Source organism: Cryptomeria japonica, chromosome 5 (genome assembly GCF_030272615.1).
Source record: "Cryptomeria japonica chromosome 5, Sugi_1.0, whole genome shotgun sequence".
NCBI lineage: Eukaryota > Viridiplantae > Streptophyta > Pinopsida > Cupressales > Cupressaceae > Cryptomeria > Cryptomeria japonica.
Window position 1 is genome coordinate 83,794,847 of NC_081409.1, and position 72,089 is coordinate 83,866,935.

At 33.8% G+C, this 72,089-nt stretch overlaps 3 protein-coding genes across 3 annotated transcripts; all 3 read right to left on the reverse strand.

The window, feature by feature from the left end:
- Positions 1 to 15,061: 15,061 nt before the first annotated feature.
- Positions 15,062 to 17,981, reverse strand: LOC131053658 (wall-associated receptor kinase 2). Its single transcript, XM_059221257.1, has 4 exons — positions 17,077 to 17,981; positions 16,782 to 16,964; positions 15,437 to 16,691; positions 15,062 to 15,232 (listed from the first exon to the last, which is right to left on the reverse strand). Exons 1-3 carry the CDS (start codon positions 17,939 to 17,941, stop codon positions 15,469 to 15,471), a joined length of 2,271 nt encoding a protein of 756 aa, XP_059077240.1. The 5' UTR covers positions 17,942 to 17,981; the 3' UTR covers positions 15,062 to 15,232; positions 15,437 to 15,468.
- Positions 17,982 to 19,989: 2,008 nt separating this feature from the next.
- LOC131875721 (uncharacterized) lies at positions 19,990 to 21,608 on the reverse strand. Its single transcript, XM_059220352.1, has 3 exons — positions 21,396 to 21,608; positions 20,917 to 21,294; positions 19,990 to 20,748 (listed from the first exon to the last, which is right to left on the reverse strand). The coding sequence occupies exons 1-3, from the start codon at positions 21,606 to 21,608 to the stop codon at positions 19,990 to 19,992; spliced, it is 1,350 nt and encodes a 449-aa protein (XP_059076335.1).
- Positions 21,609 to 25,735: 4,127 nt separating this feature from the next.
- On the reverse strand, positions 25,736 to 26,852 carry LOC131875722 (replication protein A 70 kDa DNA-binding subunit A-like). The gene is made up of 2 exons (XM_059220353.1): positions 26,587 to 26,852; positions 25,736 to 26,471 (listed from the first exon to the last, which is right to left on the reverse strand). Exons 1-2 carry the CDS (start codon positions 26,850 to 26,852, stop codon positions 25,736 to 25,738), a joined length of 1,002 nt encoding a protein of 333 aa, XP_059076336.1.
- Positions 26,853 to 72,089: the final 45,237 nt, after the last annotated feature.

A 72,089-nucleotide genomic window follows, 5' to 3' on the forward strand; every position in this document is an offset into this window, starting at 1 on the left:
CTCTGCCAAACTTGATTAAATGTTGAAAAAATAGAGACATGTTAATGACAAAAGAGGTCTTGGTTATGAAGAAGGAGTTCAAGCTCTGGTTCTACACAACAAGATACATCAATTGGACAAAAGAAGAATCATGTCAACTGGAACCATAAATCATTGGTAAGATAGCCTAATGCTCACAAATTCAATGGTACATGCTTTATTTGCAACATATATGGTCATATGGCTAGTTAGTGCAAAAATAGGAATAATCAGAACAATGCATGTTTCACTGGTCCTAGAAATGTAAGATGTCATGCATGTAGTAGATTTGAACATATAGCTAACCAATGCAGATCAAAAGGAAATCAAGAAAATCAAGGGGTTAACAAGGCAATTCAAAAGAATAATATTGTATGTTATGCATGCAACAAGAATATTGGGCATATTGCTAAATATTGTAGAAGTAAGAATCCACCAACAACTAATGGAAATGCTGATGAGAAGGGAAAGGAAAAATTGGAAGACATCAAGAAGCATCATGGAATGAGATGGCTAAGAAGAGCTAATACACAATCCGCTGAGCCATCAGGTCCTACACTGGCAGGAGATACAACCAGTAACTAAGGCATTTGGCCTTAGGGGTAGGCAAATCATTGAAGATCATGCAGATACCCTGGATTAGGTCTATGGTCAGAAGATTCTGATTACAGATGGATACTGAGGAAATTTCAGTGGTTTACCAAAATCCACTTGCAGATCATGTGAACCGGTCAAGCCTAACCGACAACATTTATTACAATGGAAAATCAGGGTTAACAACGATAAAAAGGAAAAAGTTCAGTCATTTTCTTCACACGGTGATCAAGTATTCAAGTGATCGAATTTATAGAGCATTTTAGAGTTCTTGAGCGATTTAAGAGAGCACTTTCTTTCGAGCAATTTGATCTCTCGACAACATTTTTGAGGTATTTTCGTGTTTGTAGAAACCCTAGCTTTCGTGTTTGGCTGCAATGGCTTCATCTTCTTCTAGCATTGATACTCCCTTGGTGGTTGAGATAAAGAACCACCCTCTTCCCATTTTGAAGAAGAATCCATACAAATCCCTTTTGGACGAGTCGTTAGGTGCATTTTTGCAAGTTTATCATGGAGTTCTTCACACAGAAGATATTAGGGCATACATCCACCGCAACATTGAAGAACTTGACGGATATGAGTTATCCTGTGTCCTCACCGATAACGTAATATGTGACAACTACCTGAAACTGGAATTTCCATATTTGCAGAGGAAGGGTTTCACGTAGTTTATGGATTTCCTGACTTTTGATGAGGCAAAATGGGTACGCTATGTCTTGAGCCACATTCATAGAGAATTCATCTGGTTGGATTGGCCGCACAAGATTACTGAAGAAGTTATCAAGAACGTCACATGCCTTCACAAAATTGGTGGTGTTCTCGGTAATCGATGTACGTTATCTCACACTGAAATGAAAAACTTACCAGCGCAACTTTTGATGGAAGGTTTATGAGGGTAGATGATGTCAGGGACATAGATGTTAAATTTATCGCAATGGTTATTGGATATAAGGTATATCAGTCAAACCAGTTAAACTTTGTAGCTAGAAACAACATTTTGGTTTCTTATCAGATGGTAAAGGAGGATGCCCATTATGATCTATGCAGCATGATTTTAAAGGAACTCATGGCTAACCTGCAAAAGATCGAACAAGACAAAAAGAATACTTTCTGGTATGGTTCCTTCATCATTTTCTTAGTATTTTACTTTTGGGGAATAGTTCCAGATTTTGGAAAGACTCAATGGGCTTTTGACTGCTTGGTAGCAACCCAAATTGCTCAAATTTTGGATAGACAAGGTGATAAGGATAAGACAGCCAATATATGGGCATTTTTCAAAACATTTCAGGAGGAAATGAAGAATAGGTCCCAGATTCCTATATCTATAATTGAGAAATGCAAGGACACAATTTGTTTTATGGTAGATAAAGATGAATGTATGATGGAGGCTGTACAACCTAGGACTATATGGATAATGCATATGGGTTATGAGGTTGAGGAAGCTACTATCGATGCCTATGCACAACACCTTTTACAGGCACCGGTAGATGAAAAGGAAGAAAAATTTGGAACTGCTAAGGAGAAGGGTCTTAAATTTCATCAATAATAGATAGCTTCAGCAATCCAAAAGAAGATGACCCAGTTAGTAGTGGAGACATTGATAAGTGAGGGTACTGACAGATCTAAGGTTGAACAACAAGTCAAAATTTTGGAGGAACAGAGGAAGAAATAATTGAAGCAGAAGAGGAAAGAGGAAAGGGATGCCTGCCGCCCAAAAAGTAGCTTAGGCTACACCCAATGTGGTCTCAGTTACATCAAAGACATCCAAACAATTGGAAGTTGAGCCTGCCAGTGAGACACCGGTTGAGCCACCCAAGAAGAAATCCAAGGTGACCCAACAATATATGACTATTTCTTCTGAAACAGAATCTGATACTAAGATCAAAGAGGTTCCCAAGAAGAAAGGAGTTTTTGCTAGAGTGGTAAGAGAGGAGAAAGGAGAAAAAAAGTCTAAACTTGTCAAGGAGACTCCTCGAAAGCCAAAGATCACCATTATACATAAGAGGAAACCCAAATTAGATGAGCAAGATAAACCTGAACCTAAACGAAGTACTATTAAGAAAAAGATGAACTCTCAAGATTTGATTGAACAGATTGTAAATGATGGTAATCTAGATAACATTTCTTCATTCTTTGACAATTTTGGTGAGGAGGATAAGAAGCAAATAGAAGAGACTATTCTTTTATATCTTGATTTATTTAGTAGGGCATTGATAGAATTGAAAAAATGTTTTGCCTAAGGAGTTATTTGATAGATTAGAGGTCAGAAAGATACACACTCAGTCTTTGGATAGATAGATTAAGGAGACCGAATTGGTCAACCTTTGTCCTTCAATAACTCCTCTGAAAATGGATGATTTAATCAATAAAACCAGATCATTAGAATTCAATCCCAAGTATAAAATACACAGTCTCATGTTGGACAAACTTGAAAAAATTAGAAAGGAGATAATTGATACATGGGTGAGAGTTATTTTGGGTCTTGATTATGAGTTAAGTTCTAGTTTTGTGCAATCACAGAACATTCAGTTACCTAAGGATAAGAAAATGGCTAATAAATTAACTCTAAATACTGTGAAATCAGCAAGTACTCAACCAAATACCACTGTACCAATTACTAAGTCCCATTTTGAAACAAAGAACATCATGGCAAATAATGTATAGATAAAAAAGGATATTGAGGAGGATGTAAATAAGGATATAGGTGCAGAGGATACTCAAATTTTGGGTGAGGCACCAAGTGGTGAAGCCACCAATGTGCAAGAGCTAAAGGATACAAAGGTTATCTCTCCTGCTGATAGGGGTAAGGAGACTATGGGGTAAGCGCACAAAGATGGTGGTCAGAAAAGTGGACACACCCAAAAAAAACATGAAAAACAACAAAACGCGCATGGGGTATTTCAAATTTAAAGAACCCCGTACGCGTTTAGGCTTGTTTTGTCGAGCCTAACCAAAGCTAAACCGCATACGGGGTTTAAAGTATACTAACTGCATACGCGGTTTAAAAACTAAAACCACGTACGTGGTTTAGAAATGAAGAACCCCGTAGGTTGTTTAAAAACTAAAACTGCGTACGCGGTTTAGAAACTAAAAACCCCGTATGCGGTTTTAATTTTTAAACTGCGTACGCATTTGTCTTTCAATAAAATGAAAGTCATTTAGCATTCCATTAGGTTTCCCGTATGATATATACATAAAATATAACATTTCTCTTTGTCTTTTATCTTTGTTATACTTTAAGTTATATTTTATGTATATATTGTCAGGATGTTTGAGAGTAGTTCCAAATCTCTAAGAGTTATAATGCAGATTCTAGTTTTTGGAGTATTCTTATAAATTTCAGACTTAGTCAAATTTCAGTAATCAACATGCTTATATCAGCATTATATCTCTCGTCTGTTCCCTACATTCCCCCTCTCTCTTCCTTAACCCCTACCTTTTTGTCTCTTACGCATCTCCCTCTCTACTTTCTTCCCTCTCTTGGGTATCTCTCCCTCTCTCGGGTATCTCTCCCTCCCTTTCTCATCCCCCTCACCCTCTTTCTCTCTTTCATCCATCCCTCTCTTTCTCTCCCTCTCTCAAATATCTCTATCTCTCACTCTCTCCCCCTCTCTTCAATGTCTCTCTCTCTCATTCTATCCCTCTCCCCCCAACTCCCTTTCTCTTCCTTTGTCAAGTATTTCTTTCCCTCTAACTCTCTTTCTCTCTCCCCCTCTCGCTCCATTTCTCTTTCTCTCAAGTCTCTCCTTCTCTCTATCAAGTCTCTAGCTATCAACATCTCTCTCTCTCTCTCTCTCTCTCTCTCTCTCTCTCTCTCTCTCTCCTCCTATGTCAAGTGTATCTCTTTCCCACTCTCTCCCTACCCCCCCCTCCATTTCTATTTTTCACTTAAGTCTCTCTCTCTCACTCTCTCTGAAGTCTCTCCCTCTCATCCTCTTTCTCTGTATCTCACTCTCTCCTTCTCTCAGGTGTATCTCTCTCTCATTCTCTCCCTCTCTCCTCCCCTCCCTCTCTCCCTTTCTCATTACCTCTCTTTCTCACTCTCTCCCTCTCTTTGCACCTCTCTCTCTCTAGTCTCTTGTACTCTCCTTCCATCCCTTCCTCCCTCTCACTCAGACTCTCTCTATCTCTCACCCTCTCTTTCTCTCTCTCTCGCCTTCCCTCCCTCCACCTCTTAGGTCTCTCTTTCTATCCCAAACCCTCTCTCTCTCTCTCTCTCTCTCTCTCTCTCTCTCTCTCTCTCTCTCTCTCTCTCTCTCTCTCTCTCTCTCTCTCTCTCTCTCTCTCTCTCTCTAAGTCCCCTTCTTTGTGTCGCTCTCTATCTCTATCTCTCCCTCTATTTCCCCCTCTCTCTCCCACCATTTCCCTTTCTCTATCTCTGTCTCCCCCCCCTCTCTCTCTCTCATTTATCTCTTGTCTCTCCCTTTCAGTCTCTATCTCACTCTCCTCCTCTCTTAGGTGTATCTCTCTCCCATTCCCTCCCTCTCCTCCCCCTCTCTCCCTCTCTAGGGTCAAATGGTATTCTTAGGGGTCATATGGTATCCTAGGGATCCATGCATGTGTCCTAATGGGTCATAGGACACCATATGACCCATAACGACACATAAGAGGTCATACAGAGTCCTAAGGGGTCATAGGATACCATATGACCCCTTAGAACACCATACGACCCATAATGACACCAAATGGTGTCCTAAGGAGTTATAGAAGACTATACGACCTCTTAGGACACCATACGACCCATAACGACACCATATGGAGTCCTAAGGGGCCATAGGAGAACCTAAACTTGGAGGACACCATTTTGTGTTTTTTCATGTCATATGGTATTCTTAGGGGTCATATGGTATCCTAGGGATCCATGCATGTGTCCTAAGCGATCATAGGACACCATATGACCCATAACAACACATAAGAGGTCATATGGAGTCCTAAGGGGTTATAGGACACCAGATGACCCCTTAGCACACTATACGATCCATAATGACACCAAATGGTGTCCTAAGGGGTCATAGAACACTATATGACCTCTTAGGACATCATACAACCCATAATGACACCATATGGAGTCCTAAGGGGTCAAATTATGTCCTAAGGGGTCGTAGGAGACCATATGACTGCTTAGGATACCATATGACCCCTAACGACACCATATGGTGTCCTAAGGGGTCATATGGTCTCCTAGGGGTCATAGGACACCATAAGAACACAAAACGTCACCATATGGTGTCCTAAGGAGTCATATGACACCATATGACCGTTAGATCACAATATAACCCCTAACAACATCTAAGGGGTCATGGGACACTATATGATCCCTTAGCACACCATAGGACCTATAATGACACCAAATAGTATCCTAAGGGGTCAGAGAACACCATATGATCCTTGAGGACACCATATAGTATTGTTATGGGTCATATGATGTCCTGAGGGGTCATATGGCATCCTATAACCCCTTAGGACACCATATGGTGTCGTTATGGGTTGTATGGTGTCTTAAGGGGTCATATGGTGTCCTAAGGGTTCATAGGACACCATATGACCTCTTAGGAAACAATATGACCTCTAATGACACCTAAGGGATCATATGGTGTCCTAAGGGGTCATAGAACACCATATGACCCTTTAGAACACCATACGACCCATAACAACACCATATGGAGTCCTAAGGGGTCATATGGTGTCCTAATGGATCATAGAACACCATATGACCCATAACAACACCTAAGGGGTCATATGGAGTCTTAAGGGGTCATAAGACACCATATGACCCCTTAGTACACCATACAACCCATAAAGATTATCCAACCAATACATCCACAAGATCCAAAGAAACCAATACGTTCATCTTCTTCAAACATTCTACTTTATATCCTATCTTCTTTATAAAAAAAAACCGACCACCTTGTCAATCTTCTTATCACCTCATCTATATGCAAACAAAAAGAAGATATATTGGAGAGAGAGAGAGAGAGAGAGAGAGAGATGGGGTATGGAGGAAGGGAGAAGGGGAGAGAGGGAGACAATACACATACATACATACATATGTGTGTATATATACTTAATATATTATATATTATTATATACATATATATATAAATATTATATATTTTTATATACATATATATAAATATTATATATTATATTTTTTTATATTATATATAAATTATATATTATATGTATATACACATATTATATATACAATGTCATACTATAAACACCCAAAATTTAAACATAAAAAGTGTGTACGCGCTATTTATAGTAAAAATAGCATGTATGCGCTTTTTATACCATAGGTACCCCGTACACGCTTTTGACTGTTTAGGCTTGGAAATAGGCCCGGATGACAAAGCTACAGTTTGGAAGTTTGATTTCCCTCCATTTCCCTCCTTTTTGATGTGTTTTATTTTATCAACTTGGTTTCTCGACTTTGTCATCGTCAAGTTTACACTTCATCAAGTGGGTATCTCTAAAATTGCCACCATATTTGCACCCATCTTTTGAGCTTTCTAACCATATAATTTTTTTTAAATTTGAACAACAATAACATATTATTATTGAATTTCTTTTACCAGTGTCTCCATAGTTCTCACAGACATACATGCACCATTTTTTAATAACTTTTGATATACCTATCCAAATTTTAAAAAATATATAAATTATTGTAGTTCACTTGATTTTTTACAATTTAAAAAAAAATTGTATTTTCAATTTTTTTAGTGCAACTTATGCTTCGCGCATGGACAGGTACCTAATTTTCAAGATGTGCTCGATTGAAAAAATCATTAAAAACAAAATACTCAACAAAAAAATACACATCTTCTAGTGCTCACTCTTAACTATCTTTCTGCCAAAGGATTTGTCAAAATACCAAATCTAACTATGACTTTTTTGATGTGCATGTCAGACACTATGTTATGTTTTTCTGAAAAAATCAAGATCTATTTTTCGTGCACGAAGGATTTGACCCCCTTAATATTATCCAATTTTGAAAAATTTAGTAGTTTGGAAACTAGATTCAGAGTAATACAATATTTGTTCTTTGATTATCTTCATATCTTGAGTGGATGACTTTCAAATTTTGCCTCCAAGTTCAGGCTCACCTGATTTCAAAAAAAAAAAAAAGGTGTCCACTTATACCCCACTTTTTGACCACCATCTTTGTGCACTTACCTTGTGGTGGATCTCTCTTCTAGCTTGGTAATTGACACTTCTACCATGGCTAAAGGGAATTTACCACAAATTTCCATTAGTTTTGACAAACCCTACCATAAGATATCATCAGAAGAGAAGATTTTGGCAGTGGCAACTCTTTAGGCACAGGCTAAATAAGAACTTGCACAGGAAGAATCTAAGGACAGGAAACTAATTGAGCACAGTTTTGAAGTTTTGCATTAGTTGGTCCCAGAATTTCATGCATAGGATGGTGCAAGCTCTTCGAGTAAATTGGAGGAAATCATTGACTTTATCCCCAAACATTATGATTCTTTATTGAAGATCTCTCTAACTTAGGCTTTAGAGGATTTTGTGGTAGCCCGGAAGCTAACATTTTTGTGCATTATTGAGACTGATAAGGTAAAAATTTAGTCTTGTTTGTAGTCAATTGATGCAGCTTTGGCTGAAGGAGGTAATGTTTACAAGAATTGTCTAAATTTGGATAAATTAACCGGCTCCATAGACAAGCAATTGTCAGACTGTAGGAAAAACCTAATTCAGATTTCTAACACCTACAACCCAATAGTTAATCTGACAAATTCTCTGGATGGTCCAATTTTGATGGTGATGGATCCAATTTTGAAATTGGAGAAGGAGAGGGACACAATAATAAGGAGATAAAATGAGCTCCGGAATCTGATTGGTCCTCGGCTTGATAATCTGCTATTTCATAAAACAAAATGTATCTCTAACCTGCAGAAGGAGGATCCCACTGCTTCAGATGAGATAGAGTATTATGCTAGCATTTTGAACAGTTTCATCTCTATTCTTGAATCTCTTAAGAATGGTTGGGATAATTAAATTTCATTTTTGAAGAAAATGTATGCAGATATTTTGAAGTGTGTTTAGAATCGGCTCATGCTTATAATTGTACAGATTTCTTTGTGGGTATCGTGCTTTGTCATTGATGTCAAAGGGGGAGGAATAAGTGATATATATATATATATATATATATATATATATATATATATATATATATATATATATATCAAGGGAGCATCGGATGTATATAGCAGACACATGTACAGATCACAAGGTTATGGATTCAGTGGTAATTTTCACAAATGATATCATTTTTTACATGAGTGTTGACATCAATGTCAAAGGGGGACATTGTTGGAAATTAACACTCATTTGACAAGGGTTTATTGCATTATGGGTTGTCATTGATGGCAACTCATCATCTCAGGGTTAATGGTTTCATTGTTTCGTTTACCGACATGCATTGCACTAACTGTTATTGGTATTCACAATGCTTTACACTGACACCAACATTCACTTCATCCTGGTAACGTGTATATAGAACCTGATAATGGATAGGACTGGGCTAAAGAAATATTTTGATCCCGATTATGTCTTCATGTATTTTGGTGGTAACGCATGGTGGCTAACTTCGTCATTGGATTTATGTTTGATTTTCATTATGTTCCGACAGTCGACTTGTTTATACTTCTTGTTGAAGTCGCTATGGTTAAGCTAGAAGGATATTTAAGTAGATTACCTCAATGACATATCAGAAATATTAGATGGAATGCGAATTTTTGGTTGTGAATATCTTAGTGAGTTTTGGTATGCATTTTGGTATGCGATTGGAAGCGACAGTGTGCAGTTTCACATGCACAACATAACCGGTAGCAAAATAGAGTATCAGAAACCGAAATATAGAGGAGGTTATCAAAGCATTCACTGGAACTTATCCAGCATGGTCAGATGCTATTTATAAGTTCATTTTCATTTGTAAACACTTGTAAATGTTTTGTATGTCAGTGAGACTTCCTATGTTTTGTGTTTGAGCAGTGAGCTCTAGGCAGTTGGTCTTTCTGTATGTGCAAACCCTCTTATGTAATATTTGTATACTTTAATAAAGTATATAGATATTGTGGGTATCAACCCCATCGTGGTTTTTCCCTTTGCAAGGTTTTCCAAGTACAAATCTTGGTGTTATGGTCTTGCCTTTCTCTATATTTATTTGGTTTATGCATTCTCATTTTATTTATTGTTAACCGATTAATAAGGAATAAGTTCAAAACTAACTTTACCAGTAGAACACTAATTCAGCCCGCCCCCCCACCCCCCTCTCAATGTTCTTGGATTTAAATAGATATAATGTGGGAATGATAAAGAGGGTTTGAAAGAGATAAATATGTAAAAAAGAAGAGATGGAAGTGGAGAGGAAGAGGGATTTGAAATAAAAAGATATAGATAAGGAGGGACAAGGAGAGGGAGAGAGATAGAAGGCACAAGGATGGGAAAGATTGGTAATAGAGAAATGTCTAGGGAGATGGGTAGAGAGATAGAGTGGGAAAAGATAGATATAAATGGAGATATGCAGGGAGAAACAAGAAGAGTATGTGTGTATATAAGAAAGAGAAACATGGTGGGAGAGATAGAGAGGGGAATGAGAGTAATAGGGAGGTGAGAGAGATAGAAAAAGAGGGACTAATAGGGAGAGGGAAAGAGAAAGAAAGAGAAAAGGAGACATATGAATAGAAAGAGAGAGATATAGGTATAGGAAGGAGCGATAGAGAGATGATACAATGTGGGAAATATAGAGTTGGTATAAGAGAAATAAATATGTAGAGGGAGAGATCAAAGGAGAGAGTAAGAGGGAATAAGTGATAGATAAAGAAGGTGATAGAGACAAGTAATAAAGATAGGAGGAAGAGAGATACAAAAAGGGGGAGAGATAGAGATAGGGAGAGATAAATTGTGTGTGTGTGTGTGTGTGTGTGTGTGTGTGTGTGTGTGTGTGTGAGAGAGAGAGAGAGAGAGAGAGAGAGAGAGTCTACCTTTCTTTGATGATTTTTTAAATTCTAAGGTATCATAAAAAAAATGGTAAAACAATTTTAACCTCTACAAGGTCAATTTCACTACTTTGTTATTGGTATCTTCGTCCAATTTCTTCAATGTGGACATTGCTAATGTGTCTTGCTCATATTTGATTATACATCCCTCTCTTGATATTCTTGAATCACCTTTCATAGTTCCATCAAATTTAGTTTGAACCATCTATGTCTTGAAATGTTCCATTTGTCTTCTTTCATTAATATAACACAAGTTAATTCTATTAAGCCCATTATAGGAACAAGTTATATGTTATTTTTTTTTTTCTCTATTTTCTAATAAGCATTAGGCCATTATTGAAAATAAGCACATATATTTAAGATATTAAGAAAAATAATAAAGAATGTCCAAAAATTCTTAAAAATGACCTTACATTTTATATTGATGTCTTTATTTAGTAAAAGAAAAAAAAAATTTATTCATGTACAATCTACAAAAATATTATAGATTTTCTTATTATAATAATATAAATATAAATAAAAACTAAAACATAACCACCATATTTTGTTAAATAACTATAATTATATAATTATTATTAAATAAAAAAAATAACTCATCAAATATAAGAAAAGTAAAAAAAAACAAAAAAACTCTTAAGTTAATAAATTTGATTTAATGCAAACCTTATTCTTAAAAGTGTATTTAAATAAAAATAACTAACTTTGTCATTGAACAATATAACTAGTGCCCATATTAAAAATGGATTGTATTTTTTGTGATTAAAAACATAAGGGATTCATTTTGTGATAAGTCATCCTTGCATGTGTGACCTCTATTGATAACCATTAATCTATGAGAGGAGTTGGCAAAAGTGCAGGTCCTTATCGGCCACTCATGTCTAGGGCTAGTAGATAACAATCCCTACAATTGCTATGATAAGTGATACGGAGAGTTTTGAGCTTCCTTTTCAAAGGGAAAGGGATGGTGCACCAAAAATACCTATAAAACAAAGCCATGCCCTTGCAGTATTATTTGAATCATAAGGGAAAGAAATTTAAACTTAAGTTAAAATTATATATGTATATAATTTAAGTGTAATATTGTATTATAAATTGTATATTAAAATTAGATATATTTTTTATTATTGTATAGATTATATTTTAATTTATATAATGTAAATTATTAAATTTATTTTAAAAATATTATTATATTAATAAATAAGATCTTTTTCATAGCAAATTAAATTATGATTTTACATAGCAATATCATAATATTATTATAAAAAAAAAAAAAATTTATTAGATATATTAAATATTTAACACATATTTATTATTTAATTGTATAATTGAAATTATATTATCAAATTTAAATATAATATATATTTAATTTATAATATCTTTCAATATGATATTATATACATTAATTTATTGAAAAGGACAAAATCAAACAAAAAGAAGAATAAGTCAATTTAGATGAAAATTGTTTATAAATTAAAAATAAGTTTTTAAAAATTGGAAAACTCATATGAATTGAAAACAAATAGGTAAAAGAAATTAAATCATTTATAAAAAAAAAAAAAAGCTCACTGAGAATAAATGAAGTATAAAGGAGCAGTGCAACTCATGAATAAACTAGAATAATATGGCGGCTGCACACAAAATTGCACTGTAGAAGAGGTTAAAGGCAAAATATTCTGCGAGTGGTTAAGAATCGAGACACTCGTATTTATTACAGTGGTCATTAATTATAATTAACTAAATTGTATTCTAATTATTAAATAATTCTTCTAATATAATAAAAATTGTGTAATTGTGTATCAAAAACTTAAATAATAATTTTTAAAAAATTCAACTAAACCTCACGCAAGGACAAAAAGCAGCATTGATATGTTGACATCTTTTGTTCATTTGTTCTACCCAGTATTAGTACTTGTCATTAATCATATAGGGGAGAGGACCTAATAGTTGTGCACCCTAACTTCGCACTTCTCAAAATCTTATGTGGAAATTTCAAATCACTCCCAATTTTTTATAGCAACTTACTTGGCAAGTCCCCTGCTTATAACTAAGGTTTCAGGGCCACATCATCAAATATGATGCCACATCAGCATGATTTTTTTTGCCAAGGTGTCCAAAACAACCCTCCAAAAAGGTGAGACCAATAGATGTGCAAAAGGGCCCCAATACTTGTGCAGCTAATGTGGCATCACATGATTGGTTGCTTTTTACAACAAATGGTATATTTCATTCAATTATTCGTACTCATCATAGAAATAATAACTTTAAAGTCACAACTAGTGAGTCCTTTCCCCTAGATATGTATAAGCCCCAAAATATAATCCTATAAATTCACGCATTTTAAAGTTTTGGTTTAAATATATATTTACTATCCCCACGTTTATCGACACATGAAACCATAAGAGCTGAATGATGTTGCTGCACTCTTTCACTCTCATTAAAGATGTAACAATTTCATATACTTAGAGATAGGTGGTAATGATTCTATTTTATTCAGAGTAATAGAATAATGCTTATAGAGAAATTGAAACATGCATGCATTTACCTGTCATCTATATTTTAAAAATAATTCAAAATCAATGTTTGTATTTCATTGTAGATGCCTCTCAACATAATTAGCTCGTCCATTTCAAACAAAAAAGCACCTTCAACCTAATAAATGAATAACATCATTATTCTTATAAACACAAATCTCAAAAAATCATTAGGGGAAGAGCACCAATAGATAACATAGTTCCAATAACCGTCATCTTATTGTCATGTTGAGCCCCCAATAGACGTCATAATGAAAACACCATTAATAAATTTGTTTTGTACCAATAGCCAATCATTTTTTGTAATTAATTGGCCCATTTGTGCACAACTATTGGAACATTTGTCCCATTTGTGTACCACTATTGGAACATTTGTGCACCACTATTGGGACATTTGTCAATAAGTACTAGCGATTTTGAATTGACGGTTACTGGAACATCTTTAGTTAGGTATCAGGCGACACTTTGAAATGTGTACTTTTTGACCTTTGTGCGTATAACTGATTCCACAACATGCATCGTTACTAACCAGACGCTAGATCAATAGCTATAAGCAGTTAAGTCGCATACGAAGACAACTAAAATAAATAAATCAAAATCTGATGTATCGTTTAGGATCTGTGGGTGCACGAAGTTAGCTATGACGACTACTGGTGCTCTTCCCCTATATACCTTTTTCTTTTATTAAGAAAGCTGCTTACAAGAAAAAATTATATTTATATACGGTGGCTTGATACTTGACTTTTCTACAGCCGAATATTTCAAGGTCATTTCATTATTATACGTCTCCTCATTCGTTCTAAGCTTGGTACCCACCAATGTCTAAAGTAAATAACCACTTGCTTTCACTCCAAAAAAAAAATGTCTTCCACGCATTTGCAACCACAGATTAAAGTTAAAATTGGCGTTACATCTTAGAAGCTGCTAGAGTTTGGTACAGGATTGAATAGTTGAACCAATGAACAAGGCGACTGTGTGGGGACAGTTGGAAGAATTTTCATTTGAATTGACGAAGTTCATAATATCAACGTTTCTTATTTTCCAAATCAATGAATGACATACCAATTTCAAAATTATAGGTGGTATTAATCAAGAGTTTTTAAAAGACCAACACCAATAATACATATGCAAACAATTATAATTTTTTATAATAAATATTATTTATCACAACTAATTGTATGAATTTAACCCTATGATTAGTAATTTAGAATTACATTTATATTGTTTTTGTATTATTAATTTTTTATGTAGAGATATATTTAAGGGAGTTAGCAATCGAGGTTTTCATATTCATTTTTTTGGCATTAAAGATTTTATGAATGAAGTAAATCTATAAGTTGTAATTTCTATACTCACCATTGTAATAATAGCAATCCAATAACAAAAATACATAAGAAAAAAATATAACTTTTTTATGATAATTATTATACATCACAGCTAATTGTATCAAAAGCAAGAAGTTACTTCAAATTTTAAATTAAATATTGAAGATCATTACAATATTTAAATTTGGTTTATTTAAATGAACATGTATTATGACAATAAAACATTTAAACATTCATATCACAAATTAAAAGATTAAAAAATAGTTAATAATTTTTCAAATACATAGTTACATATTAAACATTAAATCTATATTTACTACACAATACGATTATAATATGTTTATCAAATAAAATATATAAAATACAAATAAATATATTTATATTATTCATAATCCAATTATATATAAGATTACAAACATGAAATTATTTTCTTTTAGTGAACTATTTTTATTAATAACCCTTTGATCCCAAAAATATACATATATACGAAAGGAGCTCAAAACATAATTTTATACATAACAAGCAGATAATAAATTATATAAACACCATTTGACCAAACAAATCATATAATGTAATGCATTACGATTGTACATAATTACAACTTGTTTTGTTTCTGACGAGAAATTAAATAAAATGTTTATTCTTGCACAACACCAAAATTAAACATTGACTTCTAAATGTTACTATAGCTAGCAGGAAACTAAACATATCGTAATTGCAGTAGCTGATGTTTGCAAAATACCTGCACATATATATTTTTTATGAAAATAAGGATAAGCTTGTGTAAATGTTGATTTGTCGATTCAGACTAGAGTAATAAACTTCGGCTACTAGAAAAAAAAGACATGCAAGGATAGTTAAATACCTATCAATCATTCTATTTCACCTCGTTAGACACAAGAGCCTTTTTCCACTTTTTAAAAGCAAGGCATGAAGAGTGCCTTACCTGTGTGGTTCTTAGGTCGTGCATTAACTTGTTCATCTTGCATATGTATCTGACATTTCAATCTGAATCAACGCAGTGGAAGGACCCTCTGAAGAAATTGCTGTAACAGATGGAGAACTCTGGTAATAATCCTCTAAACTACTATTAATGGTAGTTGGCAAAGCATGATAATTCTGCCTAGTTTGTTCTGGATCACCCCTATGCTCCACAAGACTCACATCTCTATAAAGCCCCGGCTGTTTTGTGGCAGCTCTTATCCAAAGAAGCTCTTCCACTACCTCTCTCATGGACGGCCTTGCTTTTGCTTTCACTTGTAAACATGCTTTAGCTAACCTTGCCATATTCTCCATCTGCCCTTGGTTTTCCTCTTTTACCACTCTAGGATCTAAAATTTCAGGGAGGCGGTTGTCATTAATTGCGGACAGGAAATGGTCATACAAAGTACAGTTCGCTCCTTGTATAGATAGCAATGGCATCAGACCTGTGAGAAGCTCCACCAAAACTACACCGAAGCTGAAAACATCACTCTTGTCAGTAAACTGACTGCTCCTCACGAACTCAGGATCCACATAACCTGGAGTGCCCGAAGCAAACATGGTGCTTAAGTGCCTATCATCTGAAGGGCGCAGCCGAGAAATACCAAAGTCTGCAACTTTTGGTGTGAATGTATCGTCTAGCAAAATATTTGAAGATTTTATGTCGCGATGGAAAATGGGCTGAGAGGCTTGAAGATGCACATATGCTATCGCCTCTGCTGTTTCAATGGCAATCTGTCGCCTTGCCTCCCATGTCAACTGCTTGTCTGTGGAGTGTAGATGTTCAAGAACTGTTCCATTTGGCACAAATTCGTATACAAGCAAAGGAAATTGAGTTTCCATACAACAACCAAGCAATTTCACTACATTCCTATGACTAATATGAGACAGAATTATAATTTCATTGATAAACTCATCAGAAATTGATTTGGGCTTTTTAATTGCCACATGCGTGCCATCCACAAGAACCCCTTTGTACACAGTTGCAAAACCGCCTTTCCCCAATTCTGTTGAAAAGTTGCTGGAAGCTATTTCCAACTCTCTTTCAGAAAACATTCTGAGGCTTTTTTTCCCTCCCATGGAAGCGATGCGTTCCTGCAACTGTATCCCACCATTTTGTCGAAAATTCTTCTCTCTCGCATGCTTCAAACGACGCATGCTTAGCCACCAAAACAGTCCACAAGCTACCACAGAAACTCCAACGAATGAAGAAAGAGAGCCTGCACTCCCACCAGAGAAAATTTTACTAACTATGCTATTTAAATTTTTGTTTTTATGTTAAAACATACAAGGACAGGCCTTATGCTCACCTATGATTGCAAGTTTGAGGTAATTGGAGCTTTTGGATACACATCTTGTCCCATTATGAAAGCCATCTCCCTTATATCCCTTTGCACACGAACAATTGTAGGAACCTGCGAGATTATGGCATATTCCTCCTTCCTCTCTTCCAACGCATTTATTCGACTCTTTATGAGTACATTCATTTTCGTCTGAACATTTATCATCACTGGCGTTAGAAGCTTTGCGATTTGAAAGAGAAAAGACTTTAAAAAGAACACAGCACTAAAAATGATTCTAATAAACAATAGTGAGAGATAATACCTTCGCAACCAGTACCATTCAAATAACCATTTCCTTCATACCCAGGAAGACATCTGCATACGTGCCCCCTTCTTGACGGAGAGTTGATGCATTCTGCGTTGGAGGAGCAAGAATAATTGGCAGTATTTCTAGCCATGGAGCAATTTTGAAGGCCAATACCCCAGTTAAGGCGGAGACCATAGTAAGCCTTCGTGCCATTTCCCCAAAAAAGGCTTGTTTTATTGTCCACTACGGTGAAGGTGGAGGGATCCAATATGGTGGAGAAGCCACAAAGTTCAGGATCCAAAGCTTTGCCCTTGAATTTGATCCACCAATAATTATCTGGAATGGAAATTTCACAACAGCCATATTTGCAGTATAGTGGATCATTTTGAAAACCACATGAAGATACACATCTCGCATCTCCTGCCTTATCACCGTATGTGTAGGTACCAATTGTATCACAACCAACAACAACAAATTTATTGGACTTGGAAAAATAGAAAGGCCCGGGTAGCTCAAACCACTTGAATGCGTGTGCCTCTTCATTTTGCCGACAAGAAAATGCTTTAAGAGAACTCGAATTAATGACAATGTGACCAGAATAATTGATCTCCATTATCTTATAATATGCTCTTGTTAAATACTCTTTAGCATTAGCATTAGCAACATCGACAGGAAGAAATGGAGCCATCTTACCAGTATGATTGTCCTTCCTGCATGTGACATTAAAATCAGGGTACCCACATTCAGGATTGTTAATCCAAAAAGGATAACTCACTTCCAAATCACCACACTTCTCAGGAACACATTTAGCAGCAGCAGCAGCAGCAAAGCCAACCAAACAGAGATAAATCACAAAGCGAAGCACAACTACACAATGCATTTTCTGTTTGAGCGAAAAAGGGCTACTCGATATCACAACAACAGCAACAACGACAAAAAAAACAAAGAGGTTAAAAAATTGAAAACCGCGTGAAATAAATAGCAGAGTGCATGGTTGACTGGAGAACATCAGAAGACTTTGGTAGGCACCTACCCCGAACACTGCCAAATCTCTATTACGCGCAAATTAGTAGAAATTAATGTGAGATTTGTGAAAAAGGACAAAGATGTAAGGAGGCAATGAATTTCTACAAAGACGTTTGAAGGTACAGTGTAATGCAAAGTATTCATATTTAAATCATCATATGTATAAATTTCTATTAATCTATCTTTAAATTATCTCTTTCTATTTTCAGACCCAATAATCATATGTATAAACTTCTATTAAGATTTCTATTATTTATGCTCTAGCTGTTAATCTTTAGCTTCACCCTCCTCCCTTGCTGAGGATGGTAATGAAGAGAAAGTGACTCATTTACAGAGTCCAGAATTGATGTAGAATATAATCAGCTACCCCATTCTTCAACATAGAGTTAAGTTAAAACATATTTTCATTTTATATTTTAAAATTTATATAAAATCAAAATTTTACTAGCTTTTTATACTTTTAACAATCTATTTTTATTTTGGATGTTAAGTTAAATATCATTTTATAATAGGGAAGAAGAGGAGCATTCAATTTACATTGTAAATAAATGAAAAAAAATATAAAATTAGATTTAGGGGAAGAGCACCAATACATAACATAGTTCCAATAACCGTCACCTTATTATCATGTTGACCCTCCAACAGCTTTCATCGTGAAAACATCATTAATAAATTTGTTTTGTACCAATAGCGAATCATTTTTTGTAATTAATTGACCCATTTATGCACAACTATTGGAAAATGTGTCACATTTATGCACCATATATTAGTCTCTTTCTAATATAAAAAATAAATATCATCATTACTCATAAAAACACACATCTAAAAATATTAATTGATACTTCGACTTTTCTACAAGATATCTAATAACCACATCATAGAAATTTCATAAGAACATTTCTAAGTCATTTCATTATTACACGTCTCCTCAATCGTCCTATTTGTTGACGACGTATATCAGAGGTCAATGAAAGACTTCCATCACTGTCTGAAGTGAATAGTCCGTTGCTCCAAGTCCAATAAATCTGCCTTCCACGCAATTGCCAACACAGATGGAAGTTAGAATTGGCGTTACATCACAGAAAAGTCTGATGAATAGCTTAGAGATCCTTTGTACAACTTCACCAATGAACAAGCGAACCGTGTGGAAACGGGTGGAAGAAGTTTCTTCGTATTAACGTTTCAAAGTCATTGAACCCTATTACACGTCTCATCATTCGTTATGTGGTCGGAGCTTATCTTCCAAGTGAATGAACTACTTCCACATATTTCTCAAGTCACAAGTCAATAGCCAATTCTTTTCAGGCCAAAAAAATCTCCCCTCCACGCGGTTGCCAGCACAGTTTCCACACAGTGCGCTCGTTTTAAGTGAAAATCCTTTCACGCGGTTGCCAAGTTGTATATAAGCGACTGACTTTACAGCTATTCAATGTTGTACCAAATTCTGGCAGACTCTTCTCTGATGTAACGCCAATTTTAACTTTAATCTGTGGTGGCAACTACGCGGAAGGCAGATTTTTTTTGGACTGAAAGCAACTGACAATTTACTTTGAGACATTGATGGGAGTACCTCATGAGTTGATAGAAGCCCAACCGTAGAAACGAATGTGGAAACGCGTTATAAGAATGAGTTGATATGATGTACTTATGATGTACTGTTGATACGGTATAATGACATATTGGTCTAGTTACAAACTAGCGTTTGCACCAAAACAAAGGTTCAATGATTAGTCGATTGTAAAATATACTTTAATCATTATCATTATGTTGGAGAGTGTAAAATTAGCGTGTGAAAGCTATATATCCAATTAACAGAAGTAGTCTATCAGTTTTTAAACAACTTTTTTTAGTACTAAATAAATTTGTAAAGATTTAGATGTCTAAAATTTTGAACAAATATAATTATAGAGATATAATTCTATAATTCTGACATATAACTTTTATTTTATTTTGCAGTGATCGTTGTTGTAGTCTTGCTTCTTCTTGCTTTCTAATGATTGTATATGGGTTGTTCTGCATTTTACAGTATCTTTCAAAGGAGAATCTAGGTTCTATACGAAGACAGTCTAATGTTTTAACTCTGGATATGGGTGTAAATGTCAAGCCTTGCCTTTCAGTGGCTCCTATATCAATTGTTGCCTTCTGGAGTGTTAAGCCTTGGGATTTGTGGACTGTTATAGCCCACGCCATCTTAAGTGGGATTTGTCTTCTGTTTCCCAGTGATATTGGAGTTATTGGTACAACTTTTGGATATGTCGGATTCCATGATGGCCCAATATAGTTATTAATTCTTGTTATTACATATGTTGGAATATCTCGTGGCTTGAAGCCATATTCATACACAATGTCGACTACTTCGCCTAGAGCCCCATTTACGAGCCCTGATTTGGTCCATATATTGGTTGTTAGCATTATTTGTTGGCCTTTACATAATAGAATTTTCTTTTCAAGTTGTTCATCCTCAAAATCAACATTTTGCCGACTTCGAACATTTGCAGCTTCGCTAATTGCAACTGGACGATTCAATTTTTGTAACACCTTTTTGTTATGGCTCCTTACCATGTTGTTTGTAGCAAATGGGTGTATTAATTTATTAAATTCTTCATTTTGAATGGGTGTAAGCTCCTTGCTTGTGCGTGTCATCAATAATTCCCAATCATCCTGTTCAGGTTGTGCATTTTGTATGTTGGTAAGGATCTGTCTAAATCGTGCTTGCACTGGTTTTATACCCTGTTGGCGAAACATTGTTTGTAAGGTTACTGTTGTTGTAAATAGGTTCCATAGTGCTATGACACTTGAGCATGAAGCATAGATAGGCTTGTCCATTACAGGTGGTAATTGTGCAAAGTCGCCAATCAAAATTATGGATATCCCTCCAAATGGTAAATGTTGTCTATTTGGGAAAGCTTCATGTAGCCTCATGTCTATTCGTAGAAGTAGTTTTGGTCCTATGAAGCTCATCTCATCAATGAGAATGTATCGTACATATTTCATGTCTTCTTGGAGCACGGTCAATGCTTGGCCTTGTAATGGGTGCATATCTTTAATAGGGATTTTCAGTGCTGAGTGTATTGGTGTTGCATTTATGTTAAATGCAGCTATTCCTGTTGGAGCCAGCGCAAGGATTTGATGCCTATAGGGAGTGTCTCCTTCAAGTTCATTCCTTATACAGTTGATTAGATAAGATTTCCCTATGCCTGTTGTTCCCTGTATAATTATATATAATGTTCCATTCGTAACCTTGTTACTATGATTCATGATTATTGCCAATTCTTGTTTTGTTCTGCTGATAAGGTATTTTCTAGTACTTTGTCAACAAATGGTATAGGTTCATTTAGGCAATGATTTTTTGCCATGGCTATGAATTCTAATGCCATATCATGTAGATCATTCGGCACAGTTATTTCATCCCATTTGTAATTATGATCAAACTCACGCCTTCCAAGCATTTCATTTTTATCTATGTCATTATGACTTGTTATTCCCATTCGTGAGAGTAATTCCCATTCTTGCATTTCCATTACACTTTCTGTGTCTATATTGTTCTCATTGTCTTCTTCTTCTTCAATATTCGGTTCCTATTCGATGGTACGATTTACATGCCATACATTATACCTATTTTCATTCATTTAATTCCAATTTGCGATTATTGTCTCACGGTCAAGGCCTATCTCTTGTTTTATGTTTCGAAAGTGCTTATATAGAAGTAACTCACTCCAACAAAAGTTTTCAAAGATTTCTGAATCTTGTTTTGGAATGCTATAGAATTTTGGGAAAACATTCACAATGGCTTTTATTGTTCTTTGTTTCCATTTGGAACCTTTACGAGTTGTTGCATAAGAGTAAGATCTTGCAAATTCTAATAGTGATATACTTTCCATTTCTACTAGGCGTTTTATATAAGAATCTAGGCAACTAATTTCCATCCTTCTTCCATTCCCTTTTGTTCTTATTCAGTGTAGCACTTTACAACCAACATTCAAGGTTATGAAAGTTTTGTTGCACACAAGGGGCAATTTATGTAGCATATGGAATGTTTCTTGTGCACCAATATCACATTCAACCAGAAGTTCTATCATCAATTTCCTATATGCAGTTACTGCAACATCTCCTATTCGTTGGCTAGTGGATATTCTTGTTAGCATATCTTTGCAACTCCTTAAATCCCTTCTTGCTTTTGATGCACATTTGGCAATGTATTTTAAGACGAGTTGTCATGACACAACAGGCTGGCAATCTATATTGGCTCTACAGATTGAGATCATTTCTGGACTGTGTATATTTAGTCTATCATCATTTCTTGTAGGTTTATACTCCTTTGTGCCATTTGTATCACGTGATAATGTGGAGGTTTCTTGCTCTTTCCATGGTGCTTTGTATCGACACTCTAATTTTTTGCCTTTCTTACATAAACATGTACCCTGTTTGCACTTTGTGTGTCGTTGGACTTGATTAATTATGTTGTCATAGTCTTCTCACATGCTTGTGGCTAATATTTCAAGTGTAGTTAGGAGGCATGGATCATCACGGGTAGAGCGATGTATTGTATTATTTCTCATTGATACTTCTCGCGTGTTCCAAGCGCTGACATGTTGATCGAAGAACGTTCTTACATTTCTAACCTCCTCATTATTTTCCCAATCAAAATTGTCCATGTCTGGTGCATCTTGGAGCCAAAGGAATCCATGTATATGGGTCATTCCTCGATGTTGCCATTCATATCTATACCAGTAGTCTTTTGTATTCAGGAGTTTCTCGATGACTTCTTCATGGAAGATAGTAAATCGTTGATGCAAGTATAGTGATGTAGTATGTGGGTTATTAATCACATTTTGTAGAGGGTGCTTGTTTGATTGCATTGCTAGAGCCATATCATCTGTTAGTAACTGTTGTAAATCTGGCCACTTTGTGTCAGCTGCACTCAGTGTGAAGAATAATGTGGGTGATCCTATTTGGTTAATCATGTTGGATAACTCAGAGTGACACTTGTTTCAATATGGCCTTGTCCCTCTCATTGATGACCCAAAATGCATAAGCTCTTCAGCTAACTATGTGTCTGGGAGAGTTTTGAGGTGTGCACGAAGGTTTTCAATAGTGGTTGGTATGTTCTCTTCTACATTTTTCTTAATGAATATTATCGCAAGTCCCTGACTGTGATGGCGCATCATAAGATTGAATATAAAATATTGAAACCTTGGATGCCTTTCAAACCTTTGGTCATAAAACCTTGTTAGGTGTAACACATACTCGTGCATTTTTACCTCCTTTAATCATGGTTGGGTGTAGAGCAGTTCCATTTGGAAAGTGTAGGGAATGCTATGTCAAGTAAGCTCTCGGTATTATATTCATTAATTGGAGACGTGTCAATTGTAGGCCAAGTAATACTTTCACTTACAGTGTCTTCAAGCTCCAATGCCTGCTTTATGATTTCAAGTTCACAGTGTCTATTTGGCAACTTAGCCACAAAAGATGATGTGTTTGGTATTTCATTTTCGGATTGTTCTTCGTTAGTCTGATCACCAGTATGTAGGTTTATAAATTCATTGTTAGTTTTAATGGTATGTAATTTGTTTGTTCTTCTTTTAGGGAGTTCTGACAAGTGATCATCATGTATTATAACATCTTTATAATACGAATCATTTTTAACTTTATATTCCAATGCATCTCTAACGTGTGACCTCCTCACGTACCTTTCATAATACTGACCTTGAGTATTTAATCGACGTATTATAAGCACATCTAAGTCAAAAATTCTTCGTGGAAGCTCCTTTGCTATATTTTTTATGTCTTGTGGGAAGCTGACTATATGTCCATTGTACTTGTATTGACCTCCATTTGTATGATTCACTTGTAAGACAGGATTTACTCTAGCAATAAGCATTTCTTCTATCTGAGTTAGCATTTTTAGGACTGTTGGCTACTCACCAGGATCCATGTTATTGGTTACTGAGAAGCGGTGCAGGCCTTTCTCATTAAAGCACCTTCGACAAGTGCTATCAAGGTTTGACGAACAAAGCAGCATGCCTGGGTAGGACTCCTTACATACACAACATGTTCTTAGGTTAGCTAGTGTGTCTATTCTCTGACGAAATCTCTTCAATGCCACTGTAAACATCAGATTATCTCTGGACGTAGGCATGTGTAGTATTTGTTGTTGGTGTTGGGTAGTTTTCTCTTCCCTTCTCAGCCGTCTACGTGTCACAATTTGTTCTTTTTGTTGTGCATAATAATCTTGGCTTCTCTTCCGACAATTCTCTCATCTTATTTCTATTTGCCTCGAGCTAAGTTGCCTCTTCCGACTATTACAATCGGCCATCTGTAAACAAATTCAATGTTTGTTATTGATATACACATCTTGGGGTTAGATAGTTTATAGCCAAGCAATTGAAAATCATGAATTAAAAAAAATGGTATTAATACAATACACGTAAAGTAAAATAACAGAAATCATCAAGTGTACCATATATCTTTTTATACAATTTTAATGAGAAAAACATAGAATCGGATATTTGGAAGAAGGTGTGCTCTGAATAACACATACAACATTAACAAATACATAGTTGCATTCGTATGTACATTGAAAGTGCTAATTGTATCATATATCTATTTATACAAGTCTAATGACCAATAAAAGATTTTTAATATTTGGGAATGAGCCATGGATTTGAGTAACACTTACAACATTTAACAAATATATATTTACATTTGTATACAACTCATTTTTTACAAGGTGGGGTGTAGAGGTTATATCTTGTTTTGTGTTCTATGAAAAATTCACAATCATTGTACAGGCTTGTTTTTATATTTTTTCAATCTATTCCTCAACTCCCATTTCATCATGCATTGCTTTGATCTGATCAAGTAAGGTATTACTTTCTGCAACAAAATCTACTTGTTCTACCCTAGTAATTGTTACTTTCAGTCATTCCTCTTCATTATATTTTTCCTTCTTGTACGTTAATCTGACGATTTATTGTTTGTTTAGTACAGACTTTATTATCTCCTCAGTATCACTTTCTGCAACTGGGTCAAATTGTAGCATATACAACATTTCAACAGGCATATTCAGTAGTTGTGTCGCTCATTCATCAAATGCTATAGCCCATAATGTATATGTATGGTCTTCTAATTGTATTTGAACTATATATCTATAAGCACATTTTGTGAGTGTCGTTTCACATTTAGAACAATACTAATTTAACTCTCCATTTTGAATTAATCGTTTCTTGCACTCATTTCCATTTATCTGATTGGAGCATGTTGTATAGCAGAACGATTCCGTTTTAATGCGTACAGTTGTTTCCTTGAGTATGTAATAATGAGGTTGTCCCATATGCTCTGCTTGTCATCGGATGATGTTGATTATCATTCGTGTAATTGGTGGAGGTAAGCTAGCATACTTAACCAAAGATTCATGTGTGTCACTTACATTTTGCTCAAACCAGGTTCTCAATTTATCAGCTTCTAATATCGCTAGGTTTAGAATTCGATGTGTATTGCTTGATGTACTCAATACCTTTCCATTATATTCACAAACACGTCTACTCTTGATTGCTAGGATTGTTGTCTCTTGAAGGGAGTATTTTTGTTGCAGTTGGACACCTTCTTTCTCAGATGGTGCTCCCCATATCGTAACTTCTATTGTGGTTCAAGACATATCCAGTAGCTTTATGGTACGCCTTATAACCTCTATTCCATCTCTTCTTCTGATTGTAGAGCTTGGTTCTACACAAATAACAACACCAATAACATCGATGATTGAATTATTACTTTTCTCAGTTATTTCATTAATAGGCATGAATGAGAAATAGTTTTTTGGAATGGAAGGGTCATCTTCACAGGGGGTTACTATTGATTCAGGGACAAGAGTTATTTCTATCCCACTGTTAAGTTTGTTATAAATTTTATTAGCAATTTTCACAACCCCACCTGAAATCTTATACATAGCTCCAATGTCTATATTACCATAATTTGTGTCTGCCATATTGTTAAAACCCGATACACGTGTCAATGTCCCTTCCCTATCTATGATGTCGAAGCTAAACACTCGACCATTTCTTGTTTGCTTATTGTATTGATGAATTTCTTTCTTTATAGTCACACGAACTTTGATAGTCCACCTTGTTTGGAATGGATTCAAGTTCTTTATAGGTGTAATTATGCTCAATACCCCACTTGAACTTTGGGGTCGCTTTACTCCAAATAGTACTTTTGTCTGAGAGAGTGTCCCTGAATTTTGGAGGTTTTCTACTCCAATATCAAAATTAGGGGTGAGTTGTGTCGCTTGATCCATCTGGCAGTACTGGTCTACATCAAGGGAGACTGGTTCCCCAATCATTTCATGTATCGTAGATACGATCTCCAAACGTATAATCATAATCCACCTACACATGTTTAATGAAACAAACTATCAACATTACGTTTTCCAATTATATAAGCAATATTTTTAATTTTAATTATTTTCAAATCTAAAAAACACTCTAATAATTAGCTCCTTACCATGTCTTACTCGATTTGGGATAGCTGTACTCTGATAACTTTATTATGGATCCAATCTTAATCTCTTCAAAGATTATGTAATCATTATACTTCTTGGGCAACGTTGCTTTGCGCTTGTCTGTACCATCAAAAATATCTAATCGAAATCGTGTAGTTTGTTCAGGGTTGCTCCCAAATGTTGATATAAAGAATACTTGGATGCATGGGGATAAGTCTATAGCTCCTTCCACTATAAGCTTGATTGCATCTGTAGTTAATATAGCCATTGTTTGGTTGTTCCTGCAAAGTATTTATTCGTGTAATTAAATAGCATATAGCATAAGATTTTGTACAAGGGAAAATTCTCTATATTAAATTTGACATTTTTTTCATCTTCTAATGTATGGAAAGCTATTTCCCATCCACTGGGCTAAATATGTTACATATTCAAAATCAATAGGTACAATAAAAAACTTCCATTTTCCAATTACCATACTATTCAGGGGGCCATACATGACTAATAAATTCATGGAAATGTCTAATAAATTCATGGGAGTTATGCTTTGCTGTTGTTAAATTAGTTATTCCATAAGAGTTAGTTGAACTGTAAATCTTGAAGTTTATCCTTAATGTTTTAAATGCCTTAGCTTTATTTATGGAAGGAAGAAAACTAACATTGTGGTTATCTTATTACAAAGGGAAATTGGATTGTACATGTAGTTGCTCATAGTTTTTCTCAAAGGTTACATATATTACACGTATTCAAAATCAATAGAGACAACAAAAAACTTCTATTTTCCAATTTCCATACTATTTAGGGGGCCATACATGTCTAACAAATTCATGGAAGTTATGCTTTGGTGTTATTAAATCATTTATTCCATGAAACTCTCTGTATCACATTTCTCGGATCAATTCATAGTATGTCATAGGTTTTTTAACCGTTTGCATAGCACCCTCAACCAATTCAATCTCGTCATTTTGGAGGTGCTCCGCCTGGCCACATGTCTACCTTAGGTCTTTGATAATTTCATGGAAACTTGCACTAATGTTCTTTGCAAGCATCTCGATTTCACTTTCATTGTTTCTATTCCAGTCAACAGAGTTTGAGGCAGATCCTGAAGCAGTAGCATCTTCTCGTTTTGAGGGCAATAGTTGTTGTTCAGGTAAGTCACTTGAAATCGTGATTACATCAATAGCTTCGTTTAATCATACCATGATCTGATAACACGTAGTAAAATTATATTGTATAGAAATTAACATGTACTAAAATTGTATTATAAAGAAATCATTATTTTTTATCATAATAGCTTCATTTAATCATGCCATGATCTGATAACATGTAGTAAATTATATTGTATAGAAATTAACATGTAATAAAATTCGTCAAAATGGCTTAAATAAAAAATACGAAATTCCATAAAAATTAAAATTCAGGTCTTATATCGCTGCCACACCTAAACGAATTAAGTTGTGGTTAAAAGTAAATAAATCTTAGTTGAACTATGCCCTAAATTCTAAAAAACAACTCATGTAAATAGCTTAAATAAAAAATACGAAACCCTATAAAAATTTAAATTGTTCCATAAAAAAAATTCATGTAAAAATCTTAAATAAACAATACGAAATCCTGTAACAATTAAAATTGTTCCATAATCCAGTTTAAAAAATTACAACCTTTTTAACTGTCTCTATAAAAATTACAGATTTCACCGAACATATAGCGATTACAATGGTGCTTGTAAGACTGCTCATGAGCATGTAGATATAACAAGATTAAAAATAGACCGATTAAATTATGCACTATGAAACAGTTCCTTTTTGCCACTTTTTTTCTTTGAATTTGACGGAAGAAATTAAATAGCATAATTTGCCAGAAAAATTTGAAGTTGAATGTGTTGGTCTACCTTCAATCTAAAATCAAACAACCTAGCAGCTAGCATTTTGTAAAGGAGAATCTAAACATAATAAAAATAGTAAAAGTGGGCATACCACTATAGATATTGAGAAAAAAACATGCAGAAAACAACATTTATTTCTTTTATAAATCCCGTAAAATAGAAATTTCAAGCCGCATGGTAATATTTATATAATTTTTCCATTGTCAGCCAAATAACTCGTAGTTTATGACTTAAAATTGTTTGAAAAGTTATAACTGAACATAGTTCATACACGTGCCAGAGCAGGGTCTATTTACAATAACGTGTCAGTCACAGCCAATGCCACATTTTCTATGTGATCTAAGTAATGGTAATTCCTGTAGAGCTTAAAGGATTTTAAATATTGTTTCTTAGGGCTTAGGGTAATTCTCTTGAAACAATTTCCATTCCATAGCAACAGAAAAAGAAATTACCACTACTGTTATTCTATAAGATTAGAAAAGATCGATTGTGTTTTCTCTCCAGTTTTTAAGGTTACCAAAAATGTCTTGGAGAAAGAAAAACAATGAAAACAACAATCACCCAATGTATCTTTTCTTTTAATTTCATATGTATTATAATTATTGGGAACAAACAGTATTCTATAATTTCGACATGGGTGGGAGAAGTTTGTCCATTATTGTGGGCTGCACTTGGGAGATTTTGTATACAGTTGAAGTAGCATCTTGAAAACAAAGGAGGAAAAGAAAATCTAATGTTCTCAGTAAGCAAGAGTTAACTCCATGAATACTCATTAAATTTGTAAGCTCCATGATTTGGTTACTGCTGGGTACATTGGGCTTGAATTTTGTATATTATGTATGGTGTAATGTTTTCTATGTTGGACTGTCCTTTGGGCATATATATTTTTGCAGTTTGGTAAAGTTTCAGTGAGATAAAATAAGACTCTTGATATTTAAATGTTCATAGCAATGACATTTTAGGGTAATTCTCTTGAAACAATTTGCATTCCATAAATGTATTGGAGAAATAAAAAAAAATGAAAACAGCAATCACCCAATGTATCTTTTCTTTTAATTTCATATGTATTATAATTATTGGGAACAAACAGTAATCTGTAATTCTGACATGGGTGGGAGAAGTTTGTCCATTATCGTGGCCTGAAGTTTTAGGCGTATTTCTAGATTTGGTTATTGCTAGGTACATTGGGCTTGAATTTTGTATGCTATGTATGGTGTAATGTTTTCTATGTTGGACTTACCTTTGGGCATATATATTTTTACAGTTTGGTAAAGTTTCAGCAAGATAAAATAAGACTGTTGATATTTAGATGTCTGGACATAATATAAAAAAAACATAGAGGCAACAATAGATGATATGATAAATACCTGATTATTGCTCAAATTCTTTGTTTCTCCATCAGCGACAACTGTATATAATTCTGAACCCTGGATTCATCATTCAAACGTAGATCTCAATCTCTATTTTTAATATCTTTAAACCATCAAATATTTTACATCTTTAAGCCAGCATTATGGAATTTAACAAAATAAAAAAATTCACCTTAGTTTATTTTGTATGGTAGCATGTTTGTTGATCTGGCTTTGTTCTCCTCCAGGCGGGCCTATTTAAGCATCAGGAGAGCAGTGGGTGGCAAGTAGATGAGCATTGACGAAAGGAGAGTGGTGGGGCGGCTAGTAGTAGGTTTTTTTAGCATATACTATTAAACACCACGTTAAAGTTTAACTCAACATGTAAATAGGTGCCGGCGGTATTAGAGATCAATGTTCAGGTAAATACAATATTGCAGCCTTCCATTTTATAGTTGCTGTGAAATTTCCTGGAAACTATGAACGTGTCAGTGTGTGAAATAATATTTTACCACTGACCTGAATTTCCTTTTTGCGGGATGCGTCAGACAACCCCGGTGGCGAATTTCTTGGATTATGGGATGCGTGAGACAATCCCGGCAGGCAATGCCCACATTGAATAGCTTATTGGCTAAATATCTTCTAGAAAAATCTAAATACCAATCCAATGCATTTCATCCTTACATTAAAATTTTGAGATTTATGTTTTTCATGAATAATGATGATGTTTGTTTTTAAGTATAAAAAATATTTTTTTTTTAATTTTTTAAAGGATAGATGATAGAACATTTATGGCCAAAAACTATGCAAGTCAAGTTTAAGTTTGTATTTTTCATTTGTCTTCATTGTAATAAATTAATGTGAATGGAAATTTCAACAATTTTTTTTATATTATGTTAAAATGTTATAAACGAAAAAGATTAATGAATTTATATAAAAATATTTTAGTTGAGAATATAATGAGGAAGCTAAATATTCAAGAACTGAAATATATTTCAATGGATATATCTAAATTAATAAGAGTAAAATATAGTAGCTTGCTTTTTTTTATAAGAGTAAAAGATCAAGATTTAATGTCGAAGAGCAAACCCTCGCACTCAAAGCACTTTACTCTATAAATGCAAAAATGGTGCCCTACATTGGATTCTAATATATTTTCTCCATGTGACATGCCTTGATGGATCAAACTATATAATCTACCATTAGAAAATTGGCTAGATGAAATCATATAAAAAAATGTTTTTTACCATTGGGGTGGTTAATGAAATAGATCGACATGTCTTAAAAACTAATTCTTGTAAGGTGGTTGTATGCCAAAAATGTGGTCTGATTAGCCATATATCCAAACTTTCCATATGCATAGCATTTAACATTCATTATGCAATCTTTTGTCTTATGACCATACTTATTGCATTTAGAACATTTACCGGGAGCAAAATTAGGGTTCTGATTTACTCTGTTTCTACATTGTCTAGCCATGTAACCAAATCTATTGCAAACAAAACATTTACCATTAAATTTATAAGTATTAAATTGCCTTGCTGGTGCCTTATGGTTTTGATCTACATTATCAGTACCGGAACTCTGTCCTTGCTCAAATCCAAGTCCACTGGAATCTCCAATTTGCATTTGTCTCTTCAACAACTCATCTAGCTGTGTTGAGCTAATCTTGTTTTTTTCTTTATACTCACTTGCAGTAGTTAGATCTTCTCTCAAAATTATTATTTGTCTCTCAATCTCTTGCTCATTACTCTGGGATTGTACTAAATCAGTTCTCAACATATCATTCTCATGAACCAACCTACCACATTCTTCAAATTTGTTCTTCAGGGATACAACAAGATTTTCTTCCTTTTTCTTTTGGTCCTCAATCTCCTTAGACATTCTCATAGTTATAGCTTGCATTTCATTTCTCATAACCATGTTCTCCTGACTTGACATTGTTCCTTAAGTGCATCTTTCTCTTCATCATCCTGACTTTGCAAAAGTGCCCTCCTCCTAGCTTGAATATATGATAGCCTCTCTTGTAGGACAACAATGAATTCCTTAGAAGAATTCAATTCATCTTGTAGCTTTAATTTATTCAACCTTTCAGTATCATAATCTTCAAGTTCTATCTCAAGTTGTTTCTCCAAACCCATGTCCATGGATTCCAGATTCAAGATCTTCCTCAAGCAGTTAAACTTCCTCCGAGGAACAAGGCTCTGATACCAATTATTGGAATCCAATAACACTGAGAGCAGGGGGGGTGAATCAGTGTTATACCAGATGAATTAATTTTAGCCTTATTAAAACATGCATACACCAACCAGTATATTGATACATATAAAATTGAAAGAAGTAAAGCAACCAATAAGCCAATCACATAAATGAGAATCATAACACAGAGAATTATACATGGAAAACCTCAAAGAGGAAAAACCATAGTGGGATTTGTGATCCACAATATCAATCCATTAGTCATATGAAAAGATATTAGAAAATATAAGGGGCTTACACTTGCAGGAAGGCTTACAGCCTAGAGCACACTACTCAATCACAAATGGAGCCTCAGTGACTACATATAAATCCATACTACAATCAAGAGAAGTGTTGAACTGCTAAGATAGCATCTTTTATGCCAGAATATAGTTCCGGTTTAATCTTTGTTTGTTCCGGTCTGGAACCCTAAACCCTTACTGGAATAACCCTTATATAAATATCCTCACATACATAATCTCTCTTATATTGTGCTTGCGATTGATTGCTTCATTCCCTCTCCCCGACTCCTATTAGTTTCAAGAAAGGAAGACCGCTATGTGGAAGGAGCTAGCCGGTTACGGTAGATGCCTAATTTTGCCTAATATTGTGCAAGATTGATACCAACTGATCACTACTATTTATTGGTATTTTGCATTATATCACATTAACATATCCATCACCATATATATATCAAAATGATCTAATCCAACTGACCTATATATCCTATACAACTTATCATGCCTTATGTCGGCTTACAAAGATAATTGCAATATCAAATTACATGTTGGCTAGGTAACATAAATGCATGAATATCAAAAACAATTGTTGATGACGGATCCTAGAGATGTCGGCCTCCAATACCGATAACCATATTCTAAACCATGTCAACCTGCATTGCTGGTAACCAAAGAAATAATTTTGTCCTACCGGTGTTAGTGTCGGTGTAGTGTCTATGAACTACCTGTCAATATACAACTGAACCAAAACATGAAGCCAGAACAAAATACCATGTTGTCATCAATGACAACATAGTGAAACCAACCAATTGAGTGTCAATTGCCAATAATCTCCCCCTTTGGCATTGATGACAACACTCATGCGAAAAATGGTCAAGGTTTCATCTACCGGTTCCATCCTGCCTGCTCCCCCTGAGCTGAATATTCATTAATGCAAAATACTCCATACTCCCATATCTCCATATCTCCCCTTAATGTATACAAATCCCTCTATTCTTTTTCACATCTATATCACTCCTCCTTTGACATCAATGCCATCAAAAATTCTAAAAAATATGTCAAAGATAAAAAAAAAAAACTGTACAATGAATATCCCAAAAATATCTTACCAGAGCTTAACAAAATTAAAAATGGATAAGCCTTCTCCAATAGCTCAAGATAAGTATCCCAACCAGTTTTGAAAGTGTTGGAAATAGATACAAGTCCATTTAATATATGTGCAAATGACTCTTTCTCACTTACCTCTGTTGGTGTGGGCTTTCCAACCATATCCATACAACCTTTCTTATGTACACTGAGTGAATCCAATCGGGGACTCACCATGCCTCTCAGACTTCTGGCTCTTCTTATGATTTTGTCTCTTTCCTTCTCAAGAATAGAAATTTGGGCTTCCAAAATCAAAATTTGACCATCAATGGATGTAGTCAATGAAGTCAATCCATTAAAAGAATTAGCTATATTTACAATTTTCTCTTGAAATTCTTTTATCTTCTTATCCACATTAACTGTAAGTATATCTGTGTTACAACATACCCTATAAATATTTGGTACACTGTTTCAAAGAATTATCTATCAGTTTCATCTTTTCATCAATCTTCTTCTTCTCAGATTCAATCCCCTGATCAAATGCAGCTCTTTTAGCCTGAGTGAACCTCTCCAGTGCTTGCTGGTTTGAAATCTGCTGTAAAGATTGAAAATCCTTTGAAATGTGCTTAGTAATTGTCTTAAGCTTTTCATATGTAGATCCCTCCTTCATTGATTTTTGTGCTACCATCAGCATGAGTTCAGTAGGACTCATCTTGGTTATATTTTTCTTTATGTGAGGTATAAATTGACAACAATTATGGACCAACTACCAGTTCTCTGTCGGTTTGTCCTTTCTTCTCCTATGATGATTTGTCCTTTATAGCTTCCTCACTTGCACTAGTGGCTTCGCCACTTGGTGCGGTTTCTATAACTGTGGGTTCCTCTGTAGGAACTATAACCTCAACCTGTACATTTATATTTGGAGGACTGTTATCCTCAATATTAGTATCCTATACATCATCAACCTTTTCACTCTTTGTATCAGCCGGTATCTCAACATTTGTTGGCATTCTACACTCTTATGAGAATAGTTGATGTTGTCATTGATGGCAACTCATCGGCAATTGGTTCCTACATTCCCGTATTCACAAACTTCATACACTAGCAGACACCGGCACCGACAGGCACTTACACCGACATTCAGACTACATCGCCAACAAAGCATACTAACACTCCAGCCGACATGGGATGAACTTTTGTTTATTGTAATATAATTATCTTTTGTAAGCCGACATGGTATATTGTAAAAGACTCATATATGTATGAGATCTTATAGGTCATTTTGGGAGTAGAAGAGATGAGTAGAGGAGATGATATGTATGGTAGAAAATAATTGTTTAGTGGCAGCAAAGGCTTTTTGGATAAGGTGTCTATCTGAGCTTAAACCGGTACTGAACCTGACACTAGAGATGTTGTTTTGAGCAGTACATTGTATTGAATTTAATAATCCATTTTGTAGTCAATGTGACTCTTCATTGAGCAGTGAGCTATAGGCTGTTGGCCTCCCTGCATGTGCAGGCCCCTTATTGTAAGTAGTATTTATTCATTGGCCAGTGAGTAAATATTGTGGGTCATAAATCCCACCGAGGTTTTTCCCACACCGGGTTTCCTCGTTAAATATCTTATGTTATGGTATGTTTCTATGTTGTCTCTATTATTTATGTTTACTACAATAATTCTTATTTATCGATACACTATTTTGGGTTGCAAAGTTATCAATAAGTTTAAATATTCTGTAAACCGGTTAGACACTGATTCACCCCCCCTCTGAGTGTCTTTGGGACTATCATTGAATCTAACAATTGTTATCAGAGCCTGGTCCTCTATTTGCAAAATCCTAATAGCTTGAGGGAGATTCTAACATCGGTACAAATGGAGAACTTAAGAAAAAAGTTGGAAGGAGATCTTGAAGATTTTGATGCAGAAAAATTGAAGAATATCAAACTTGAAGACGATCTGAGGATTGCTAAGGAATTCATTAAAGGACTTCAAGAAAAACTGGTTATAGCACAAAATAAGAGAAAGGAACTTCATGAGAAGATGCAGAATGATGATGATGAAAAGGAAACTCTTAGAGATATTGCAAATAAGTTGAGACAAGAAAATAGTAATATGAAGAATGAAATGCAAGATATGACTATGAGGTTATGTAAGGAAATTGAAGAGAGGAAGAAGAATGAAGAAGACTTGACTAGGAGACTTAATGATGCTAGAAATGAAAATTTGAGACTTGGTCATGAAAATGATATGTTAAAGACATATCTGATTCACATGCAACAAGATAAAGATGAGCTTGTGAGACAAGTTTGAATTCTAGAAAATGAGTTGGTTACTGCAAATAAACACAAAGACAAATTCAAGAAAAGTTCTGAAGAACTTGATGACATGCTTAAAAGACAAAAACCTGATGGAGATACAAATGGACTTGGATTTGAACATGGAGAAAGTTTCGATACTGCAAATAATCAAGATCGGAACAAACTGGTAAGACAACCTAATGCTTATAAATTTAATGGGAAATATTTCAATTGCAACAAATATGGTCACAGAGCAAATCAGTGTAGATTTAGAAATAATCAGAATACAAACTCATCCACTAGTCAATGTTCCAAATGCAAAAAAGTTGGTCATAATTCAGAAAATTGCATAATGAATGTGAAATGCTATGTTTGTGGAAGATTTGGGCATTTATCTAATCAATGCAGATCACAAACCGATCAAGGATATGGAAAGGCTATTCAGAGGAATAATGTAACTTGTTATGCATGCAACAAGATTGTACATATTGCAAAATTCTGTAGAAGCAAGAATACATCGGCGAACAATAAAGGATCTAGTTTGAAGGGCAAAGAAAATGTAGATGAAGTAAAGAAAGAATTTTCAAAACAATGGATTAAGAAGAGTGATCAGAAAACTGATGAAACTGTCTTTGCACCGGTAGAACAGAGTAATCCTCCACCGGCGGGAGATTCTTCATCTAACTAAGGAATAATCCTTAGGGGTGTATTGGAGCCAGTTGAAAATCATGCATTCTACCCTCGGTTGATGGTGAGAAGATACATTACTTCTTTACTGACAGATGTGTTAAGTTTTCAATTAACCGGCGAGCATTTAATGCAGTTTTAAAGAACCTTTTTGGCTATAAAGCATCGAAAAACCCTCATTTTGAACTCACCGAGCATTCAAACAATCAGAGAGCGCGAAACTGAGAAAGGGCATTCTAAGGCGAAACTGCAGAGTGATTTTCAGGCATTCAAAAATTTGGTTAAGAGGTATTTATCTTTGAAATGGCAACCTCATCTTCTATTCCCGAGTTTATTGCAAAACCTGTCATTGTGGAAATTGTCAAACGCCCTAGACCCGTGTTTAAGATTATCCCCAAGATTGCAAAACAAGATGATTATGTCGGAGCTTTTTCGAAAATTCCGAAGGGTGTAGCATTTGCAGAAGACCCTAGAATATACATACATTGCAACATAGAAAACCTAGGGACTCAGGATTTGAAGAAAATATTTAATGAGGTTATTACCAATGGAAATGGTGTGATCAAACCTGAACATAAGATTGTGGAAGACTTAGGTTTTGTAGAGATTCTGAACATTCCCAAATTTCCAAAGGAAGTTGTCAGACTTGTATTGAGCAGAGTCCATGGAGAGTTCATGTGGTTAGAGTCAGTTTGCACGATAACCAGGGAAGCAATTAAGGCAGTTGCCGGTTTACCTTCAATCGGTAGTAGGCCTGATAAAACCAATAAAATACCTAACAAGGGAGTTATGGAGTTAACCGGAGCCACATATGATAGCAGGTCACTTAGAGTGAATTATGTTAAGGATATAAATGTGAGATATGTGAGTATGGTACTAGGATACAAAGCAACTCATGCAAATAGACTGAATTTTGTGTCTAGCCTTTGTATTCACAGTGCATATGAGATGGTGAACAATAATGCTAAGATTGATGTGTGTGGATGGTGTAAGGATGAACTAGTTGATAACTTAAAAAAGATTAAGGGAGAGAAGAAAGGTACTTTCCATTTTGGAAACCTACTTGTATGCCTGATGTTATACTTTGCCAAAGAGATACCCGGCATAGGTCACAAAGATTTTGGTTATGACATCCCTGTAGGAAGACAGATACAGGAAGCTTTCACTGGTATGGGCACTGACAGTGTTAAGAACATCACAGACTACTTCAAAACATTTCAAACTAAGATGAGAGCAAGAGAGAGACTACCACAAAGCATAATTGATAAGTATGAAAAGGAAATCTATTTTGTCATTAAGAGAGATGAAACTTGGATGGAAGCAGTAAGCCCTAGAACTATTTGGGTTACTGAGATGGGTTATGAGGTAGACCTATCTGTTCTGGAGACATATGTTAAAGCTCTACTTGATGCACCAAGGGAGCCATCTGAGAAATTCTTTGGAAATGCAGAAACTATTGAGAGTAATATGAATTTTTAAATGTATATATCATGTATTTTTTAATATTTTTTGATAAATATGATATAGAATTTTTTTCATATGTTATTTTCTTATTGCTATATAAATATGCATAATTTTTTTATTTAATTATATATAATTTTTTATTGTTATAATATTATTTATTTAATAGATTTATTAAATTATAATGTTTAAATTTTAAGGAAGCTTATTAAAGAAATAATTTTAAAATTTACTTTAACTTATAATATTACTACAAAAATTTACTTAAAATTATAATGCTTAAATTTTAAGTAAATCTATAAAATTAATTTTAAGTAAATTTTTAAAGTAATTTTTTTCATAATTTTTTATTTTCAAAACATCTTTAAAATTTAATAAACAATTATGAAAAAAAATATTACTATATACAATAGATAAAGTCTACTAGGGTTATATTTTAATTAAAGTTGGAGTTCAAGTAGGGTCAAATTTTAATTAAAATTAGAGTTCAATTAGGGTTTACTTATGATTCAAGTTAGGATTACCGTTATTTGATAAATCTTAGGGTTATGTCAATTTTATGGTTCAAATAGGATTAGATTTACCATAAAAATTATAATGTTTAAGTTTTAAGTATTATAGATTTACTTAAAACTTAAACATTATAATTTTTATGGTAACTCTAATTCTATTTGAACCCTAAAATTGACCCTAACCCTAAGATTTATCAAATAATGGTAATCCTAACTTGAATAATAATTAAACCTTAATTGAACTCTTACTTTAATTAAAATATAACCCCAGTTGAACTCTAACTCTAATTAAAATATAACCATAGTTGACTTTATCTATTGTATATAGTAATATTTTTTTTCATAATTGTTTATTAAATTTCAAATATGTTTTAAAAATAAACAATTATGAAAAAAAAAAATTACTATAAAAATTTACTTAAAATTAGTTTAATAGTGATACTTAAAATTTAAACATTATAATTTTATAGATTTACTTAAAATTTAAGCATTATAATTTTAAGTAAATTTTTGTAGTTATATTTCAAGTTTAAGTAGATTTCAAAATTATTTATTTTATAGATTTGATTAAAATTTAAACATTATAATTTAATAAATCTATTAAATAAATAATATTCTAACAATAAAAAATTATATATAATTAAATAAAAAATTGTACATATTTATAAAGCAATAAAAAAATAACATATGAAATTTTTTTATATAATATTTATTAAAAAAATATTAAACAATACATAATATAGACATATTTAAAAATTCATATAAAAAAACAAATAAAATGATAATATAAACATATAAAAAACTTCATATAAAAATGAACAAATAAAAAAAAACTTTAAAAAATCTCTCCTTTTTTTTCACGGCACGGGGTAGTCAGCATAGCAGTCGAGGCAACATGGAGCATTTTTTTTCGAGTGAAGGTACAAGTTGTGGAGATCGGTACAGTTTGATGGGACCGTTTGAGTGGACGGTGATGGCATGGGGGGATGGGGACGGGAAGGCATGGTATGGGCGGGTTGTTTTGTCCATTGCGTAGCCATTTCCTTCAAAGAAGGGTTCCGATTTTTCGTATGAGGCGTGAAATTTATGTTTGTGTGCACATTTTAACACAACTTACGAAGATTTATTAACTTGAGTCATTAAAGTTTTGTTATGAACTGAATATGACAATTATTAACTATCACAAATCTAATTTCAATTTGCTTTGTTTGCCACTCCTTACAACTCTACCTCTGTTCTTTATTTCATTTTATTTCAGTTGATTTTGGAGACCACGTATTTTTTAAAACAACTTTGAAATCTTGAATGCCAGTTGCATTTGCTTAAAAGTTTCTAGAGCCTTATCAACAAATCCGTTATGTGGATATCCTGCAATCGTTGCATGCCATGAGACAACATCTCTTTTAGGCATTCTGTCAAATAGTTCACGTGCTTTATCTATGCTTCAACATTTTATATACATGTCTACCAAGGTAGTTGCAATTGTAGCGTCTGATAGAAGGGTCAGTGCAAGAAGATGAGTCCACTTTTTGGCCAAAAAGTTAGTGTTTTCCCTATTTTTCAGATTTTCTCTCATTTGAGCTTAGATTTTGAAACACTTAGAGATTGAATCTTGGAAAACGTCAGTAATATAAAAGATATCCCTCTGAGTGTACTTTTCAAATATGTAATTTATTTTAATACCCACATAATAAAAAATAACTTTTTGAATGGAGTTCTAAAAACTATGTTTTAAAAATGCTTGTTTCAGGACCATACCATGCATGTGTACGACCCACACTTTTTGACACAATTAAAATTCTTTTCTCAAACCGTTTTGGGAAATGGTTTGTAACACACTAAATATTGATGAGCATATTTTTCTGTATTTTTTTTTCTAATATTTTTATTTTAATTAATTATTTAATGGCCGTAATTATCTTTTTAAAAATTTGACGTGTACGACCCACATAATTTGATGTAAACTTAGCATTTTTTTAATTTTATTTTTTTTAAATAGAAAATAATTTTTCATAGATTGATGACATATAATTTTTTTTTCAATATTCATTAAAATAAAAAAGTTATTAAATTAAGAAAATTAGTTAATATTTCAAATTTATGGACCTGATTTAGTATAAATTAAATGAAAAATAGTTAAAATAATCAATTTATAAATAAATTTACATATTTAGAATCTAGACAGTATAATATGAAATGGGTTTTAATTTTGTATAAAAATTCTCTGATTAGAGGCACATAAACTATTTCAGAAGTTCATATTTGTGCTTTCATTCATGGAGCTTTGAATTTGTAGGTTCATGTCTCAGGTCTGGCCATCCCAAGCCTATCCCGGGCCTAATCCCGAGGCAAGTGGTGGGTTGTGGATTCAAATTTTATAGAATGGGGACCTGTTTATAAAACGGGGGCCCGTTCCATTTTTTGCCCGTTGGATTTAATAACGGGCCCCCATTTCTAAATAACCGTTACTGTAAAAAAAAAAAGATAGATTGCATTGATTTACCACACTATCATTGAAATCCGTACTAACAAAGATTTTTTACATCAATTGGCAGTACTTTTAAAATTTTTTTACACGATTTTTTGAAGAACTCAGTAAAAAGATATTATTTTTTGAAGAGGAGTTTGTAAAGATGGGTTCTAAGCAATGTCAAAAGAAAAAAAAGAGGACAATGACAATGGATGAAATTCAAGCACAAAGAGAGAAGGAGGCAAAATGCCAAAGAGATCGAAGATCACAACAACGACAATTGAATAACACTTCTGAAGCATCTAGTTCAGTGCCCGTTGTAGATGAGACCATTGAAGACATCATGATGGATGCAAGAAATGTAGAACCACACACGGGTATGACAGTTGATGCAAATGTTCATGTGGATGTGAATCCTAGTATGTTTTTAAATCCCGATGACTATGATGCCAATCAAATTGCTGATTTAAATGAAGCTGGATATAAATTTCATACACCAATACGAAAAGAAATAAAAATTAAAAATATTACACCACCCTCTCTGAAAGAAAATGAATGTAATTTGTTTACTATTGAGAGCAATGTGCTAGATAATCTTAATGGGTTAGTTTCTTGGAGACAAATCAGAACACATGCGAACAGATTATATAAACATTTTTTCTATAATAAAAAGTTAGGATTCCAATGTCAATTAATGCTACAATTAATAAAAATGTTAAAAATGCGTAAAGTCATGAAAAAAATAGGTATTTATGCAAAACCAAAAAGAAAAGATGAATCATATAAGCAAGTTGTATCTACTGTTCCTAGTGTCATCGATTCTATCGGAAAAACAAGTCGATCTAAAGATAAGAATGCAACACATAGAGTTATAATGACTGCTTTAGTTGACAAAATGATTGTTAGTAAAAGAATGTTAAGTGATATAAGTGGCTATTTGAACTTACATCGTAGAACCTTGTCAAGAGTGGCCAAAAGAAGAGACACAATTGAAATTGATCCACTAAACCATTGTTGGAGTTTTAGTGGTAGACTTCAAAGGTCGGACATGAAATTAAATGATGAAACTAAACAATTAATTAGAAAATTTTGGCATGATAACACTAGAGTTTCATCAGATGCTAGAGATGTTTTAAAGTTAAGGGTGGGATCAAAAATTCGTGATCCTCATCCAAAACATCTTCTTGACATGACTCAAACTGAATTTTTTTAACAATTTAGTGATGATCTGTGTTAATGAATTTACGAATTAGTCAAAGATCATTTGAAAAATGCAAACCCTGGTATGTTAAAATCAATAAACAAAGAATATCTTGTTGTTGTAAAACTCATGTTCAGTTTCATTACTATTATGATGTTTTTCGATATATACGTTGTATGCTGCATGGTAATGATCTTGTGCAGGATTGTGGTGTTTATGTTCCACCTGAAACTATAAAAGATTTTATTGGAAGTTTGTTTTGTAAACCACCTAATGAACAATTATTTCTAACTAGTTCATGCATTTATGGCCTTTGTAATTTATGTGGGAACTATTCTTCGATAGGTGAATGTTTGCATGAACATGTTTCATCTAAGTTTGGACAAAAAATGGTTGATGTTAGGAGATTTAAAAATATAGAATACCCTCTAAAGAATGGAAAGATGGGGAAACGTTTAGAATTGATTACAGAACATAATAGTGTGAATGCATTTATTAGTGAGTTTAAAACTCATATTGTTTCAAAATATGTGAAACATTCCCAACATGCTCGATGGCTTGATGGACAATTTCGCATATGCAAGAACACATTTCCACTTGGAACAATAGTATCAGTTGTGGATTTTGCAGAAAATTATACTCTAAAACCACAAGAGGAAACTCAATCACAATACTACAACTCAGTGCAAGTGGCCATATTTGTGCACATTATATATAGACATGACCATGATAGTACAGAAGATAACAGAAAAATTTTGAGGGAGTATCATTTCTATGTTAGTGATAATCAATTACACTCTTCAGAGTTTGTTCAACATTGCTTCGAGGTATTTTATGATAACCTTAAGGAAAGAGAAATTGACATGAAACATCATATGATATGGTCAGATAACTACACTGGACAATTCAAAAATGCAAGAATGTTTTATTGGCTATGCAAAGTTCACAAGATAACCAATGTCCAACATTTATGGAGTTTTTTTGAAGTGGGACATGGTAAGGGGGAACACGATGGAGCCGGTGCCTGTATAAAAAGAGCTCTTGTTAGAGAACAATTGAAATTCAAGGATGTAGTGAAATTCATAGATGCTCGTGCAGTTGTAGATTGGTGCAATTAAAAGTTGTCAAAAGGATCAACTGAAAACTCTGCAATTCGACATTTCTTCTGGTTGATAGAGGAAGATAGTATTCCTATTCGGCATGATTGTAATACCATCATTGGATCAGCTAAATGGCATTCGTTTAAGAGTTCTAATTCAAACACATGGACTATACTCACAAGGCAACTTGCTTTCTTTTGTCAGTTTTGTGTTTCCGGAGATTGGGAATTTTGTGAGAATAAAGAATGGGTTGAAGAATGGCAACAAAGATCATTGACACCCATAGATGCAAATGATCCGCATGAAAGAACTGATGAAGATATGGATCAAATGTTTGCATCAAATGACTATGATCGTATTTTAGATCTTATACAACAAGGTAAAATTATTTTTGAAATTTGTTTTGATTTATTAAATAGTACATATTTATGAAATCTTAAAGTGTATATTTTTGTTTCTATTTCTTATTAAATATTAAAATAAAATTGTTTTGTGCACAGGACACGTCTATGTTGTTGTTGCACCAGAGTACAATGAAGAGGGGACAGAGTATTGGTTGGCTCGATGTGTAGAGCCAAAATATAAACTAACCACTCCTCGAGTAGATGATGATGGTTATGACTATCCAACAGGATCTGTGGTTGTTGTTGGCACTTGGCTACGCAAATATCTAACAAGAAAGAATGGATTGCCCGCATTTGAAGATTACGAATTAGAGAAGAAGATTATACATTACTCGCATTTGGTAGTGGCAACTAATATAAAATTGGATAGATATCATGGCAAGCCTGCTAATAAACAATTATGGACTCTCTCTATGGAAGAGCACGAGACAATTATAGATGGTTTGCAAAAGAGAGAGAATGCAGATGGTATAACGGAATGAATATCAAGTAAGTTATAATTTAAACCCTTAATCCACCTCCCTTTTAAAAGTCATGATGCATATTATATATAGCATTTTAAATCATGTATCATAATTATAAAATCTAATCTAGTAAAATTTTGTGCATATTTTATGTTTCATTTTAAATAATTACAAGTAAGTTAAATTTTTGTACCCTTATGGAAAATCCCTTTGTATTTTAAAATCAATGCATCCTGATTATAAAAATTAATCATATGTATTTATTTTTTTCAGGTCTCTCAGAGTAGACTTGGCCTCAATGACTACTATTGTTTGTGCATACTTTATGTTGTATTTTGAGAGATATAAATACTTATTATTATAGTTTAAATAGACTATTTATTTTATTTTAGATATGTCTTCTTGATTACATTTTGTGTAATATACATAAATGAGAGACTATTGGTCAAATTTATGAATGAGAGAATTATGTTTTAATCAAGTTCTATTCATTATATTTGTTTTGATACTTTTTAATTTAGAATATGTTATAATTATAAGATATGTTTCGATACTTAGTTCATGATGTATGTACCTTTAGTTTATCTAATCACAATAACTATTTAAATGAAATTCCATAAATAAAATTACGAGTCCACATAATCCCTATAAAGTTGTTTAAGCACAACTTCCATAAATAAAATTTCAAGTCCACGTAATATATAAAGTATGCACAAAATATATATGATCTAATGTGCACAAAATATAACTTCACATAATTTCAAGTCCACATAATATCTAATGGGCACAATGCACATAAAGTATGCACATAATATATATGATCTAATCCTATTATGCAACTATCCATATATATAAAGTATGTGTTCACATGTAAACAAATATGTAAAGTCCATAAAATAGTACATATTAGAGCCAAATAAACAGTAAAATTTCAAGTCCACATAATCCATATAATATCTAATCCATATATATATCTGGATGGTAACATGATGAACTCCACATAATATCTAATGTGCACAAAATATATATGATCTAATCCTATTATGCAACTATCCATATATATAAAGTATGTGCACGTGTAAACAAATGTGTAAAGTCCATAAAAAAGTACATATCAAAGCCAAATAAACAGTAAAATCTAAGTGCTATCATCAATAACATCCCATGGTCTCTTGTCCTTGGGACATGGTCCAGATCCACCTGTCTCATGCTGTACAAGAAAAAAATAATATTAAAATATTACTTGAAATTAACTATTAAAAGAATCATTTATCAAATATAGTAGAATTCATAAATTAAGTTACAAACTTACCATATGCTCATAAGATCCTCTAGCAGTATCTCTCTTGTCCCCGGGACATGGTCCAAATCCACCCGTCTCATGCTGTACAATAAAAAAATTATATTAAAATATTACTTGAAACTAACTATTAAAAGAATCATTTATCAAATATAGTAGAATTCATAAATTAAGTTACAAACTTACCATATGCTCATCAGATCCTCTAGCAGTATCTTGTACAGTATCAACAAAAAATGTAGTGCTAGCTAACTCCTATACAAGGTCAAATTCAAAGTGTCCAATTAAATCTTAAATTAAGAGTCAAAATAAGATCAAATTAAGTATTACATATTAATACCTCAAAGGATGTCAATGTGCGTTCAAATTGGCTCTGATCAAAATTATGAGGATAACCTATCCTAATGGTACTGTCCACCTGCATACATGCATTTAATGAAATCATATTTAGTGAACATATATATGTGTACTAAATAATTTCAAGTTAAGTTACAATGTTGTAAGAGTTCATCTTTAATTTAAGAATTATAAGATACATACCATAGATGGTGTCATAGTAGTCAGACCCTCTTCTCGATGTGATGTAGAGGGTCCCTCATGACCTGAATCCTAGAGAAAGAAGCATTCAATGTATCAACATGAAAATTTATATAGTATACGATGATAACATATTAACTTAAAAAGATAGTATAATGTCTAGATAGAAATTTATACTACACCCCATAAGGTGTGCCGAGTTGTGTTCCAGTAGATGCAATATTGACTCTAATATTAGGTGTAGTCCTTATCTACATAAACAAAATTTATTTAATGAAGTGTTAGATTGTATAAAAAAAGAGATGCACTTAGTTTATACCTATATTTAATGAAGTATTAAAAGACTGACATGTACATGTATATATATCTATACCTGGTCAAGATGAACATCCGAGCAAAGAAAATCCATATAAGATGTCATCATACTATCATCTATTGCATCATGCTCAGCTAGAACTGAAGTAGATCCTATAGCAGTAGTAGGACCTACACATGTCTCATGACAACTCGAACACATATGTAGCATCCATCGAGGAGCGGATTCTATGTGAGTAGCTTGCTCACTCAGGTTACCTGTGAGGGAAGTCAAAGCATCTAATGTCGAGATGAATGATGTATTTTGGACATCTACAGGAATCGATGGAGGAACAAGTGGAACTATGGGTGGATCTGGTAGGGGATTATTACTCCGTGCCCCTAATCTATGATGTGGCATTCCACGACCAACACCCTGGAGTGACTTAATGTCAAAATAATTTGGTTTTTGGTTCATTACAAACTCACAGTATAATTTCTTCAAAAAATAAAAAGGGACCTCATAATTACGATGTGGTGGATAATCAAAAACCATCCACCATCTATCTCAAAAGTATCTAGCCATTTCTGGATGCACACACCACCTAATTGAAATTCTTTTCTGGTTAGGTTGCATTGGTTCTCTTGTTTTTGGGTTAGTAAAATATGGACATAAATGAGCTTTGGTTATTTTAAAATCAATGATTTGCCTATAAGTTAAACCATCAGCATAAAAATCATGCAACTCTTGTCGTATTTGTCTATGAAATTGATCTAATTGAGAATCAACAGATCTAACCGACTCGACAATAGTTTGCATTGATTTTGCAAACTCTACAAGATGGGGTGGTGTGATCGGCTCATTTTGGATAGCAGCAATGTTTTGTTCAATCACTTGTAGGTTTTCATTAATTCATTCTCTTAAATGAATTTCATCCAATCTAGGGGGTGGTGGTGGTGGTGGTGGTGGAGGTGGAGGAGGAGGAGGAGGGGGTTGTGGTGGGGGATTTTCACCTAATAGTTCATCTATGTCAAAGACATCCATTATAACAAAGAGCTCCTGCATATATAAAGATATACATGAATTATATACAACTCTATGTCAAAGAAGAATCCATTTTACTAAATTAAAAAAAAAAATTATAAATAGTAACATTTCTATGTTGTTGAATGAGATACACATGAAATATATAATATAATATTGAACTTAAAAAAATATACATGTACATACTAATGAATCTTTAAATATAAAATTTGCGCACAAAACTTAATAAAAACTTTCAATGAAACATCATAAATCTATTATATATTCAATTTAATAAATTCATTTCTTGTAAAATGCATCAACTATTAAAATCAATATAAAATATTTCATACATAATATCAATAAAGAAGTGGGAAATAAGATGATCCTCCTTCTAGTGTAAGAATATATAAGGATTGATGCTAAGTGCTTAAAATAAGATATTGAAATGTAAGATCATTACGCTCTATAAACCAAGATATGATCATAAGATCATCATGTAAGGCACAATCATATGATATTAAGATGCAAAAATGCGTGATCAAATAGTGATAATCTATTATATTCTCTATAATAATAGGCCAATGTATGAACATAAGATAATACTTTAAGAAGATAGATTAACCAATATACAAACATAGGATAATGCTTTAATAAGATAAAAAAAAAACACTATATGAACATACATGTGAAGCAAATAGTCTTGAAGATCATAAGATAGAACAAAGATTAAAGTATAAGACATCAATCATTATGGGAAATTAGTAGTTACTAATAAAGATTAGATTTAATGTAAAAATAGGAGATAAAACACATGAAGTAAAAGTATGATTAAAAAAGGAAATCAAGTGATAAAATATTAAACATGCCCTACAAGTGGGGTAATAGAATATGAAGTAAACATAAAATATTAAATCAAGTGATATCTAGTGGTTTCTCTTTTATGTTATGTGTCACCTCAATGTGTACATTCACTTTGTTGGTGCATCATTATTTTCTTGCATTTACCTAACTATTGTATTGCATATTTGCACCTAGAGGATAGGATAAGATTACTTGGGTAGATATCTACCTAGGTAGGCATCACATGTTCAACTCATACTCCCTACTTTGGTAGAGATGTGGATATATGTTACTCATCTTCTCATTTTTTTTGTAAGAGTTCTCTTTAAACAGGATTTTATATATTAGAATTTTCCTAAAACATGTCTCAAAATGATTAAAACACTTGAATCAAGGTCAAAAACTAGGAATGTGAGATACATGATATGGATGATGACAAGGATGGTTGAGAATAAAGAGAATTTGAATGGATTATGGTATACTCCTAAGTGTAGGGTACTTTTTAAAAAAAATTATACATGATGCCAAGGTACTTGTCCAAGGTGTCATAAGAATGGTTTTCACCCATGAATAAAAAAATTATGTTTACTTTTCTCTCTTTTTTAATTTTTATGCAAAACCAAATCCTTTAGGTGTGGATATGTTAAATGATACATAGGTTATTTAGAAGTTTTTAAAAATCTAATAATAGGACCAACTATGGACCTATTATGCAATGTCATGGCATAATAGGTCCATAATTGGTCCTATCATACTAAGTAAACATGTCGAATTAGCATAGTTTCAGTGTTGGAGATGAATTAGATGATGAAGTTGGCAATTTTCGAGAAAATCATGTCATGTTGTGGCTTAGTAGGTCCTATTATGGTATAATAGGTGGACTATTATGCCATGACATGACATAATAGGACCAACTATGGATCCATTATGCAATGTCATGGCATAATAGGACATATTATGCCATCATGGCATAATAGGTCCATAATGTTGGTATTTTGGTATGGTTTTGTCATTGATGTCAACACCTACTAAAACACTAGCACTTTGGAGATCCAAAAGCATTCACCGGCAAGCAAGTAACTATTGCACAGTTACTGGCATATGGTTCACCGGTAGGATATAATGATCACCGACACTCGGAATTATGTGGAAGACACTTGGTAATGTCGAAGACATCTTTTGGACATCTTGTCTTGGAGTTTTATTCATTGGTATATTCATGTTTGCATATTTGCTTTTACCAGCAAATAAGTCCAGGGTTACCTAGGGTTACACCGGCAGGTTTATCTTTTCTAGATCAGCATGACATGCTAAGAAAATGATTAATTATTGTTGTAAATGCATTAAGCCGACATGTTCAATCGGTTATTGCATCAGACATTATATTGTTTGTAAAATGTCTTTATTGTAATATCTTGTGGAGCCGACCTACTAAAATTGGTCTTAGGTTATGGTATAAATGTAAGATTGAATGTGGGAATGCGAAAAAGAGTTGTGTGAAGGTATATGCGAGATTAAGCAGAGCTATACAAAAAGACATCATTTGAAGGTGAAGTTAGGTTTTTGTGAAAGCATATCAGAATTACACCGGTACTGAATCTAGCATATGAAGATGCTATTTTGTGTAGTACATTCTTATTAGATTTAACCATCCAATTGTAGTCAATGTGACTCCCATTTTGTGATTGAGCAGTGAGCTCTAGGTTGTTGGCCTTTCTGCATGTGCAGACCCCTTTTATGTACACTTACTATCTGCAGTAGTATCATCTGATTGTGGGTAAGGTTTCCCAACGTGGTTTTTCCCCTTACAGGGTTTCCACATACAAATATTGGTGTCATGTGTTGTGGATGACTTTGTGTTTATGTTTCATGCATTAATCTTTACCGATATAGCTATTAACTGTTAAAACTGTTTACCAGCATACTTAACTGGTTTACCTGTATTAAGCATTAAGTTGGTTAAGTTATCTTTTGGTTTGAAATTAGTAGACAACTGATTCACCCCCCCCCCCCCTCTTAGTTGTCTTCGGGACCTAACAATTGGTATCAAAGCTAAGTCCTCTTTTGCAGAAGTTTAACAACTTGAGGAGATCCAATGTCTACTAATTATTTCAGGAAGGACAGTCCTAAACTTGATGGAACCAATTATGCCATATGGAAGATCAAAATGGAGACACATCTAAATTACATTGGCAAAGATGTCTGGGAAGTTACAAAGAAAGGTTACATTGTTGTTGTAGCTGGTCAGCCCAATCCAACTACCTTGGCTAAAGATGAGGAGAATGATTGCAAAGCAAGAGAAGCACTTTTGAGTGCATTATCATATCAACAAATCATGGGATTATCATATAGGTCTACTACTAAAGCTATTTGGGATCATTTGGAAACACTGAATGAAGGAGATTCCATAGTCAAAATTGCAAAACTTGAAAGCTTTTGGGTTAGGTATGAACATCTGAAAATGGAAGAAGATGAAAGGATTTCTGCTTTTATGGAAAGAGTAAATGAAATTGTTTTGGGTATTAAATGTTGTGGAGGAACCTTAAGTGAGGATGAAATTGTTTCAAAAATCTTAAGAGGATTTCCATGGGCATATAAAATGAAGGTTACTGCTATAAATCAATTAAGAACAATGCCTAATACATCAGTAACTAGGGATACATTGATTGGAAAACTTCAGCCTTTGAAATTGAAGAATTTGGTCCTGTTGCTACTATAAAGATAGATTTATCCTTTAAAGCATCAACATCATCTACTCCATCATTTGACAAATCTGATTGGAAAGCCTTTTATGCAAGAGAACTTGAAGAAAGTAGGAAAGAAAATGAAGAACTTGAAGAACTTGAAGCACTATTTGCAAGGAAAATGCCTAAAGGTCTAATTGGAAGTAAGTATGAAGGTAAAGCACCCTTTAAATGTTTTAACTGCAATAAGATTGGTCATATGGCTTCAAGATGCCCTGATAGACATGCTAGACTAAGAGAAGAAGCTAGAAGGACATACAAGCCTAATCCTGAATATCAAAGATATAGATTCAAGAAGAACAAAGACAAATCTTGTTACATTGCTGATGAAGGTGTGATTGATGATTCTGATGAGGATCCGGCAGACAATGGATGGGTTTTTGTTGCTATAACAGAAGTTCAACCGGCACCTGCTGTTCAACCGGTAGAACAAGCCCTAGCAGCTAAAGTTGAAGTAAAGGATGAATGGATCATTGACTCAAGATGCTCACATCATATGACAGTAGACAAAGGTAAATTCTTGAACTTTCAAGAATACAATGGAGGTTTAGTAAGATTTGGAGATGACAAAGCCTGTTCAAACAAAGGTAAGGGTACAATATCTCTTGATGGTAAGCATAACACTAACAATGTCTACTATGTTGAAGGATTGAAGCATAATCTTTTAAGTGTTGGTCAATTAGTTGAGAAAGGATTTTAGTTACAATTTAAAAATGGAAAATGCAAAATCATGAATAGAATTGGTTTGGAAATTGCAACCGGTAATCAGACTAGAGGTAATTTCTTTCATTTGAATAACAGTGAAAACACATGCTTGATTGCACATATAGATGAAAGTTGGTTATGGCATAAGAGACTCTATCATGTAAACTTTGATTGCATGGTAAAGATCAGTACTTCTAAGGCAGTTAGAGATCTACCTAAAATTCTCAAACCTTAGAACACAATATGCAAGGAATGTCAATTTGGAAAACAAGTTAGAGCTAGTTTCAAAAGTATTCCAGAAAAATCCAATAATGCTCTTGATTTGATTCACACTGATTTATGTGGTCCAGCTAGAACTAAAAGCTTACAAGGTGATAGATATTTCATGCTAATCATTGATGACTATTCTAGAATGTGTTGGGTTACTTTTCTCAGAGAAAAATCTGAAGCACTTGGAAAGTTCAAACTATTCAAAGCAATGGTTGAAAATGAAACCGATAAGAAAATCAAATGTTTAAGATCAGATCAAGGAGGAGAATTCACATCTAAGGACTTTAATACATTCTGTGAAGTGAATGGAATCAGAAGATAGCTATCAACACCTCGGACACCACAGCAGAATGGAGTTGTTGAAAGGAAAAATAGAACTATCTTGGATGCAGCAAGAAGTATGTTATCAGAAGCAAATTTACCACATGTGTATTGGAGAGAAGTAGTCAGCACGGTGGTCTATACATTCAACAAAGTTCACATCAAAGGTGAAACGGTAAGACCCCTCATGAACTATGGTTTGGTAATACTCCTACTCTTAAGTATTTTAGAATTTTTGGAAGTAAATGTTATATTAGAAGAGATGAATATATTGGCAAATTTGATCCTAGAAGTGATGAAGGAATATTTCTTGGTTATTCATCTAAGAGCAAGGCATATAGATGTTTTAACAAGAGATTGCAGAAAATTGTTGAGAGTACAAATGTAAAAATTGATGAACAATTCAGAGGAACTTCAAGGTATATAGACTTTGAACCGGCAATAGAAACTGTGAGAAATGAACCTACACCAAATCCACCGATACAGAATGAAGATCCAATTACCCCGGTACCATCTGAGGATTCCACAATAATTGAAGAACAACAACAAACAAAGACACCCCGGTATGTAAGATTGAATCATTCTGAAGATCAAATAATTGGAAATAAATTTAAAGGAGTTATGACAAGAGGAAGATTGGCAAATGAAGAGGTATGTCTTATTTCTCAAATAGAACCATCATCTGTTAATGAGGCATGTGAAGATAAATTTTGGATTAAAGCTATGGAAGAAGAATTAGAACAAATTGAGAAAAATAACACTTGGACATTAGTTCCTCGGCCTAAAGATAAAAATGTAATTGGAACCAAATGGGTATTCAGAAAGAAACTTAATGAAGATGGTAAGGTTGTCAGAAATAAAGCAAGACTAGTGTGTAAGGGATATTCTCAGAAAGAAGGAGTTGATTACAATGAAACCTTTGCACCGGTAGCTAGAATTGAGGTAGTCAGATTATTTTTGGTTTTTGCAACACACAAGAACTACAAATTTTATCAAATGGATATTGAATGTGGATTTTTGAATGGAGATCTTGAAGAGGAAGTATACATTGAACAACTTGATGGATTTTATTTGATAGATGACAATGACATGGTTTGCAGATTAAGGAAAGCTCTATATGGACTGAAACAAGCCCCAAGAGCTTGGTATGCAAGATTGGATAAGTATCTTTTAAAAATTGGTTTTACTAAAGGAAATGCATACAACAATTTATATTACAAAATAACTAATGATGACATCTTGATTATAGAATTATTTGTTGATGATGTAATCTTTGGAGGAGAAGATGGTTTATGTAAGGAATTTTCTACTAAAATGCAGCAAGAATTTAAAATGTCTATGATTGGAGAAATAAAATTCTTTTTAGGATTACAGATTTCACAAACTGACAAATGTATATTCTTGAGTCAATCCAAATACTTAAAAGAGTTACTAAAGAAATTTGGGATGGAGAACTCTAAACCGGTAAGCACACCTATGACTACAAATGACAAATTATATCAAAGGGATGAATCTACACCTGTTAATCCAACTAGATACAAATCTATGATAGGAGGTTTACTGTATTTGACACAAACCAGACCTGATATTGTGAATGTAGTATGTATTGTTTCAAGATTTCAAAGTAATCCTAGAGAAAATCATGAATCAGCAGTGAAAAGGATTTTCCGGTACTTACAAGGCACTATAAATCTTGGATTATGGTATCCTAGAGATGAAAACTTTCAATTATGTGCATACACAGATGCAAATTGGGCAGGAGAAGTGGATGATAGAAAAAGAACCACCGGTGGAGCATTCTTTCTTGGAAAGAGATTAGTTTCTTGGTTGAGTAAGAAACAGAGTTGTACATCTTTATCAATAGCAGAATTAGAATATGTTGCAGCAGCAACTAACTGTGCACAGGTACTATGGCTTAATCAAATGTTGAAAGACATAAAGGTAAAATGCAAGGAACCTATTACCATATATTGTGATAACACTGCAACAATTGATATATCTAAGAATCCGGTATTACATTTTAAAACAAAACATGTTTCTATCAAACTGAATTTTCTAAGGGAAAAAGTTGAAGAAAAGGAGATAAAACTGGTTTATGTGAACACTAAAGAACAACTTGCAGATATTTTCACAAAACCTTTGCCTAAGGAGACTTTTGAATATCTCAGAGATCAGCTTGGATTCATACCACCACCGGTAGAGACTTAGACAGTTGATGATTTTCATCAACTGGCAGAATTATTAGACAAATCTTTTACTTTGATCTTTGATGAGGAAGCTACTTCTCAGGGGGAGTAGTTGGTATTTTGTATATGAACTTGGTATTATTGTAACTTTGGCATTTGATGTCAAAGGGGGAGAGATATCTATGGAAAAACACATTATCTTTTGGAGAAATTGATATGGAAACTTTGGAAAACACATGTTGCTCCCAGGGGGAGAAATTGTTTAGGAGGGACTATTACTCTCTGTATTCTGGTTATGATCTTTTTAGAGATTGTTGGTATTTGGCATTTCTGTTTTGGCACTTTGATGGTTTTTCCATCTTGTGTTGCCATCAATGCCAAAGGGGGAGATTGTTGGTATTTTGGTATGGTTTTGTCATTGATGTCAACACCTACTAAAATACTAGCACTTTGGAGATCCAAAAGCATTCACCTGCAAGCAAGTAACTATTGCACAGTTACTGGTATATGGTTCACCGGCAGGATATAATGATCACCGGCACTCGGAATTATGTGGAAGACACTTGGTAATGTCGAAGACATATTTTGGACATCTTGTCTTGGAGTTTTATTCATTGGTATATTCATGTTTGCATATTTGCTTTTACCGGCAAATAGGTCCAGGGTTACACCGGCAGGTTTATCTTTTCTAGATCAGCATGGCACGCTAAGGAAATGATTAATTATTGTTGTAAATGCATTAAGCCGACATGTTCAATTGGTTATTGCATCGAACATTATATTGTTTGTAAAATGTCTTTATTGTAATATCTTGTAGAGCCAACCTACTAAAATTGGTCTTAGGTTATGGTATAAATGTAAGATCGAATGTGGGAATGAGAAAAAGAGTTGTGTGAAGGTATATGCGAGATTAAGCAGAGCTATACACAACGACATCATGTGAAGTTAGGTTTTTGTGAAAGCATATCAGCATTACACCGGTACTGAATCCAACATATGAAGATGCTATTTTGTGCAGTACATTCTTATTGGATTTAACCATCCAATTGTAGTTAGTGTGACTCCCATTTTGTGATTGAGCAGTGAGCTCTAGGCTATTGGCCTTTCTGCATGTGCAGACCCCTTTTATGTACACTTACTATCTACAGTAGTATCATCTAATTGTGGGTAAGGTTTCCCACTGTGGTTTTTCCCCTTACAAGGTTTCCATGTACAAATATTGGTGTCATGTGTTGTGGATGACTTTGTGTTTATGTTTCATACATTAATCTTTACCGGTATAGCTATTAACTGTTAAAACTGTTTACCGACATACTTAACTGGTTTACCAGTATTAAGCATTAAGTTGGTTAAGTTATCTTTTGGTTTGAAATTAGTAGACAACTAATTCACCCCCCTCTCTCAGTTGTCTCCGGGACCTAACACATAATTGGTTCTATCATACTAAGTAAACATGTCGAATTAGCATAGTTTCAATGTTGGAGATGAATTAGATGATGAAGTCGGCAATTTTTGAGAAAATCATGTCATGTTGTGGCTTAACAGGTCCTATTATGGACCTGTTATGCCATGATGGCATAATAGGTGGACTATTATGCAATGTCATGGCATAATAGGACCTATTATGCCATAACAGTTCCTATTATGGACCTGTTATGCCATGATGGCATAATAGGTGGACTATTATGCAATGTCATGGCATAATAGGACCTATTATGCAATGTCATGGCATAATAGGACCTATTATGCCATGATGGCATAATAGGTCCTATTATGTCATGACATGATATAATAGGACCAACTATGAACCCATTATGCAATGTCATGGTATAATAGGACATATTATGCCATCATGGCATAATGTGTCCTATTATGCCATGACATGACATAATGTGTCCATAATTGGTTCTTTTATACCATCACATGACATAATAGGACCATAATAGGACCTTTATGCCATGACATGGCATAAACCTATGCCTAAACTTTGATATCTAAAATTTGAAGAGTAATGTTAATTACTTTTAAGGTTATACTAATTTAGTGGTAACTTTTGTATTGCCTAATGAGGATTAAGAACAATTTAGGTACATATGTTCGGTTTTATTTTGATTTCCTTTTTGAACGTTTTTGTTTTTGTTTCGATTTCATTTTCATTTTCATTTTTTTTTGTTTCGATTTCGTTTTTGTTTTTGTTTTTGTTTCAATTTCATTTTCGTTTTGCTTTTGTTTCGATTTCGTTTTCAATTTTGTTTTTGTTTCAATTTTATTTTCGTTTTTATTTATTTTTCGATTTTGTTTTCATTTTTGTTTCGATTTCATTTTCATTATGATGTTTTTGAGATATCTAATTTGATATTTTGTTTTGTTAATTATCTAGGTTTGGTTTTGATTTCTAAATTTATTGATTAGGGTTTAGGGTTAACTGTTGAAGAATATTTCAAATCAAAATCAAGAATTTACAAATATAAAAACTAATTTATTTATAGGATACTTTAAAAAAAAACTAAAATAATACAAAAAAAACTAAAATAATACAAAAAAAATTAAATAATACACAAAAAACAAGAAAAATATACAAGAAAATTATGAAATGTGAAAATAGATGACTGAATTTGTACCTGGGATAGTGGTGGAGGCTTGAAATGGAAACCGCCGCATGGGGGCCCGTTTTTGATCTCCTATTGTCAATTTACTATCACGATGAAAATGAAAAATTCGCCCAAAAAATGGTAAAAATACAATTTAAAAACGGGGGCCCGTTCCCGTTATTTACAAACGAGCCCCCATTTTTTTTACAAATGGGGGCCCATTTAATTTAGCTTCAGCCTCTCGTCACCTTTCGGCTCGGGAGCCTGAACCATTAACGGGCCCCCTTTTTTTAGAACGGGCCCCCATTTTTTGAAAACAGGAGCCCGTTTTGAGGAGCGTGTTTTCCAACGCACAGACTTCCACGAATATGTGACTCATTAGCTTGCACATACCCAGAAATCCCCCTTCTCTTATGCTTTGATGGATGTCCATGCCCTATTCCAAGGCTCCCAATTTGGCACAATTAGGGAGGATGTTGGCAAAGCTACTTGTGGAATTTCGCTTTACACCTGCCAATTGCATTTGATCAAAAAATTATAAAGCTTATTAAAATATCTTTTAAAATTTCATGTTCCTCTCTCATAGATGAGCCTCAGTTGATCTTAACATCAAACAGTTTGAATTCACCTTTAGACTTGGGAAGGGTGATATTTAGAACACCATTTTTCAATTCTGCTTTAGTCTTATCAGTCTCGTAGTTGTCAAGTAATGCAAGCTCTGTATTGCAGGAAGTGTGGCTTCTACTCGACTTAGAATCGACGTCCCCTTTCTCTTGTTTTGGTATGCTTTGATAACTAGAGATTCGTCATCAATTGATACCTTGACATAGTTCTTCGAGAATCCAAGCAAATCAAACCTCATTTTAAGTTCATTTTTAGTCTCCATCATAATATAAACAATATTATTATTAAACTTAAAAAATAATATTTTGAATTGATTTTTTAAATATTATTTTTAGATTTAGATTTTGTATTTGATTTATTCTATTTTAATTTTAAATTTCAATGTAAATTTTAAAATCTATTTTAATTATTATATCTTTTTATCAAATTATATATTATAATAAAAAATATAAGAATTAATTTATTTTTTTAAAATTTGGTTTTACTTTTTAATTTAATCATTTATTAGTTTATTTTTAATTATTATTGTTATTAATATTTAGATTTTGATATATTTATATTTGTATTTAATTTATTCAATTTTAACTATTATTTTAGATTTAATTAAAAACTTATTTGAATTATTTATGTATTTTTATGAAATTACTTATAATAATTAAAAATTATTCGAATAACAAGTGTGCATTCATTGATATGTTTAATCATTTAAAGATTTTAATAAATACTATAATATAATATATATTTAATTTAATTTCAAATTAATAAATATAATACTTAAATAATAAATTATAAATTTACAATTTCCACAATTTTTTATTTTATTTATTTTAATAATTATAATATTATAATACATAATAAAAAATTATATATAAGAGTAAATAATAATATTTTTTAATAAATATATTTTTTTTAAATGTTAATATTTTAGTCATATTTGAATCCTTGTAAGTGGGTGCATAGTTGATTTGAAGTTATCACTTATTCATTGATGTCACAACCCTCCTTTATCACTTTTGATTTAAATACAATTCTATCATATTTTTGGATAAGCTATTTAAATGATTGAATAAATGTTATAAAAAGAATGAAAATAATAATACACACACACACACAAATGGAAAATATACATTATTTATATTTATTTATTTTCCACTTCCAATTATGGCACATGTTGTAGGAAGAAAAAGAAGCTTCTAGAGGATTCTCCACCACCTTGCATGTAACTCCCCCACTAAGTTTAATCAATTTGCATGAAGTCCAAAATTGGGAAAGAATCTCCTTTTTAATTAAATTTTCTAGATAGTGGAATGGAGGGGTTTTTCTTATAAAATTGTATGCAAGTTTCAAAGAAGGGGGTTGATTATGTTTTGAAGAAAATTTCCCAAGTTTTAGAAGTAGATCTTCTTTGGTAGTCTCTTTTTTTCGTTGCAAGAATTTTAAGTTGTTGTTGAAGGATTTCTCTCAAATTGCAAGGAAGGATCAAAAAGATAACCAGTGGATTCAACATCAAGCTTGATAAACCAGGTTCTCTCCTTGTTATTTTACATTCACTTATGAGGAATTCGTATTATAAAAAAAAAAAAAGTTATAGATCTTCCTTTATATAAAGAAATTCTTTTATTAGATTTTAAATCTTTTATTTGCGGATAAATAATAATGATAACGCTTTCATATAATACATACAAAAGAAAGTTATTTATTTATTTTATTTCCCTTAAGAAAATATGCGCATGATCTTGCTTTTTGTTTTTTTTTCAAAGATTTTAGCAAAAAAACAAAAAAAAAATAGAAATCATATTCCTTTAATTTTTTTTTTAAAATCTCTTTTTCTGAGAATAAAATTCTTCCCTGTGTGATTTGAATCTTAATCTTTACCTCTTCCCTCTAATTCATTTCTCTGGTTCTTCAAATGGAAATCTGAATCTCATTCTTTAATCTTCCTGTGAGTTGAGTAAGATCTCTCTGTGAATAATAGTTGAATCAAAATCTCTCTGTGAATTTTAGTTGAATAAGATCCCTTTGTGATTATTAGATTAAATAAATCTCCCTATGAGTTCAATAAGATCTCTCTGTGAATTTTAGTTAAATAAATCTCTCTGTGATTATTAGATTAAATAAATCTCCCCGTGAGTTGAATAAGATCTCTCTGTGAATTTTAGTTAAATAAATCTCTCTTTGATTATTAGATTAAATAAATCTCCCTGTGAGTTGAATAAGATCTCTCTATGAATTTTAGTTAAATAATTCTCTCTATGATTATTAGTTAAACAAATCTCCCTATGAGTTGAATAAGATCTCTCTATGAAAATTGGAGATAAACAATCTTCCTATGAGTACTGGAAATAAACTCTCTATCCCCTTGTGAATACTGGAAATATTAACCTCCTGTTTACTGTAAAATCAATCTAAAACAATTGTTTGATTATCTATGTTCTTATTTTCATAAATAAATTCTCTTTTGTTTATATATATCAATAAGTAATTGGGAATGAAAAACCATATATATATTAAATTTATTTCAAAAGTTAAAATATTTTAATGTTGCAAGCAAAGACACGGACCTCGAAAATTATTCGAATGATTCATGGAGGCGTACAGGGGCAGCGGGTATTGTAACCGCCGGAGGGGGCAGTGGTACCCCCCACTACCCCTGCGGTCACTGTCATGGCAGTGGCCGCAGGGGAGTGGAGGGGCCCACGGTGTCCCCTCAACCCTGTGGGCCTGCGCATGCAGGATCATAGGGGTGATGGGACCAGTGGTCCCCACCCCCCTATTTATTATTAAACATAAACAATTCAACCATGTCTTTTTTGTTGTTATATTTATTTAGTTTTTTTGATATAAATGTATAAATTGCAAATTTGAAATCGTTAATTTTCTTTTTCCTTAGTATAAACTTTAAGTTATTAAATTAACTTAGAAAAATTTATAAATATTGGGGATTATTAAGGAATAAATTCACGATTAACTTATCTATAATAAATTTATACTTGTAAATTATATTATATCAAATGTTATAGTTAGAATCATTCGATCTATTAAGATCCATTGGGGCACTTAGTTAGCATTAAGCAAATAATTCACATTAATATGATTTGAATCAAATGCCTAAATTTAATCACTATTTTTGGATTGCTTGATCATGCACGCAAGTTACACTATTTTTATAACATGCAAATTACTTATAGATTAATTACATTTATTGACGTTTTCATGCAAGTTGCACTATTCTTATAACATGCAAATTACTTATAGATTAATTACATTTATTGACGTTTTCATGCAAGTACACATGTAATTATTAATATGCAAGTTTCATGATGGTCATTGTTATGCAATTTATATTTCAAGTAGTTACTTGAATTAATTAAATTTTGTGCGTTCAATTAGTAGTTGTTTTCAAGTATGATGTTTTCATAGCTCGTAGTTAGAAAACTAAATAAAGGAAGATGGAAACCAAAACATAGTAGCGTTCGGTATATACGGTGCCTCTGGGTCACGCTTACGGGTAATGCCATCATGTTGAACTACTACACTTAACGCCTAATAAAGCTACATCAACAACGTATGTGGCATCATCCCTATAAATCGTCGGGGAGTAATAAGGGACACTGGAAGTTAAAATCCAAGGGGCGGGTAATCCCCCTTGGATCGATAATTTAATAAGATAATTCTAAAATGATCTTTCATTCGCTGAGTTAAACTATAGTAAACCCCTATAGGGATGATGAGTGAAATGCTTTTGTAAAATTGATTTAATCTCAAAGAATTATTGTCGATTGACAATTGGTCAAGGGTGACGCTCATGATAAGAATTAGGATCTAGTTGTTTTAGGCCACAAGTAATAGGTCATCTTGAGCCTTTGCTTAAGTGCTACCATCGTGAGTAGCAACCATTGAGAAACTGTCTGGGACATTGACCCTAGAAAGGGTTGTGTACCCACTAATCAGTTTACATCAAACCATAGAGTAGAAAATAAAACTACATACTTTACGCCTTGATCCCGTGCCGAATCGGGTATGTAGGTAGTCTTGGGACAGAGTTGTCCCTCATACTCAGGCGTTCGTGGGTGGGGTCTAGGCTTGGTAAAAGAAAGATTGAGTAAGAATCTTATTTTGAAAGATAAGATAATTAAATTGGAAAAAGTAATTCAATGCATACTCGAAAGGAATCCCCTATGGATTCGCTTGACTTCCCGAGGCTTTAAGCCAAATTCCAAGGCGGAATTCAAGCTTGTATTATGTTATTTAATTACTCCTAAGGATGGTGACCTCGGTGCACTTTTGTTAGAAGAGTGTAGTACTTAGTGAGTGGCTCAGGACCCGAATGGTCCCGATGAGTCTAAGTCTCTGGCCAGCGCACCTCCTATCCCGATTGGATAGATGCCTATCGTGTATGGGTAGATGCCTATCCCGTATTGGATAGATGAAATGTTATGTCTCGTATGGACAAATGCCTAACCCGTATGGTTAGATGCCCATCATGGATGTATGAACGCCTAATCCAAATGGATGGATGCCCAGAGTATGCGATTGAATCAAACATAATGATTAAATTAATAAAAAAGAATGGTCAATTTTGTTGAGTTAATTATGGTGGGTTTTTACATGTGGTATCAGAGCCAAGTTTCAAATCTAGGCCTTGTGCTCACTTCAATTTATACAACTAAGGGAATGTTTTGCAATGGTAGAAATTAAATTTTAAAATCCTAAATCAAGAACGAACTACATAATTTAACTTTCAGGTAAAAACCTAGAATGGCTAGAGGAAGAGGAAGAGGAAGGGGTAATGGAAGACATACTAGGAGTCAAAGTGAAGAAAACCATGAGGAAAAACATGAAGAAAACCATGAGGAAGACCATGAAGAGGATCAAAACAACCCAGGAAATAATGAAGATGGGGTCGAGGCTATAATCAACCTTTTAACCGAACAAAGAGATAAAATCAACTTCTTGGAACAATCAATGCAGGACCTTAGGGAAAGGCAGAATGACTTTGAAAATAGAAGTGGTACCAAAAATGGAAACCCTGGAAGCAATCAAGGGAATATGATGGGTAATAGAAATGAAAATAACATATTGGAACTCTCTAAGGACTTAAAGAAAATCACCCCTCCTAAGTTCGATGGGAGGCAAATTGGTGAAGGAGTTGAGAATTGGTTAAATGAAATGGAAAAGTATTTTGAACTAAGAGATTTTAGCGAAATAACCAAGGCTTTATGGGGTTCCTACCAACTCATAGGGGAGGCAGCTAGTTGGTGGACCAACACCAAGGAACAAAATGGGTATAGCAGGGATACGGTCACATGGGATCAATTTGTTCACCACTTCCGAGAGAGGTGGCTCCCTCAATTGTTCTTTGATGAGAAGGTGACAGAATTCCATAATCTACGTCAAGGGCCCCTATCAGTCCAACAATATTGGGATAAGTTCGCCAAATTGCTTAAGTATGTACCTATGTACCAGAAAGATGAAGAAGGCCAAGCAAGGAAGTTCATTTTGGGGCTAAATACCAACATAGGGGCAGAGGTTGACATGCATGGACCCAAAAACATGAACGAAGTACTTGAAAAGTCCCTAAGGAAAGAGAGGAAGATTCAAACACTAGCAGGGCAGAACTATAATGGGAGCCACTCATTTAAAAGGAAGCAAGAATTCAATGGGAACACTAATTTCAACAAAGGTCAAAGGAATAATTCTTCCGAAAGAAGGCCACCTCCTAATCAATATCAAAGGAATGGAAATAATAATAATAACAGGGACAATAATAACAAAGGCAACTATAACAGGAATGACCAGCAGAACAGGGTAACTTATCCACCCAGGGCCAATGAAACAAGGAATGATCCCCCTAGGAATCAAGGTAGGAGGGGTCCTCCAAGTGGATGCTTCATGTGTGTGGGAAACCATTTTGCTAGAGAGTGTCCCATGATGCAAGGACAGATTAGGGCCAATCAACCCCAACAAGGGCCCCAGCAAAGGATTCATGCAGCAGTTAGGAACCGAAGAGGAAGATACCAGAATGTTCCCATGGAAACTACAGGTACACTATTTGAACAACCAATTTCAATTCTAATTGACACTGGGTCATCTGAATGTTTCATCTCACCTGAATTAGTAAGAAAATATGCATTAAAAGTTAATCAAATGGAGTCATCATGGACGGTTCAATATGGGGGTAAGGCAACTAGGGAAGTAACTAAGTGTTTGCCGAGGGCAAGGGTACAATTTCCTGAGTTTGAAACAAGGGTAGATCTCTATGTGGCACCCCTAGGATTATATGATGTAATTTTTGGAATAAGTTGGTTAACAGACCATCAAGCTAATGTAGATTTCTATAACAAAGTTGTTGAATGTTTGGATGATGGGGGGAAGAAGGTCAAAATCCAAGGAAAGTTTAAACCCATTAATATAGAAACCATATCAGCCATGCAATTAAAGAAGGAAAGAAGAAGAGGAGGCCAAATCTATATGGTTGAAATTGATGAAGGAAAAGAGGAAAATACACCAACCTTTGAAAATACCCCTTTCTTAAAAGAATTCAAGGATGTTTTTCCAGAAGAATTACCCGGCTTACCCCCTAAGAGGAAGTTTGACTCTTTTATCGAAGTGCTACCAGGAGCTAAACCAGTATCAAGGGAACCTTACCGAATGAACACAACTGAATTACAAGAGCTCAAAATGCAATTAGAGGAACTCTTAGCTAAGGGATTAATAAGGCCAAGTGTATCACCATGGGGAGTGCCAGTCTTATTTGTTAAGAAGAAGGATGGAACCTTAAGACTATGCATCGACTATAGGATGTTGAACAAGGTCACAATAAAGAACAGGTATCCCTTACCTCGCATAGAGGATCATTTTGACCAAATGAAAGGAGCAGTAGTTTTCTCAAAGATAGACCTCTGGTCAGGGTACCATCAACTCAGAATTAAGGAGGAAGACATTCTGAAAACAACTTTCAGGACTAGATATGGGCATTATGAATTCACAGTAGTTCCTTTTGGTGTAACCAACACCCTAGCTGCATTTATGAACCTAATGAATAGTGTACTCCATGACTACTTGGATAAATTTGTTTTGGTATTTCAGGATGACATATTGATTTACTCTAGGAATGAGGAGGAACATTTAGTACACCTACAAATTGTTTTGCAAAGGTTGAGAGAACATAAGTTATATGGGAAATTGTCAAAATGTGCCTTCTTCAAGGAAAAGATTCACTACCTTGGGCATATAATATCAAAGGAATGAATATCAGTTGATCTAGATAAGATAAAGGCAATAGTGGAATGGTCGATCCCTAAAAATGTTTCAGAGGTAAGAAGCTTTATGGGGCTAGCAGGTTACTATAGGAGGTTTGTGGAAGGATTCTCTAAGATAGAAAACCCCATCACCTCATTACAAAGGAAGGGTAAAAGGTTTGTGTGGACAGAACAAAGTGATAAGGCATTCCAAATTTTGAAAGGGAAGCTAACGTCAGCACCCATTCTAAAAGTACCAGATCTGAATGGACACTTCACAGTCGTAATTGATGCTTCTATTGAAGGTTTAGGAGGAGTACTTGTCCAAGATGAAGGGGTAGTAGCTTATGAATTCAGAAAGCTAAAGACTCATGAAGTCAATTATGCACCCCACGACTTAGAGTTAGCAGCGATTGTGCATGCCCTACAGAAATGGAGACACTTCTTACTAGGGAAGCCCTTTGAGTTAAAGTCAGATAACCAAGGACTAAAGTACATCTTTACCCAACCCCACTTAAATGCTAGACAAATAAGGTGGTTAGAGTTTCTAAGTGAATATGATTTTGAAATTGAATATATTAAGGGGAAGGAAAATAGGGTGGCAGATGCTTTGAGTAGGAGGAGACACTTGATGACTATAGCAACATTCAAAACTTCTTTCAAAAGGCAAGTGATGGATGAGCAAGGTCACAAACCATGGTATGAGCAAGTCAAATTGACATTAGAGCATGATCCAACCAATCCTAAGATTGGAGGGTATACATTAGATGAAGATGGGTTGCTCAGATACAATAATAGAGTCTATATTCCTAATTCAGGAGACTTAAGGGAAGTAGTCTTGTCAGAGGCTCACAATTCCCCTTATTCAGAGCACCCAGGAGTTAAAAAAATTTATGCAGATTTAAAGAAGTTATACTTTTGGCAAGGGATGAAGAATGACATAGTCAAGTATGTGGCTAAATGTTTGGAGTGTCAAAGAGTAAAGATAGAACATAGACATCCAGCTGGATTGTTATAGTTACATGATGTACCTCAACACAAGTGGCAAGTTATTAGCATGGATTTTGTGCAAGGGTTGCCCATGTCACCTTTTAGGCATGATACAATAATGGTGGTAATTGACAAACTCACTAAGGTGGCACACTTTATACCAAGGAACCTAACGGATGATGCACCTACCTTGGCTAGGCGCTTTGTTAAGGAAATATTTAGGTTGCATGGAATACCAGAGAAAATCATATCAGATAGAGATGCTAGATTCACTTCAAGGTTTTAGACAACTCTTCAAGCAGCTCTGGGAACTCAACTAAATTTTAGCACTGCATACCATCCTTAAACCGACGGTCAAACAGGAAGAACAAATCAGATTATGGAAGACCTACTTCGCATGTATTGCATGGACCAACAGAAGAAATGGGAAGAGTACCTACCTCTGGTAGAGTTTGCTTACAATAATACATATCAAACATCTTTGGGAATGGCACCTTTCGAAGCTTTGTATGGTAGACCATGTCGAACACCTTTGAGTTGGGATAGTCTTGAAGATAGAGTAATTGTTGGACCAGATATGTTGAAAGAGATGGAGATGAAAACTAAGGAAATTAGGCAAAGATTGAAGGAAGCCTCAGATAGGCAAAAAAGTTATGCAAACAAAAACAGGACACCAAGGGAGTTTGAGGTGGGAGAGAAAGTCTTCTTAAGGGTTAGGCCAGACAAGAGTTCCATAAGATTTGGGAAAAAGACTAAGCTTGCACCTCGTTATGTTGGACCCTTTGAAATATTGGGAAGGATTAATCCAGTTGCATACCGGTTGGCCTTACCTCCCTAGTTGAGCCAAATCCATGATTTCTTCCATGTATCTCTTCTTAAAAAGTATGTACCTGATGAGAAACACATTTTGAATTGGGATGCCTTACAGGTCTAGGAAATGGGAGGAATAATGATAGAGCCATTCAAAATCTTGGAGAGCCACCAGTGCCATTTGCACAACAGAGAGGTTGACCAGTGCAAAGTACAATGGAACCATTATGATGAAAGGAATGCCACGTGGGAGGATACTAAGGATATGCAATAGTTGTTTCCTTTTTTCTTTTAATCATGAACTATAGACTCTTTTGGATGCGTTCAATAAGTGCATCGGGACAATGCACAAATTAAGGGGGGGAGGATGTCACAACCCTCCTTTATCACTTTTGATTTAAATACAATTCTATCATATTTTTGGATAAGCTATTTAAATGATTGAATAAATGTTATAAAAAGAATGAAAATAATAATACACACACACACACACACATGGAAAATATACATTATTTTTATTTATTTATTTTCCACTTCCAATTATGGCACATGTTGTAGGAAGAATAAGAAGCTTCTAGAGGATTCTCCACCACCTTGCATGTAACTCCCCCACTAAGTTTAATCAATTTGCATGAAGTCCAAAATTGGGAAAGAATCTCCTTTTTAATTAAATTTTCTAGATAGTGGAATGGAGGGATTTTTCTTATAAAATTGTATGCAAGTTTCAAAGAAGGGGGTTGATTATGTTTTGAAGAAAATTTCCCAAGTTTTAGAAGTAGATCTTCTTTGGTAGTCTCTTTTTTTCGTTGCAAGAATTTTAAGTTGTTGTTGAAGGATTTCTCTCAAGTTGCAAGGAAGGATCAAAAGGATAACCAGTGCATTCAACATCAAGCTTAATAAACCAAGTTCTCTCCTTGTTATTTCACATTCACTTATGAGGAATTTGTATTATAAAAAAAAAATAGTTATAGATCTTCCTTTATATAAAGAAATTCTTTTATTAGATTTTAAATCTTTTATTTGGGGATAAATAATAATGATAATGCTTTCATATAGTGCATACAAAAGATAGTTATTTATTTATTTTATTTCCCTTAAGAAAATATGCACATGATCTTGCTTTTTATTTTTTTTTCAAAGATTTTAGCAAAAAAAAAAAAAAAACAGAAATCATATTCCTTTAATTTTTCTTTTAAAATCTCTTTTTCTAAGAATAAAATTCTTCCCTCTATGATTTGAATCTTATTCTTTACCTCTTCCCTCTAATTCATTTCTCTGGTTCTTCGAATGGAAATCTGAATCTCATTCTTTAATCTTCCTGTGAGTTGAGTAAGATCTCTCTGTGAATAATAGTTGAATCAAAATCTCTCTGTGAATTTTAGTTGAATAAGATCCCTCTGTGATTATTAGATTAAATAAATCTCCCTGTGAGTTGAATAAGATCTCTCTGTGAATTTTAGTTAAATAAATCTCTCTGTGATTATTAGATTAAATAAATCTCCCCGTGAGTTGAATAAGATCTCTCTATGAATTTTAGTTAAATAAATCTCTCTGTGATTATTAGATTAAATAAATCTCCCTATGAGTTGAGTAAGATCTCTCTATGAATTTTAGTTAAATAATTCTCTCTGTGATTATTAGTTAAACAAATCTCCCTGTGAGTTGAATAAGATCTCTCTGTGAATATTGGAGATAAACAATCTTCCTGTGAGTACTGGAAATAAACTCTCTATCCCCCTGTGAATATTGGAAATATTAACCTCTTGTTTACTATAAAATCAATCTAAAACAATTGTTTGATTATCTATGTTCTTATTTTCATAAATAAATTCTCTTTTGTTTATATATATCAATAAGTAATTGGGAATGAAAAACCATATATTTATTAAATTTATTTCAAAAGTTAAAATATTTTAATGTTGCAAGCAAAGACATGGACTTCGAAAATTATTCGAATGATTCACGGAGGCGTACAGGGGTGGCGGGTATTATAACCACCGGAGGGGGCAGTGGTACCCCCCACTACCCCTACGGTCACTGTCACAGCAGTGGCCGCAGGGGAGTGGAGGGGCCCACGATGTCCCCTCAACCCTACGGGCCTGTGCATGCAAGACCGCAGGGGTGATGGGCCCCGTGGTCCCCACCCCCCTATTTATTATTAAACATAAACAATTCGCCCATGTTTTTTTGTTGTTATATTTATTTAGTTTTTTTTATATAAATGTATAAAGTACAATTTAGAAATAAATGTATAAATTGCAAATTTGAAATCGTTAATTTTCTTTTTCCTTAGTATAAACTTTAAGTTATTAAATTAACTTAGAAAAATTTATAAATATTGGGGATTATTGAGGAATAAATTCATGATTAACTTATCTATAATAAATTTATACTTGTAAATTATATTATATCAAATGTTATAATTAGAATCATTCGATCTATTAATATCCATTGGGGCACTTAGTTGACATTAAGCAAATAATACACATTAATATGATTTGAATCAAATGCCTAAATTTAATCTCTATTTTTGGATTGCTTGATCATGCACGCAAGTTACACTATTTTTATAACATGCAAATTACTTATAGATTAATTACATTTATTGAGGTTTTCATGCAAGTTGCACTATTCTTATAACATGCAAATTACTTGTAGATTAATTACATTTATTGACATTTTCATGCAAGTACACATGTAATTATTAATATGCAAGTTTCATGATGGTCATTGTTATGCAAGTTATATTTCAAGTAGTTACTTCAATTAATTAAATTTTGCGCGTTCAATTAGTAGTTATTTTCAAGTATGATGCTTTCATAGCTCGTAGTTAGAAAACTAAATAAAGGAAGATGGAAACCAAAACATGGTAGCATTCAGTATATACGGTGCCTTTGGGTCATCCTTACGGGTAATGTCGTCGTGTTGAACTACTGCACTTAACGCCTAATAAAGCTAGATCAACGATGTTTGTGGCATCGTCCCTATAAATCGTCGGGGAGTAATAAGGGACACTTGGAAGTTAAAATCCAAGGGGCAGATAATCCCCTTGGATCGATAATTTAATAAGATAATTCTAAAACGATCTTTCATTCGCTGAGTTAAACTATAGTAAACCCCTATAGGGATGATGAGTGAATTGCTTTTGTAAAATTAATTTAATCTCGAAGAATTATTGTCGATTGATAATTGGTCAAGGGTGACGCTCATGATAAGAATTAGGATCTAGTTGTTTTAGGCCACAAGCAATAGGCCATCTTGAACCTTTGCTTAAGCGCTACCATCGTGAGTAGCAACCACAGAGAAACTGGTCTGGGACATTGACCCTAGAAAGGGTTGCGTACCCACTAATCAGTTTACATCAAACCATAGAGTAGAAAATAAAACTACATACTTTATGCCTTGATCCCATGCCGAATCGGGTATGTAGGCAGTCTTGGGATGGAGTTGTCCCTCATACTCAGGTGTTCGTGGGTGGGGTCTAGGCTTGGTAAAAGAAAGATTGAGTAAGATTCCTATTTTGAAAGATAAGATAATTAAATTGGAAAAAGTAATTCAATGCATACTCGGAAGGAATCCCGCATGGATTCGCTTGACTTCCCGAGGCTTTAAGCCAAATTTCGAGGCGGAATTCAAGCTTGTATTATGTTATTTAATTACTCCTAAGGACGGCAACCTCGGTGCACTTCTGTTAGAAGAGTGTAGTACTTAGTGAGTGGCTCAGGACCCGAATGGTCCCGATGAGTCTAAGTCTCTGGCCAGCGCACCTCCTATCCCAATTGGATAGATGCCTACCCTGTATGGGTAGATGCCTATCCCGTATTGGATAGATGAAATCTTATGTCCCGTATGGACAAATGCCTAACCCGTATGGTTAGATGCTCATCCCGGGTGGATGAATGCCTAATCCAAATGGATGGATGCCCAGAGTATGCGATTGAATCAAACATAATGATTAAATTAATAAAAAAGAATGGTCAATTTTGTTGAGTTAATTATGGTGGGTTATTACAATTGAGACCTATTTTATACAAACAATATCATTTGGTAAATGGCCAACCAATTCACATGATGAACTACACAAAAGTATGCAAACAATAGACAACAATCTTCCTTCTCTCTATCAATCCATATCTCCCCCCATCCCTCACCCTTTCCATCTTCCTAGACCTCTATATCTAGATTTCTTCACCTCTACATCTCCATCTCTTCCTTAATTTGTTTTGCCCTCTATTTTCATCCCTCCATATTTCTTCTTTTATCTCTTCCCTTATCTCTATCTTACTATTTCCTAATTCAAACATTTTACTTAAATCATGTTTGGATTTGCTTGAGTGGATACATAGCTGATTTGAAACTATCACTTCTCCATCGAGACCGTTGTTGCAACATGATTTGCTTGAGTGGATACATAGCTAATTTGAAACTATCACTTCTCCATCGAGACCGTTGTTGCACAAACAACATCATTTTCTAAAGGTCCTACCAATTGGCCTCACGTATTACACATGTGTACAAAAAAAATAACAAAAAAAATTCGAATTCACCTTCCACACCATTTCAGCGTACCCATTGCACACCAAGGTGCAATTGCTACTTAAATTATAATTATATGTATAAACTTCTATTAAGATTTCTATTATTTATGCTCTAGCTGTTAACCTTTAGCTTCATCCTCCTCCCTTGCTTAGGATGGTAATGAAAAGAAAGTGACTCATTTACAGAGTCCAGAATTGATGTAGAATATAATCACCGACCCTATTCTTCAACATAGAGCTAAGTTAAAACATATTTTCATTTTATATTTTAAATTTTATATCAAATCAAAATTTTACTAGCTTTTTATACTTTTAACAATCTATTTTTATTTTGGATGTTAAGTTAAATACCATTTTATAATAGGGAAGAAGAGGAGCATTCAATTTACATTGTAAATAAATGAAAAAAAATACAAAATTAGATTTAGGGGAAGAGCACCAATAGATAACATAGTTCCAATAACCGTCACCTTATTGTCATGTTGACCCTCCAACCGCTTTCATCGTGAAAACACCATTAATAAATTTGTTTTGTACCAATAGCCAATCAATTTTTGTAATTAATTGGCCCATTTGTGCACAACTATTGAAACATGTGTCACATTTGTACACCACTATTAGAACATTTGTGCACCATATATTAGTCTCTTTCTAATATAAAAAAAAAATATCATCATTGCTCATAAAAACACACATCTAAAAATATTAATTGATACTTCGACTTTTCTACAAGATATTTAATAACCACATCACAGAAATTTCATAAGAACATTACTCAGTCATTTCATTATTACACGTCTCCTCAATCGTCCTATTTGTTGACGACTTATATCAGAGATCAATGAAAGACTTCCATCACTGTCTGAAGTGAATAGTCCGTTGCTCCGAGTCCAATAAATCTGCCTTCCACGCAATTGCCAACACAGATGGAAGTTAGAATTGGCGTTACATCACAGAAAAGTCTGATGAATTTTGTACAGCATTGAATAGCTTAGAGATCCTTTGTACAACTTCACCAATGAACAAGCGAACCGTGTGGAAACGGGTGGAAGAAGTTTCTTCGTATTAACGTTTCAAAGTCATTGAACCCTATTACA

Excerpts from the sequence above, each read along its gene's own strand:
- LOC131053658 (XM_059221257.1), bottom strand. The coding sequence starts at position 17,941 with ATGCATTGTGTAGTTGTGCTTCGCTTTGTGATTTATCTCTGTTTGGTT. Across the intron at positions 16,965-17,076 it reads GAATGGTACTGGTTGCGAAG|ACGAAAATGAATGTACTCAT; the intron begins GTATTATCTCTC and ends ATAAATGTTCAG. Across the intron at positions 16,692-16,781 it reads CCTCAAACTTGCAATCATAG|GCTCTCTTTCTTCATTCGTT; the intron begins GTGAGCATAAGG and ends GTGGGAGTGCAG.
- LOC131875721 (XM_059220352.1), bottom strand. The coding sequence starts at position 21,608 with ATGGAAATGCAAGAATGGGAATTACTCTCACGAATGGGAATAACAAGT. Across the intron at positions 21,295-21,395 it reads CTATACCATTTGTTGACAAA|GGAACAACAGGCATAGGGAA; the intron begins GTACTAGAAAAT and ends ATAATTATACAG. Across the intron at positions 20,749-20,916 it reads ACTTTGCACAATTACCACCT|GATGATTGGGAATTATTGAT; the intron begins GTAATGGACAAG and ends CAACCTGAACAG.
- LOC131875722 (XM_059220353.1), bottom strand. The coding sequence starts at position 26,852 with ATGGCTATATTAACTACAGATGCAATCAAGCTTATAGTGGAAGGAGCT. Across the intron at positions 26,472-26,586 it reads CCCAAATCGAGTAAGACATG|GTGGATTATGATTATACGTT; the intron begins GTAAGGAGCTAA and ends AAACATGTGTAG.